At 33.9% G+C, this 72,089-nt stretch overlaps 4 protein-coding genes and 1 long non-coding RNA gene across 5 annotated transcripts; 4 read left to right on the top strand and 1 right to left on the bottom strand.

Moving 5' to 3' along the window:
- Window positions 1-12,645: 12,645 nt before the first annotated feature.
- Window positions 12,646-13,757, top strand: LOC131611549 (uncharacterized). Its single transcript, XM_058883524.1, has 3 exons — window positions 12,646-13,091; window positions 13,347-13,386; window positions 13,513-13,757. Exons 1-3 carry the CDS (start codon window positions 12,747-12,749, stop codon window positions 13,638-13,640), a joined length of 513 nt encoding a protein of 170 aa, XP_058739507.1. The 5' UTR covers window positions 12,646-12,746; the 3' UTR covers window positions 13,641-13,757.
- A 6,908-nt stretch (window positions 13,758-20,665) lies between these two features.
- Window positions 20,666-23,184, bottom strand: LOC131611550 (uncharacterized). The gene is made up of 4 exons (XM_058883525.1): window positions 22,805-23,184; window positions 22,638-22,680; window positions 22,373-22,484; window positions 20,666-21,623 (listed from the first exon to the last, which is right to left on the bottom strand). The coding sequence occupies exons 1-4, from the start codon at window positions 23,147-23,149 to the stop codon at window positions 21,536-21,538; spliced, it is 588 nt and encodes a 195-aa protein (XP_058739508.1). The 5' UTR covers window positions 23,150-23,184; the 3' UTR covers window positions 20,666-21,535.
- Window positions 23,185-33,805: 10,621 nt separating this feature from the next.
- On the top strand, window positions 33,806-34,518 carry LOC131613698 (transcription factor MYB118-like). Its single transcript, XM_058885346.1, has 2 exons — window positions 33,806-33,894; window positions 34,005-34,518. Exons 1-2 carry the CDS (start codon window positions 33,806-33,808, stop codon window positions 34,516-34,518), a joined length of 603 nt encoding a protein of 200 aa, XP_058741329.1.
- Window positions 34,519-62,891: 28,373 nt separating this feature from the next.
- Window positions 62,892-65,947, top strand: LOC131611551 (uncharacterized). Its single transcript, XR_009286984.1, has 3 exons — window positions 62,892-63,114; window positions 63,359-65,272; window positions 65,378-65,947. It is a non-coding gene; the product is annotated as an uncharacterized LOC131611551 (long non-coding RNA).
- A 214-nt stretch (window positions 65,948-66,161) lies between these two features.
- LOC131609167 (disease resistance protein RPM1-like) lies at window positions 66,162-69,404 on the top strand. Its single transcript, XM_058880825.1, has one exon. The coding sequence runs from the start codon at window positions 66,484-66,486 to the stop codon at window positions 69,205-69,207; it is 2,724 nt and encodes a 907-aa protein (XP_058736808.1). The 5' UTR covers window positions 66,162-66,483; the 3' UTR covers window positions 69,208-69,404.
- Window positions 69,405-72,089: the final 2,685 nt, after the last annotated feature.

A 72,089-nucleotide genomic window follows, 5' to 3' on the forward strand; every position in this document is an offset into this window, starting at 1 on the left:
AATAGGAAGAATGCAAACAGTTGCTCCGAGAACGGTTGAGACTCCGGGAACCAAGATTTCCCCATGAGGTCGCTTTGCGAACATCTCCCGATGACGGATCTTTACTTCAATTCATATTACTCACTTCGGACAGCGGACAACTGATAGCCAGATATCCCCAACAGAGTTCGAACTACAAGAAGAGGACATCTTCTGATCAACAAGAATTCAAGTCGCATCATAGGATTTTACATCCGCCACAATTTTATTCACATTCACTTTACATTTTATCATTGTCATAATATTCATGCATACATTACATCATAACTGCATAGTCTAGTCAGGCTTTGATCATGTGAATGCCCGAGTCATTGAGGCATGAACTCAAGTTTCCCCTGCAAGTTCCGGAGAAACTTTTTCCTTCGAGACAACAGTTCATACACAAGGATCTCCCCAAGCAAGTCAACAGATGGTAGTCTCCCTCAAAGAGATAGTTTGTTCACTTTTGGAATTCCTCAGCCGAGATTCTCTCGCAAAGCGACATTCGACAGTTTTCTTCAGATAAGATAGTCTGTTTCGCATTTTGGAATTCCCTACAGGGTCGATGAGCGGTTCTCTTCTCTAAGAAATATGGATTCCTCGACATAATTGACAAGTGGTAGTTTTTCCTCCTGGAAAACAGTTTGGTATTTCCCCAGCAAGGTCAAGAGATGCCACTTTTTCGTCAAAAAAAAAAAAAATTCAGAATCTCCCAGCAGATCGACAAATGATTCCCCAGCGGAGTCAGTGAATGGTAGTCTTCGTCCCGAAGATAGTTCAGATTCCCCAGCGGAGTCAGTGAATGGTAGTCTTCGTCCAGAAGATAGTTCAGATTCCCCAGCGGAGTCAGTGAATGGTAGTCTTCGTCCAGAAGATAGTTCAGATTCCCCAGCGAAGTCAGTGAATGGCAGTCTCTTTCAGCAAAAGACAGTTCACTTACTTTTTCGAGCAGAAGTAACGAATGACAGCCTTCTTCATGAAGACAGTTCGTTTCGCTCAAAGATTCCTCAACAAAGTCAGCAAATGGCAGTCTCTTTCAGCAGAAGACAGTTTGCTCACTTTCTTTCACGATAGGGTCAGCAAATGGCAGTCTCCTAGTAGAAGACAGTTTGTTCCCCTAGCAATTGTCAAATGGCAGCTTTTCCCCAAGGAGAGACAGTTTGTCTGTTTCTGGGATGTTTAGTTCCCCACAGAGTCGATAAATGGCAGTTTTCCTCTTAGGAGAACAGTTTGTTGATTCCCCGGCATCAGTCGACGAATGGCGGTTTTCACCCCGAAAACAGTTCGTCCGCCTTCAAACAAAGTCATTAGCCCCTCAAAAGATCATGAGGCCATATGACATTCTTTCAAAGACGTCAAGTCAAAAGGGAAGGTGGTGAAGTTTCTTTATTTACCATCAAATGGTATCTTACCTCCAAGTGCTGGTAAGAAGTTTAATGAGGAAACAAACCCTTGAAGTTTCTTTATTTACCATCAAATGGTATCTTACCTCCAAGTGCTGGTAAGAAGTTTGATGAGGAAACAAACCCTTGAAGTTTCTTTATTTACCATCAAATGGTATCTTACCTCCAAGTGCTGGTAAGAAGTTTGATGAGGAAACAAACCCTTGAAGTTTCTTTATTTACCGTCAAATGGTATCTTACCTCCAAGTGCTGGTAAGAAAATTGATGAGCAAACAAAACCCTTGAAGTTTCTTTATTTACCGTCAAATGGTATCTTACCTCCAAGTGCTGGTAAGAAGTTTGATGAGGAAACAAACCCTTGAAGTTTCTTTACTACCGTCAAATGGTATCTTACCTCCAAGTGCTGGTAAGAAGTTTGATGAGGAAACAAACCTTTCAAGTTTCTCTACTACCGTCAAATGGTATCTTACCTCCAAGTGCTGGTAAGAAGTTTGATGAGGAAACAAACTAATGAAGTTTCTTTATTACCATCAAATGGTATCTCATCTCCAAGTGCTGATGAGAAGTTTGATGAGGAAACAAACCTTTGGAAATTTTCTCTTTATTTGAGATATTGTCCAAACACAACTGAGGCCAGTTTCGAGATATGGACATCCGAAAAGAGGAGAGGTTGTTCGCCTTTTCTAAGTGTCAACACTTAGTTAAAGAAGATGGATTGCGCATCCTACACTGCCATCCATTCGCCAGAATCCACATCAATTATTTCTGCAGGAGTTTGTCTCCTCACCCCCCGCCGAGTGCGACAACGGGATCAAAGTCACACAAAGATTTTATCAATTACAACATCTCAGGAGCGCCCAAAATTCGGGCATTCCTTGATATTTAAGTCTCTTTTACGCAGGAGAGATCGAGATATCAATCTCTCTCCCTCCAGATAAAAGAAACTTAAATAGGGGCATCTGTCATACCCTAATTTTTGACCCCCCCCCTGAGATGACATATCTTTAGGATTTTCATCAAGTCAAAGCAAGTACCCGGAGCAGTCTGGCATTTAATCGAGGATGTTCAAAGACAAGAAAACTCAGGCAAAGGATCAATCAATGGAAGAATTAGTCTCTAATACAATCATAGGACTCAAGAGCTTCATTATTTCACCTATGATTGATTAGACACCCAGTCATCTGAGTACAGGTTTACTCAGGTCACCAGACTAGGGTTTTTTAGCCTATCAAGGACTAAAATCAGGGATCACTTTTGGGAAACCCTAAAAAGCCCCAGGGGACCATTCAAAGACATCAATCATCTTCAAATAACTCATATGACAAGATCCACTGGACATTACACCTCAATTCAAAGTCTACAGTCATTATTTTCATATGGTCGACAATTAGGGTTTTTGACCTAATTCACCAAGATAGTTGACTTTTAATCAGGACATGGATTCAAAACTCAAGACATGATTCAAGAACCTCTACTACCTCAATATAATCCATTTACATCATTCATTTGAGGAGAAGATCTTGATTCTACACAAAAAGTCCAAATTTTCACTTTATCAGGAAAAAGTCAACTGTATGAGTTCACCTTTGACTTTTGAGATTTTTGGTCAAACCATGACTTTCAAGGATCAATATCATCAATATATGGATATTAAAGTCATTTTACCAAAGAAATTCAAAAAGAATCTTCAAGGAGCAAAAAGTCGGGAATTAGGGTTTTTGAGGGCATTGTGGGAACTCAAAATTTCACCTACACAACTCAAAAAACTTCCAACATGAAAGTTGTAGATCATGCAAAATAAAATAACATCTTACAAAGGAACTTTTTTCAAAAGATCAATCATTTAAGAGTTTTGGAAATTTTGAAGTTTTAGGTCATAAACACTTAGAAAATTTTCTAAGTGTTTTAACCTAGTTTTCTTCCAACTTTGGCCTCATTTTTCACAAATTTGCCAAAGGATTCTGAAGAAACTCCAAACTAATGATTTGAAGTAGATGTTTAGGGCTTTCCAAATTGTGTTCAACCTTCTCCAAATTCATTTTGAGCTAAGAGTTATGCTTGTTCAAAGTTGGCCTCATGAAGTGAAACTATAGGTCATGTACAATTTGGAACTTTGCAATTTTGTGCATTTTGCTTCACTAAGTGATGCTACACGACCTCTAATACATCTGCAAGCATGCCATACATCAATTTCCATCATTGCATAAGGATTGGAGAATATTCTCAAAAACAAAAGCATGTGATTATGTAATGATTACATTTGAGAATTTATGGCAAATTGATGAATCACCAAAGGAATATCTTCCCAACCAATTGGAGCTCATTTCTGTCTCAAATTTGTCCCCTAAGATCAAGCAAAACCGATGGCTAGGGAGTGGTATCAAAGAGCTCATCATTGCACTTGGGATATTCTTTGAATTCCTTCATGCTTAAGAAACCAAACTTCTTTCATTAAGCAAGCTCGCCACAGCCAATTGATCTGCATTCATTTGCCTATAAATAGGAGGGCATACCTCAGTAGAAAAACACACCAAAGCAACTTAAGTTCTTGCTTTCTCTCTTCTCTCTCTATTGCTCATATTGTTCAATAGACCTCTTGGCAAGAAGAAATTCTCAAGCCAAGAGAATCTCTATTGGAGGTGAGTATTCTAGTTACAAAGTAAGGAAGAAGGAAAAGGTAGTTCTTCATACCTTTCTTGAAGATCTTCATCTTCAAGCTTCCAACAACTTGAAGTTCCATCTTCAAGGCGCTCCCATAAGTCCAAAGAGGTGTTGTGGCATCACCTTCATCAAAAGCCTACAACAATTTCAAAGAAAGAGAGGTTGTTAGTAACAACAATTCAAAGTTGTTCTACAACAATCAACAACAATTCGAGGGTGTTCTTCAACAACACCACCCGAATCTCCAAAAAAGGAAAGGAGGTTCAAAGCCATACCTCCAGTTGCAGCCCCGTGTTTACGAATTGTTCGCGCATCATCTTCATCAACCTGAAGCTGCAAGAATTCGGTTCAGCACCACAACAACATTTCCGAAGCAGTAGCAGCAGAAGTTCGGTTCAGAATGACAACAATTTCGCAGCAGCAGAAGGAATTAGGAACATACCTCAACAATAACCGATGAAAATCTCCTCACCGTAGGTAAGTCAATTCCACTCTTACTCTCAAATTATTATTGCTGCTGTAAACATAGTTCCCTGTTAGAATAAAATTTCCAGATTACAGAAAATTGCATAAGTTATTGTTGCTTTACTGTTAAATCAAAGTGAAAACAAAATTAAGAGGTGATACCTAGATTTCTCCTCTGGTTCTTCTCCTAAGGCCGAAAATCATTCACTGAGAGAGAGAGTCCTCCACCGTGAGAAACCGAGAGTGTGAGCTGTTGTTGTTGTTCACCGCGAGTAAAAATCAAAACAGAAAGAGAGCTATCACTAAACTATCATCAAAGAGGAAACAGAAACGAAATTTGAGGAATAAGATACCTGGGTTCTTCAAGCTTCTTCCATGGCCGCTGTGAGCTCCGCCGCGCCTTCATTACTTCCACCATCGTGTTTGTTTATTGAGAGGCCACGAGTTTGAGAGAGAATCGCGAGTGAGAGAAGGTCACCGCCGTTACTGTTGTTCATAGGAAGGAGAGAGCGATTGAGAGTCGCTGTATGTCATTGTTGTTCCTCTGTTTTTTCCAGAAAACTATCGTGAGAGAGAGAGAGAGAGCAAGTGAGAACGAGAAAGAAAGAGGTGTTCCGCCTCTTGTTTGTTTTTCCTAGGATTTTCTCTAACCAACAAGTTTGTAGTAACATGGGTGGATCCGGGTTCCTCATGAACCGACCCGGTCCGACCCAAGCACCACCCCCTCTCTTTTTTATTTTTCAGCCTTTAATCTAATTGGGCTACACCCTTCATTCGGGTTTCACACCCCCTCAAGCCCAATTGTTTTTTTTTGACTAATTTACTTTTAGTTTTCTTTTGAAAATTGTTTTCATAAAAAACTTAATATTTTAATTAGATATAGGATATAGTTTAATTTTTCTAATCCTTATTTAAAAAATGCCAAATATATATATTAGATACATACTTAAATTTATGTTTTCTAAATATTTTCACATAAAACTACAAAAATATATTTTCTTAGATTAATTTCATTTAAGTTTGATATTTTTATATTATTTCGTGTAGTTAATCATTTAAAAATTCTATTTGATTACTGTTGCACATTATTGGAATTTTCTCACTTCATCCAAGACTTAGAGATTATTTCTCTGTTGTCTTTTGGATTTGTCTGTTTGTTTGGTCTTCCATTTGCTGTAGAAGTCCTTAAACAATTACTGGAAGATCATAGAATGCTGTAAGCAGTGAGCTCATCTGACGTTTCTATTCTGCTGGTGTGGATGCTTAATAACTCTTGAGATCCCAATTTATTCCAAGCATATCACTTGAGGATCAAGGTAACACCTCAAACTCAGAAATCCAATTTCTCATTCTTCGAGGTAAGCCTAAAACTCGTAAAACTGTTTTCATAACAGTAATCATTTCAAATCATTAATCAACTATTTTCACAACAGTAATCATTTCAAATCATTTTCAACCGTTTTCATAAACAGCAAATCATTTTCATTGGGCCTCTAATAGAGTGTAAGTCCCAAACACCTTCTCTTCTTAGTTTGTTTTCAAAACTGTATTTTCAAAATCTTCTTTCTGTTTTCAAAAACATTCTTCTGGTATTTGAAGGGCATTATTCCCGGTGAAACTCTTCAGATACCTATGTGACCTTTGTCCATCTTCACTTCTTCTGTTTTCAAAAACCATTAACTGTTTATCATATATATATATTCAACTATTATCCACCAATTATTGTTGAGGCTCTGTATATACTTCTTCAAAGGCCTCCACTCCATTCAGGTTAGGCTTTACAAGCTTTCAATTTACAGTCTTTATTTAAATTACTGTCAAATATAAACTGTACATATATTTGTTTAGAACTACGTTTGAGTATAAACCCTAGGACAGTTAAACTATATATATATTATAGGAATATGACCTAGGATTGAGAATGTCTTCCCGGTGAAGGCTCTTTCCTAATTAGAGATCTGTAGTTCAAACCCCCAAGATGAATTATTCCCGGTGAAACATCTTGGCAAAAACCTTAGAAATCCAAAAAAATAGGACACATCCACCCAAAGAGGAATTATTCCCGGTGAAACCTCTTACCCATTTGCTTAGAGCCAAAATAAGTTCAAAACTACATAGCTTTCTCTTGTGCTATAGCAAGGACCCTCGATTAGCCTCCTCTTGGGCTTTGTACAAGGACCCACAGGCTTCTTAAAAGCATTTCCAGCTTCCTCTTGAGCTTGTATACAAGGACCCATCAGGTTTCTTATAAACATAGGAACATGTCTTTAGTCACCTTTTAGCCTACCCTGGTGAGTTTCTTCCAATTTAAACCAGACTTTAAACAAGCTAAGTTTGTCTCAATTTCACATTGAGTACATTTTTGGAATGAGAGACATGGACAGTCTCTGTCACCCTTATCTTCATCAATCTTCCTTAGCAGAGTCTAGGATCCTTATTTGTTTATCCTCAGTAAGTGTCAGCCTTCATCTTGGGCTTTAAACAAGAAGTCTCCATTAGATAATCCTTCTGCCATCTTTCAAAACCCCTGGAAAGGGTTAGCCTCCAAAGTCAATTAATAAAAATCTGTTTAAAATGTCAAAAATCCCTGGAAAGGGTTAGCCTCCAACACATTCCTTCATTTCAATAAAAACCCCTGGAAAGGGTTAGCCTCCAAAGTCAATTAATAAAAATCTGTTTAAAATGTCAAAAATCCCTGGAAAGGGTTAGCCTCCAAATCAATCTATCATATCAATAAAAATCCCTGGAAAGGGTTAGCCTCCAACACATTCCTTCATTTCAATAAAAACCCCTGGAAAGGGTTAGCCTCCAACATCAGTCTTTTCAGAAACCAAAAATTCATTCTCTTAGGAGATAATTTCCCCAAAAGAGTCAAAACCCCTGGAAAGGGTCAGCCTCCAAAAACATGATAAAATCAGTCTTTTAACAGACAAATTCACCAGCTGAGTCAAAATCCCTGGAAAGGGTTAGCTTCCAAAGAAAAACAGTCTTTTAATAAATAAAATCTCTTCAGTAGAGTCAAAACCAACAAAAACAGTTAGCCTCAACCTTGGGCTTCATACAAGGCACCAAACAATAAAACTCCCCTGTCAAGAGTCAGCCTCAACCTTGGGCATTGTACAAGGCAGATAATAGAGTCTCCCCAGTGAGTTCTTCATCATTCAGTAGCCACAACCTTGGGATTTGTACAAGGCAGATTAAACCATATTTTCATGTGTCAAAGATTCCTAACACCTAGGATCTTTTCCCCATAGAGTCATCCATACTCAATTTATTTAAAAAGAGTCTGCCACAACCTTGGGCTTTGTACAAGGCAGAAAATAATGTTTCCCTAGCTAGAGTCAGCCTCAATTCTGGGCTTTTGTTCAGAACACCAAATAAAACCCATCAAAAAATAGATTTTCCCTAAGTAGAGTCAGCCTCAATTCTGGGCTTTGTACAGAACACAAAAATACCCTGTAATAAATCCCCAGTGGAGTCATCTCCCAGAGTCAATAAATAATAATAATTAATCAATCAAAAAGCCTCAAGCTTGGGCCTCATGCAAGCCAGCTAAAGTCAAATCTTTTATACAGTAGATAGACATAGCTTATCTCTATAGAGAGATATTTTCACTACTCTACCACATTCAATCAAACAAACATTTCAATTTCAATTTCAATTTTAATCAAGTCTCCCATTTAGGATTTTGAAAGGCATGAGCTGGCAGTAAAACCCAGACATGTGGTAACATTCCCTAATTTGGATGAGCATCTTTCTTTCATTTAAGAGGCATTTGACTGGTATACTTGCACATACACAAGTAAGGTCCCCCTATTGAATGAAATGAATTCAGTTATTCTGTCCCTCCTTTAAATGTTTGTGGTAGAATAGTACAAATACCTCTCTGTAAAGATGATTTCATGTCTCTTTACTGTAAACAGAGATTTAATTCAAGCTTCAACCTTGAGCTTCAAGCAAGGCACTAAAAACATTTAATTTCCCTAGTTAGTTCCCCAAACTACATTAAGCTCTGACTTCCACTAGGGATATGTAGGCATGAGGTTCACAAGGAATCTCAGCGAGCTAATAAAATACCAAAAATAGTCAGTTTGTCTATCTGTCTGTCTTTCTTTATTCAATTCAATTCCTTCTCCTAACACAAAGGAGAAACTTTCCCAATCATTAGCAATAAACACAATCACAATGACACAGAGAAGGTTCCTGTAGAGTACTACAGATATGTAGGGTGCTTAAACACTTCCCTATGTATAACCGACCCCCCGGACTCCAGAATTTCTAGTCTAGGTGAAATCCCCACACTTAGCAAACTCCTAGGGTTTAGTTGAGATCTTTTTTCCCCTTTCCTACTCGTAGGACAAATAAGAAAGTTCGTGTGATATCGTAGGAAGAACTGAAACAAAATTCATCCCACCACGGGCGCATTCTCCTTCCAAATTTCGCGTGAAGGGTCTAGCGTGCCGTCCTCCCAAGTGAAACGGGGAGGTAAAAGAAAACGACACCACAATAACCTATTGATCTAAACAATATTCCTAATCAACATCATCTTTCACAACACGATAATAGAGATTAAATGGAGAGTCCCCCTTACCTTAGCCAAATTCTTGATCTTTTGGTTTCTCCCTCTACAGTTCTCCTTCAGTTCTTCGTGTTCCACAAAACCTCTGTTCTTTCACATTCTTTCTTTCTTTCCAAATCCAATTGTTTTATGAAAATAATAATAAAATTAGTAAAAAGGATTACTATATCACACCTCCTTCTTTCACTATTTCCTCACATGGCCCAATTGCCATAAACCATTATTTTCACAAAAATCCTTAATAATCCTAATTATTAATTCAATATTCCAATTAAATTAATATTAAAATTATAAGGGTGTTACAACTTCGACCGAGGGTATGAAGTCTTCTGGTCGGGTGACGGATAGGGCAACCTGCAATGGTCTGTCATCTGGTGAATTATCCCCGTCAAAATTCCCTTGCCCTTCTCGCCGAGAAATCTCTCCTTTCTTCGTATACTTGGAGAGACAACCTTCTTTGATCACAGTCTTGATGGCGTCTTTCAGGTGTATGCACTCGTCTGTTAGGTCCCCATGACTCTTGTTGTACTTCCAGTATTTGGACTTGTCAGTCCCCGGTCTGGTGGGATTTGGCTTCGGGGGCCGAACGTTGGAGTTTTTGAACTCTGTGTTTTTGCACTCTGTCAGAATGCGCCCGCGAGAAGTGATCAGCGGGGTGTAGTTTTTGAACCGACCAACTGGTCCTCTCTGCTCCTTAGTGTCACGGGGTTTGTCGTCTTTTCTCTTTTCGTTGCCTCGGCGAGAAAGAGAATAGTCTTGGCTTGAACTACGGGTAGCGTCGTTGCCTCTCGAGCCTTTCTTCACGGCTGATTCTCCTTCCTCATAGGCGATGTAGGCTTGAGCTTTGAGCAGAAGGACGTCCATGGTGCGTACTTTCTCGATTTTGATAACTTTCTTAAAGTCACTGTCGGGGAGGAGTCCCCGTTCTAGGAGGTATCTCTTCATGTGATCAGTTGTCTGCACCTGAACGTCCTCTTTATTGAACTTGTCGAGGTATTCTCGGAGAGGTTCGTTGCCCCTTGAATTACAGCCTCGAGGGACGCTTCAGACTTCGGCTGCCGACGAGAGGCTGTGAAGTGGTTCGAGAAGAATTTCTTGAGTTCTGACCAAGAGTGGATGGAGTTTGGAGGAAGGTTCCTGTGACAGGTCATCACTCCTTTCCTAAGCGTAATCGGAAAGATCCGACATTTGATAGATCCTCGGGCCACGTGGTAGTCCATGACGGCTTCAATGCTCCGGATGTGGCGTCGCTTCCTTTCCAGCCTATCAATTTGTTCACTCTGTTGCTGAATGAGGCGATTGGTCTTTTTGAGGGCCGCGAGCAGGACAACGGCCGTGCGGTCAGCATCCTCGGGGATGTCAATTTGCTCATGGTTGTCCTCGTACTGGGTCTCTTGCCTCTGGGAGGTATGAGTGAAGGAGGAAGCGTGACGTCCGTCCTTGGAGTCAGCTTCGTTGTTCTGGATTTGAGCTTGCTCGTTCCTGTTGTTTTGAACTTGAGCTTGCTCGTTCCTAGTGGGTTGAGAGACCTCGTGCCTTGGTCTCCCTGGCCCGTCAGCAGTGGACTGATGTTCTTTCCTTCGGTGTCGATTCTGCCCGTCAGGTGTGGTACAAGAATGAGGGGATCGAGGTGGAAGGGGTCAGGAGCTTGGTTGGTATTGTTGTTGTTGCCGACCATGATGATCGTAGGATGAATTTGCTTTGATCTTTGTTTGTTAAAGACGGGGAAGCTTGTTTCCCACAGACGGCGCCACTGATCGTACCCGATCAGACGGATCGTTAAGGCCTGCTCGGAACTGGATCTTTGAGAAATGAAGGGGGTGTACTTGCAAGGTACTCCGATGCCAAGTAAGAAAGCGAGCAAGGGAGTGCAAGTACGAGCTAAAGGTTAAAAGAGAATGAATACCTGACCCTCCAGTGAAAGAGGATATTTATAGTCCCCAGCGCTGGATTTCCAGGCCCAACTAGGAGACTGCCAGGTTTCCTAGGCGGAAATATCGGACATGCGTGAGTGCTCTCCGTCCTGGTCAACCACTCCAAAGTTTAAGGGAGACGCGGTCTTTTAGGGACCACGTGGACTCCGCGTTATTCGGGGGGTTGTATGTGAAGGAACCCTACGAAGATAAGGGTCCTCGGAAGAGAAAGTGCTCGTGGGGAGCGCGCTTTGACGTGCTCGGGTTTAAGTGAGGAGGCAGGTCCTCGACAAGTGGGGTGCTCGCGGGGAGCACTCATGCCGAGCACCAAGTAGCTTACTCTAGTGCCGTTGGGTCCTCGAGTAGCCTGACACTGTTTGCTCCTTATGGGCTCAGGGATGGTTTGGACCTTCAAGGTTAAGTAGGCCGAAAGTTTTGTGAACTGGCAGTTTAAATGCATTTTTTAATTTTTTTTAAAAAAAATTAAAACAACGTCGTTTTGATTATTTTAGTGAAAAATTAAAATAAAAAATAAAATAAAAAATTGTTGCAGATGCGGTGGATTTTTTATCGATGATTTTGATATTGAAGAAGGAGATCCCAACATTGAAATAATTTTTCTTTTTTTGAAATTAAATTTAGTAGACAATGAAATTATTTTGTAATAAATTATTCAATTAAACTTTTGTTTGCAATTATATTTTATAATTATGTACTATTTTATTGTGTGTGATACCTATGTGTAAAATTTGAATTTAAATTATGAACTTGTGAGTTTATTTATAATATGATATTTTCAAAAAATTTAAGTATTAGTTATATTTTATAGAGACTGAATCATCCGGTTAGACAGATTTTATACCTATATAATTTTGTTATAACGACCGGTTTATTCAACCGAGTTATCCGATTTAACCCGGTTTAGTTATGCGGTTCGACCAGAGACTCAGTAGTTTGACCAATAAACCAGTGACCCAATACCTTCACCTGTTTGATGTCCGATCCAGTTTTTAAAACACTACATATTTCTCTTCATCTTAATTATTATTTTCATCATAAATTTTAAAGTTAATTCATATTAAAAACTATAGAAGTTATGTTCAAAAAATTTATTGGCTTAATTGCAATTTTGATTCTCCTATTTTATCTTTTTTTCCGATTTTGGTGCCCCTATTTTTAAAACCACGATTTTGGTCCCGTTGTGAATTTTCTAACGAAAAAGGGACAAAAAATAGAGACTAATTTTGCAGAAAAAAAAAACAAAATAGGGAATGGAAATTGTACGAAAAACTTTAAAAGGAGACTAAAATAGTAAGTTTTAAAATAGAGAGATCAAAATAAAAAAAAAAAAGACAAAATAGAGGGATTAAAAATGCAATTAAGCCAAATTTATTTTAACAAATAAAACCGTGCAAACCATTGCAATTGCAACATTCTAGTTCTAGTTTTAATAGAATATGTGTGACGTGTGTCCTTTTTTACTCTAATTTGAATGGTTGTTGTTGTTGTTGTGTATTGTAGATGGATTAATACGTGTTTATTTCTTTCCTTTGATAAAATCAAACATGAAAATAGAAAATTTCTTCCTTCCATTTCTTCTCCAACTAAAAAATCGTTCTCCCTTTTATTTGCTTTCTCTGTAATTTCTCTATTCAAGGCACACGTAAAATTAAGATTCAAAAAAATCATAACATTGTATTGTTCAAAATGTCACATGAATGTTTAACATGCGACAAAAAATTCCAGATTTCATGTCAAGCGACATGTTATCACTGGATCTGTGGAACATGTATGATGTATATTTGGATGTGGCGAGATTTTGAGCGCTGCAAATGTCCAATTTGTGATAAACCCGTCGATTTTTTGATTCCAACGTTAAAGAACAAATCTCGTCAAAACCCTCAAGTTTTGGCTAAAATACATGCTTACAACCATATGTTTGGTCCTATATCTAACTTTCCATTTTTCTTTCTTTATCATGTGCTTTTTAGGGATCTTCTTACCAATAATGTATCCTCTACTATTCTTTTGAATGCTGGATTCTTCATTAGTGTAAGTTCTTCATAACCCTATTTTATTATTTTATCATCTTGTTATTTCTATTCAAATTAAAATTTTGATCTATAGGCGCCACAGTCTTTGAAAGCGAGCTACCATGCAGAATCAAAAATTTGTCACAGTTAAACTTAAATTGTGACTAAATAATATTTTATAAAATATTTATTACATTTAAATTATAGTTAAATAAAATTTCAATTTTTTATTATGATTAAATTGCTACTAATTTACATTGTCTGTTTTATGCAGTTTACAATGAATCTTGCGTACATGTTAAGCCCTTTAAGAGGTAATATATGTATATTGATTATTGATTTCAATTTCAAATCAATTACTTGTTAAATTTTTCTATTTTGTTGGATTTGAGAAATTATTTCTTTAAGTTTTATTTTTGAAGTTTCTGTTTTTTTGGCAGAGAAATTTGGAATAATAATAGTTTATCTATTATGGCTAATCTGGTTATCACGTACTGCTTCTGTCTATAAATCGGAACTTTGCATCCGTCACGGTGGTAATTTTAGAGGGTGGAAAATTATAACATGAGAGGGTGAAGTAGAGCCTATTAGATTTGAAGATTCAAATGAAATTTCATTCACAAATATTCAAATGATATACGGTATCTGTCTCTGCAGATAATATATTTATAATGTTTTTAACATAATAGTGTTTGGTGTTTGCAATGATTATATGTCAAAAAATTAATCTCTCTTATATAAAAATATCTATTTATGAAAAAAAATTAAATATGAAGAATTTTAAAATGAATTGGTTCTGTTGATTGATGGTGTCAGGTGTGATGTCTTACATCTAAAAATTGTTTTTTTTAATAAGGAAATTTAAATATAAAATATATTTATATTATTTTGAAAATTAGGGTGTCATAATTTTTGGATTATAAGTGTGGGTGTGCTCGTCAATTTTAAAAACATTTTAACATTATGAAAAGAATATTATGGTTTATGTCAACTTCAATATTTCTTTTGAATCCATATTACTATCATAACTACCTTCCATATTTGAACCATTATTATAGTCACTTAATAACACCAGCAATCCACAATATCAACAAATTATTTTTTGTATGTAAAACATTTCAACGACAATTTCTTAACATATGATTAACATATGATTAGCATGTAAGTATTGTGTTTATTAATTATTTTTATTTTTACATCATAATATAGACAAAGTTTTAAGAATTGATTGATTTAGTTGATTTCTTTTTTATATTGTATTACTGGAAGAAATATTTACTTCTTCTTAAGAAGAAGAAACAAGCGAAAGGAGTAAAAAGGATGATATCAATCAACTACCTACTTAATAATAGAACATGCTACCAAACACTCTAAAATACCTTTCTTGCAAATAAAATTTTCCTTTCAAAATAACATTTTTTGTAATTTGCTAATTTAAATTTTTATTCCAACCAATCAGTTTTCTCTATTAGTTCAAGTGACATTCTCTTTTTATAAAACTTGTTGTTGCATCTTAATATCCATTGGGTTTTCCCTCCACATTTTGAAAACCTATGAACAATTGCTAACATCGTCTATACCCTTTCATTCCACAATTTCTTATTCACTTTTCATTTCTTTCCTTTTCATCTCTTTGCAGACCTCGTCTTTAACACCCCATAATTTCAGTTTATTAATTTAATTTGGATTTAAATTAAATAATTGAAATTTTAGTATTTTATTTGAATTTAATTAGAACTGATGGAATAAGAGCTATTGGGCTTATGGTGTGATGTGAGTAAAAGAGGGGTGCTATTTGGTTAGGCCTTTTTACTAAGTGGTGTTCATTTTATTTTATTTTTCATAAAATAAGAAAAGGAACCATTTGGGGAGAAAAGAAGAACACGTGAAAAGGGTAAGAGAAGAGAAAGAGGCAAGAACGTGAAATCGGAAGGAGAGCATTCAAGAGATTCATCGAGGTAAGGGGGGACTCTTCCTTTTAGTATATATTATGTGGTCTTAGGTAATAGGTAGATTGATGTATGGTTTGGTTCAATTAGACACTGGGATTGTTAGGTTAAGGTGTTATAATTTGGATTGAATTAATGATGATTGTGTGAACTATTTGGTTAATAATGAGTTTAAATGATGTTTTGTGGTGTATGATTAAATGTATGATGATTATATGCCTGTATGTGATGTTTGGGGTCGATTTTGGACTGAAACTAGGTGGAATCGCAGGGTCTGTTGCAGACCTGAGAATTGCTAAAATCGCAGGTCCGCTGAGCGGAGAGGGTCCGCTGAGCGGAGGTCCCAACGTAATTCGCTTCTGTTTGACGTCGCTAGAGGTCCGCTAAGCGGAGGTCTGAAGGATTTCGCTTCTGCCTTGCGTCGCTGAGCGAACCTTGATGTGTGTGAATTTTTCCAAACTTTAAAATAACGTATCTTTTGATCCGTGAATCATTTCTTAGTGCCATTTTGGGCGTTGTGCAAGTAATTAAATGTTTTATATGATGAATGATGAATATGGGCAGTAGCCGACTTTATTTCTTTAAAACTCGATTTAATTACTTGATGAGAATTGAACATTGTGTGCATATGAGATAGGTGTGACAATGTATTTGGTGTGAAAATGAATTGATTGTGATTATTATTATGATTGTGATGAATGCATGACTATTTGAATGATGTTGAAAACATGTACATACTCATTCGGTGATGTGGTGTTGAGATGAATTGTTCATCGTGATTCGATGATGTTTTAAGTATGTTATGTGTGTTTCATTCATTCATATGCATTTGATATTGGATCCCGGTGATGTTTGGATCGTTGGTGGATATATTTCCCATTGTGCGGAAATTGTGTCGGTGGGCCGTATCTCGATGAGGCGTAGATCGGTTAGTTCCACGGTTTATTGGTACCACATGCATAGTGTCAGTTGTGTCATATGCATTTCGTCATAACATGATTGTATGGATTTCTATGTTATGTGTTGTAATCTATTATTGTGTGAATTAATGAATAATAGATGTGAATCTGAATATGTATAATTGAGGGAACGGTATATTATTATGCTTGTTATTTATGAATTTCATAATATTTACTAATTGAGAATGAGACTCACCCTTACATGTTGTCATTTTTCAGATTGAGGAGTAGTGGCATTAGTGCTCGGTGAGGATGACTCGTAGAGTTTATCCGTTTATGTTGGGTCGTGTCGGTCATGCTCTGGTCTTGTAACACTGGGGAATGATAGTTATAGAGTTTTCTGAGATTACTCTATTTTATTTGGTGTTGAATTATATTTTCTTTTGGTTTTATTAATGATGTTTCCTATTCCGCTGTGATAAACATGATTGTGTTTTGGTGAACCGTTTCCTAATGAAGCATGACTTTGACCATGGTTGAATTATCTGTTTTAAATAATTGTGGCACCCTTGTGTATATGTTTTTACTCTGATATATTTATTTAAATTTCCGCGAGGTTTAGAAGGGTGTTACAATAGTGGTATCAGAGCATAGTCGGTCGTTTGAGTCAGATTCTTAGTGTCAGTCAATCCCTCGTATGCGATTAGTGTAAGGTTGACACTATCGATACTTCTTGTTGGAATGAATATTGTTTTATATTTAGCAGAACAATTGCCGGAAGAGGAGGAAGAAACGACGACGCAATTGCTGAGGCTCTGGGCATGATTGCTGGTGTACTGGGAGGGAATGCCAATGGAGCTGGTATTGGTGCTGACGGGCAGCTAAACAGTTTTCAGAGGAACAATCCTCCGTTGTTCAAGGGCACGCATGATCCTGAAGGTGCTCAGAAGTGGCTTAAGGAGATCGAGAGGATTTTCAAGGTCATCGATTGTGCTGAGAATCTGAAAGTGAGGTATGGTACACATATGTTGTCCAAAGAGGCTGATGATTGGTGGATGGCTACCAGAACTGAACTGGAGGCTGATGGTGTAGCTATTTCTTGGGCTGTGTTCAAAAGAGAGTTTCTGAGGAGGTATTTTCCTGAGGACATTTGTAACACCCGTATAATTTTAATATTAATTTAATTTGGAATATTGAATTAATAATTAGAATTATTAAGGTTTTTGTGAAAATAATGGTTTATGGCATTTGGGCCATGTGAGAAATAGTAAAGGAGGGGGGTGTGATATAGGAAGTCCCTTTACTAATTTTATTATTATTTTTCATAAAATAATTAGAATTGGGAAGGAAAGAGGAGAACGTGAAAAGAGAGAAGTTGGAACACGAAGAACGTGAAAGAGGAACAAAGAGGAAGAGACCGAAGATCAAGAATTTGGCTAAGGTAAGGGGGGACTAGGGATGGCAATTTGGCCCATCCCCAGTGGATACCCACAAAAAACCCCATATCGGGTAGGGTAAATACCCATAAAAATGGGTATGGGCACGGGCACGGGTAATTATCCATTAAAATATACGGGTATGGGTGCGGGCACGGGTACCTTACTACCCAACCCGCCCCATACCCACATTATATATTTTATAATGTCATTTATATTATTATATAAAAATGCATGATTTTAAATTTTTTTAAAAATATATCGCTATTAAATCATTACACATTGTGTTTATTTGTTTCTTAACTCAACAATAACATACATAATTTTTTTAATATTGTTAAAAAGACTTAAATTATATGATATTTTGTAAATAAAAGATTTAATTTTACTATTAATGCGGGTAAACGGATATGGGTATGGGCATTGAAGTACCCACAGGGTTCGGGTACAGGCATGAATATTGATACCCACGCGGGTTTGGGCTCGGGTACGGGGATTTTTTTAAACTGCGGGTATGGGGACGGGTACTATAGTACCCTGCCCAAACCCTTCCCATTGCCATCCCTAGGGGGGACTCTTCCAATTATCATCTCTTATTGTGATTATAGATAAATAGTGTATGAGTAGTTGTGTTGTTGAGTCAATTCGATTTGTATGTCAGAGTTAGGTTTTGAGTTCTAAAAATTGATTAGATTAGGGCATTTTTGATGTATGAATTGATATAGGGTGATATATTAATCCATATGAACGAATCTTGTGTATGAAAACGTGTAAATGGACTGTTTTATACTCAAAATCGTGAACTGGTATGAGTAGAATCGAGTGAGAATTGGACTGTTACGAAACTGCAGAATTCTGGGCATTTTCTGGTTTTTCGCGTAAGGAACAGTGTCATACGCGTATGGGATGAGGTCATACGCGTATGAGGGACATTCTCCAAGGGCTATACGCGTATGATACGCAACTGCCCTGTCCCAAATACCATGTACTGGTGATTTGCGTATGAGGAGCGTATGAGGATGCTCATACGCGTATGGGAATTTTAAAAGAGGAAATTTATTCTGGTGATACGCGTATGGCAAGGCTGATACGCGTATGAGGTTGTTTTTTGGCCATTTTGACCCTGGTGAAACGCGTATGATACGCGTATGGAATAGGGCGATATGCGTATGGACTTGGTGATACGCGTATGGTCGCTGTGTGTGAAAATCCTATTTTGTGATTCGTCTGGAAAGTTCAAGGATGCGTAACTTTCGATCTGTAGGCCTGTTTTGTATGCTGTTTGAGACTGTGTAAACTTTGTAATGTGATTTTGTGGTTTACTGATGATTGATTATATTGAATGATGTTAATGTATATATGGACATGCTTAATAATGATGATGATGATGATGAAATGAGTATAGATGATGCTACTCATAGAATGGAGATGATGAAAGTATGTTATATATATGTTTGCATGCATTCATAAGCATTGATGAGGACTGAATCCTAGATGATGAGAGGATTCAGTGAACGGCAGAATTCCCATTGTGTGGAATTTGTGCTGGCAGGGCCGTATCTGGATGATGATAGATCGGTCGGTGGGTGATTCCCATTGATGATGTTGGTACCACATGCATAGAGTCAGTTGCATTCATTTGCATGGATTTGATAACATGACTATATGTATACTCTTGTACTGTTTTGATGGTATGTATGTATGTTGATGGGTGATCTGGATATAGATGAGTTGGGTGAATAATATGACTGTTGATGTACTGTTATTTGTAATACAATAATATTTGTTAATTGCGAATGAGACTCACCCTTACACTATATTTTTCAGATTGAGGATAGCGGCTTCGACTCGGTGAGGATTAGCTCATGAGTCAATGTGTCGGTTAGCGTCGGGTCATGCTCTGATAGGTGTAACACTGGGGAACGCTATTTTAGTTTATGACATTAACTCTGTTTTGTTTATTTTATTTGAGGATTACAACATTGACGATGTAATGCTAGTTTGATGACTTATTCCGCTGTGTAAACATGGGATCGTTTATTTATGAGTTATGTTAAGATTGTGTCTTCAGTGCGTGCATGACTTGTGACCGATGCGGTTTATTTTTATTTATTAATTGTGACGCCCTTGTGCATGTTACTCTGATTTAATTTGATTAATTGTCGTGGGGTTTAGAAGGGTGTTACAACGTTCGAGGCAGGAAAGAGATTGAATTTTCGGAGCTGACTCAGGGTAATATGACGGTACCAGAGTATGCTTCGAAATTTGTTGAGTTGGCGAAGTACTATGTTCACTACAACAATGACGAGGCTAGTGAATTCTCAAAGTGCATCAAGTTTGAGAATGGTCTTCGTGATGAGATCAAGCAAGGAATCAGGTACCAGAGAATTCAGCGATTTATCGATTTGGTGGGCTGTAGTAGGATCTTCGAAGAGGATAATCTTAAGCTGAAGTCATCTCACTCTTGCGAGTTGTTGATGTAATATGGTGAACTCTTTTAAGGAATGTGCAGATAGCAAGAGTCGCCACCTACTTTTATTTTATCCAATTGGAAAGGCTAAAAGAACAGGAAAGACCTTTGAAAGATTTTGAGTTCAGGGGGTAGGTTATACAAAGGGAAGGTGTAAGGCACCCTTTGTATCCATGGTTATCCATGGGCTCTTAATTGCTTAGCTCACCTTTTGTTTTTCAAAATGTTTGAATTATTTGAAAAGTAGGGTGTGAACAGGAATTTGAATAAGAACTTTAGCTTGTAAATAAGCGTAGTCTTTTTGAAAATATTCTTTGAAAAGAAGTGGGAAAAGATTTTGAATTTTTGAATTTGAATTGAGCAAGCAATTAAAAGTTACCTACCCTAAGTTTGAAAAATGTTCTTTTAGCTTTTCAGGCGAAAGGGTCTATCCATACCATAAGAGGGCGGGAAGTCTTTCAATTGGATGTTTAAGGGTCATCGAGAATAAACGTTCGCCATAAGACTGTCCCATGCCATAAAGAGAGCAGGTAGTCTAAGGGAAGGATATAATAGTCATTTTATCTTTTTAGGTATCATGCGAGGATACCTTAGCAATTGGGACCATCATTTTTATAAGGCAGCTTCGAGGGAGTTTCAATAACTTTAAGGAAACATTGCTTTAGGTATCCTCGGAATCGAGAGACTTGACTATTTAGTATACTTAGAGGCAACAAGGCAGCATGTGATAAGGCAACAGGCAACAAGAAGGGTTACCCTAAAGGTGCGTGGGTGCACAATCACGTTGTTAACTTCGATGATATTTATCTTGTAAATTAGTGATCTAGATTCAATTAATATCCTACGTTATTACAATAAACACCTGCGGGGATGGGGGAAATTAAAAGGCGGAAAAATAAACCTAATCTATTACAATAAAACCCTTATAGGGTAATATAAAAATAAAGGCAGAAAATAAGAATGCACAACAGTTAATTTACGCATCTTTGAATGCCTTGCCTTGATCCTCCTCGAACCCTTGATTGACTCTGAACATCTGAGAATTAAACGGACAATAATAGGGGTGAGTGTAGGAGTAATTCATCGACATTTGAAAGTAAACCCTAATTTATATTTTATAAGGCAAAATAAAATGTCATTAAACAAAGAAATTAGAAAACTTAGCTTTTTGGTCGGGTGAGGTGCGTGGCTGAAAGATCTTTGATTAACCCTGAAATTTGGACACAAAGAAGAAAAATGTTAGTGCATTAAAGTTCTCAACAATTATAACGTGGCAGATAAAAAAAAATAGTAATTGAGACAAACAAAAAAGGGTAAGGCAAAAACAAACCCTGAAGGGGACAAAAGTTAACTATGGTTTAATAGAAAAAATAAAAAAAGGCCTAGATTAAGGTTAATGAACAACACCTACCAATAACAGTGATTAGTGATCATGATAAAATCAGGGTTTGCTATCAATCCAGTGGAATCACAGAAAATTTTAAAGGCATTCTGAATCTTTTCAACAGAAGTGGGATCTCCTTTACAGAAAAGGAGCACAAAAATCAAATTAGTAAGCTTTAACTTTTTACACTTAGCATGATGTTTGAAATCAGGATCAAATTGCATCTTTTGCATAATTCTATGCATATATTCCATGATGATCACAAAAAGCAGGGGTGTCAAAGGATCACCCTGCCTGATCCCTCTCTTAGCTTGCATAAAGTCAGTCAAATTCCCATTGACATTAAACTTGTATGAAACTGTAGTGACACTAGCCATGACCCAATCAATGAACTTCCTAGGTACATCAATTTCCTGCAAGAATAAATATTTTAATATAAATGAAGAAAATTATTTTATAAACAATGTTAAAAAAATATTTTTATTTTATATTATTAAAATATTAAAATAAAATGCTTATAAACTTTAAACTATCATATCAATTAATATTTATTTTTATTTTTAAATTTTTATTTTTTATAATATTTTATCTACTTCTTTTCTTTAACACATAATTTTTAGTTTCGTAAAATATTTTTATTTTATATTATTAAATTATTAAAATGAAATGCTTATGAACTTTAGATTATCCTATTACTTCATCTTTAGTTCCATTTTTAAATTACTATTTTTATAAATTTTATCTACTTCAATTATTTAACATATTTTTTTTTTTTGAATTTTTTTTAATAATAATTATCAACATAATTTGTGAAGCTTTTAAATGTTAGGTATAAAAATCATTTTGACAAATATAAAATAAAAAATACTATAATAATTTTATATTTTTTGTAAAGAATTAATGTTTAAAAAATGAAGAGATATATTTTTTGGTTTAGGAGATTTTTTAAATAATATATATTTTGAAGTTTGTCATAAAAGATGTTTAAATTTAGGTTTTGAGCATATTTTTGTGATAATAATGACATTACGAAATAGTTGGAGACCAGTAGTAAAACAACAGTGCATGAGCAAGATAAGACATCTTTGTTAAGGACCATTACATTTGAATATTCACATCTAATAAGCTCTACTTTCACCATCTTTTGTTATAATTTTCTTACTCTCTAAAATTACTCCTATAACGGTTGCAAAGTTTCGATTTATAGACGGAAACTGTATGTGGCATCCAGAATAGCCCGACTAGAGGAGAAAGTATTCTTGTTCCAAATATCTCTGCAAAAAGAACAAGAAAAAAAAGGAAAACTCAATCATAAAATTAAAAGAAACAATTTCACAAATCCAACAAAATAGCAAAATATAACGAGTAATAATTGAATTTAAATTAAAATAAATTAACCATATTAATATAATAAAATACACTATTACCTCTCCAAGGGAAGTACATGTAGTATGCATATAACATTATTATCTGCAACAACAACAAAAAAAGAAGACAATGATTCTGGTAAGGATTTCCATATTACAAATTCCTCAAATTTGAATAGGAAAAACAAGATGATAAAAATAATGAAATTGAGTTATTAAGAACTCACACTAATGAAGAAACGAGCATTGAAAAAAGTCGTAGGAGATACTTTATTGGTAAGAACATCCCTAATAAGGAAAAGATAAAGAAAACAAAAGGGAATATTAGATGTAAGACCAAACATATGGTTATACGCATTTATTTTCGACAGAACTTCCGGGTTATGGCGAGAATTTATATCTAATGTTGGAATCAAAAGATTTATCGGTTCATCGCATATCGGACAATGACATCGGTGAAAGCCTCGCCAAAGCCAGTCGTACATTCGGCACGTCCCACAAAATTGATGGAAGCATGGAGCTTGGCATGAAATCTGGAAATTTTCGTTATGTAATGCGCATTCATGTGACATTTTGAACTCTCTAATGTTAGGATTCTGATGCAATTGGTGTAATAATAAGATTTCTCTAAATCTCTATTTTACTTATATGTGTGTTGAATAGAGAATTGAATAAGGGAAATAAAAAGGGAGAACCATTGTTTAGTACCGTGAGAAATGGAAGGAAGAAAAAAAATAGAAAGTTATTAATCTATCTAATTTACAGAACAACAACAACCATTAAAATTTAGGTGAATTATTTCCTACCATGAATTTAACTTGGATAGCGATAATTTAGTTCAAATTATTTTAAAATTTTAATTTATTTTTTAAAAAAATAATAAAATGATGTAAAATATTACCTTAAATAAAGCCATTCCTAAAAAAATGCAGTGAAAACGACAATAAACATTGTACCCACAATAAATATTTTTTATACCAGACCAAGATTAGACAAACTGGAATCTAATAATAGACAACTGGACCTACCTCAGATTCAACGTCGAGGGACCACAAGCATGCACCTTTCAACCCTTGTTTGGGACCACAACCCTATCATGAGAAGCAAAATGAAGAATCTGCAACCATAGCAAACTAAATCAAGTCGTGACAAGTACAACAAAGATTGTTAAAGGTGACGAAAATGAATGGAATCGTGGAGAGCAACTTCACCTTCTTTTGGGAACAAAAACTTATCCCTAGCAGAGGAATGAAAAGAAATTGATTTTAGGGTTTTTTCTATGTAAACACAATGTGAAAACGTCTTAGTAAGGTTTTTCCTAAGTTAAACTTTGTATAATTGACAACTTAGCATAGCTTCATAAAAATATTTATAAAAAAAATGCCAAGTCATTGTCCACGTATGCGTCCGTTAAGTAGAATTGACGGCAGGGATGCATAATAGGAACAGAAAATTTTATAGAGACGATTATTTGAACAAAAATATTAGAGTGACTAAAACCAGATTTTGAGATATTTACGGGGACCTATAACATATTTAACCCATAAAATTTTAACTTGAATAATAAAATGAAGTAAAAAAAGAAAAATATAAATGAAATTGAAATCAATAAAAAGAAAGACAAGTCATTAATAGTTTAGGATTATCTCTTAAAAGTATTGATTGTTGTTCTTGCGAAAACATTAAAAAGGTTAGTTTTTTTTATGGTCAGGGAGAGCCTCAGATGTATGGATATTCTATGTCTGTTTTGTGCTTGTTCCGCATGTTTCCATATATCCTTTCTATTCATGCATGTCCTTTATATAAACCTCTGTCAGCCTCTCATTACCTCATTAAATGTGAGCCTTTCGGCGTCCCTATTCCATTCATGAAACCGTAAGTTCTATCGTCACCATAAACTCATGTAATCAAAGTCATGTAACTGCCGTCGTCTCCCCAGGTTCAATTTCATGTAGACTACCTTAGTAGGTCGTTCCCATACCCGATTTCCTACTTATATGGACTGCCCCCTGGGCTACATCCCGATTGAGTTGATACCGGCTACCCCCATCCGACTTCATACCTGGTCAAGACCTAGCTAGATAGTCGAATCTGGTCCCTGGGCTAGATCCCTGTTGGGCTGCTACCGGCCATCCCTATTCGACTTCATACCCACCAAGACACGGATGAATAGTCAAATCCAGTCCTTAGAAACAGTCTTGTATACTGATCTATATTCCATTCTATGTCCGAGTTCACACTCCGACCCTGATAAAAATATTTCAGGATGTACAATTGTGGTAATTTAGTGAGAAAAGTTGAGTAGATATGACTAGGATCGTTGTATTTTAATTTATCAATCTTAGAGTTTAAGGAATGAAGTTTTACTTGAGAGAAATCGTGGAAGCATTTAGTTAAGTGACATCATAGACATTATTATTAAAATTAGGGAAGTAAATGGATATCTATAGGAATGAATACTATGATATTCGTGTCCGCCCCGCTAGATGAATATGATATTTGTATCTGCCCCATATTCGTGCAGGTAACTGCTAAGCGGATAATCCACGAATTTTAAGATACTCGTAGATGTTTACAGATATCCATGGATAATATTTTTTTCTAAAATTATTTTAAAAATATATTTTCAGTTTCATTTAAAGAACTCTAAAAGTTATTATCACATAACATCCATACAATTCACTCTCAACTTAATAATACATCTTCTTCTCATTAATTTTCTTCCTTTTCACCAAAACATTAAATCCATACATTTCATTTTCAACCAAAACAAATAAAATATATTGTGATCGTGAGTTATGGAGGAAGAGATAAAATATGAGAGGACTGATTTTTTAAAAAGATGAAAAGACAAGGTCTAATAAACTAATGATATATAAATAATTTTTATAATTTATTAGGTTAAGGATATCCGTTGGCACGAGTATCATTAAACCCGCGTCCGTATTCATTAACAAATGAGTATTTAAATATCCATTTATTTTATCCGTGGATATCCATTAAGTAACCAGCACCATATCTGTGACAGATTATATCCGCATATATCCACGGGTACGAATATTTTTGTTATCCCGAATCAAAACAAGTAAACTAGATCTAACACATACTTAAGCTTAAACATTAAATTGCTATGAACAATAAAAACCAAATGATATGCAAACTAGAAAACAAATAAAAATCTAAAAACATGCAAATTCATACTAAAATTAAAAAGTGATGGATCAAGAAAATCTACACCTAACTTTATATTGGATTGGTGTGTCGTCCTCGCTTGCACCTAGTCAAGTGTCTAATGACAAGCCATCAAAATTTATTGATTCTTCCACTAACAGAAAAATTTACGAAGTGTCTTTTAGTATAGAAAACTTTGATCAAACAACTACATATGTTATTCTTTATTTTTCTTCAACTGCACACAACTCACTAGGCTACAAAACCTCCAAGATCTACAATTTTGAATCAATCCACCTTCTCATAACCAAAACACTCCAAGTTTTCGCTCGTAATAATCTTCACTTAATTTTACTAGAATTCTCTTGTCCGAGTCTTTGAGCTTTGAAATTTTGGTATAGCAGAACTCAGATGTCTCATAGGATGTCGAGACATCTGGTCTGTTGTCAACAACATATGCAAGACAAAGACAATTAGAGTAGTTGCTGAAAAGTAAAGTGCACACAAGAATTGTTAACCCAGTTCGGTGACAAACACACATACTCTGGGGCATACCAAGCTAGGAATGAAGTCCACTATCCGAAGTATTAATTCAGAGCTAAACTCCCCGTTTACAACCCTTCACTTAATCCCTACCCAATGACCCTTCTACCTAAGATCCTCTCCTAGATATGAGAAACCCATCTCACTTTCAACCATCGCAATTGTGTTGTACAATTTCCAGTCCCAGGAGCTGTACCAACGACCTAATTTCCACAATCCTGTATCTAGAGAATAGAAGACACACTTCCATGATGAGGAGACACACTCCTATGCCGGGCAGGAAGTCATACTTCCCTCCATACTAAGCCTTGACTCTAGACTAAGAACACATACTTGGAGTTGCTTAAAAGCTTCCTCCAAGAACAATACTCAACACATTACCTAAAGGCTTCTGAGTGAGAACACGATGACAATCCCACAAACCGGGTGGTTCATATACCAACACAACCCTTATAATTTTTACATATTGGTTTAATTCTAAACCTAGGTTACAAAGCTTCTATTTATAACCTATTCCCAACTGGACTTGGGCTTCTAATTACAACAAATATGTTGTAACAAATCTCCAAAAGATTCTCCTACAAAATAGATCTTCAAACAAATCTTCCTAATAGATATCCAAATTAGAAAGTCTCCAATCAAACATATTCTGATTTGATTCTTCCAGGTTCTTCTTTGCGCCACATATGATTGCATAATATTGGTTAGTAATATTCTGCATTGCTGTTAATTGCTGAGCCAGATTCAATCAACAATAGTTCTGATTCAGGCGCGATGTCGAATGGAACATGTTTCGACATCTTCTTTGACATGTTACTTCCAGATGTTGAAACACTTCAACACAACATGTTCTTCTGTCAAGTAGATCTTCAACCTGTTTTCTCTTACAAGTATAATTCCTACTCAACTAATTACTGCTATATTAGTTTTATCAAACATAATGCCAATTCAAATAATAGAGAAACAACAAGCTTGTTGAAGAAGCTAAAAATTCCAAGACCTTTTGGAGAAGAATTTCTTAATTTTCTTCACTAAATGTCAATCTCCACGTATCCACAACCTGATTCTTCTACCCAAAAAAAATATGCACAAGAATATTAGAGTACCTAATGAATCCATTGACAAAAAGAACTCACATTATCTCCTAGAGTTAAGCAACACTCGATAATGGTGTGTTTAGTATGAGAAAGAAGATGAACTTTTTAGAAAAAATATCACACAAATACTTTACGAACTCAAGAAATCAACACTCAGAAATACACTTCATGGTTAATCTGACTGAGAGTTTTGTTTGCATGAGTTTCTCGATTCAAGCGACAAGCTTTTTGATTCAAATTAGCTTGTGTTGACTTTGGTAAAACGTTAATTTTAAAACATGAAAAGTAATTTCAACCTATGAGAAAATGAGGGACAATTGTGAGGGACTCAAAATACGATAAAATAAAATGCAGAAAAACATTAAAACGAATTAAATTGATATTAATACCAATAGAGTAATTTCATTCTCCCTTTATTTTGTTTGGAAAATTTTGGGATATTTTAGTTCCTTACATAGTGGCTTAGGCTCCCCCTACATTCAATAGTTACGTGCGTGAAACTTAAAGTTATCTCATAAACTTCTACCCTTTGACAAATAAAATAGAGAGCAACAATAATACCTAAAATCGCAAGCAATGACAAAATCAATAGATATACATAGACACTAATAATGTGTCCATATTATAAATGAGCAAACATTTAATGCAATTACGCAAACATGAACACATTTTCAATGGACAAAGAGATCAAAAAAATAATCTGCACTAAAACATAAAATGAAACATCAGAATTAATCAAAACATCAAATATAGATATACCATAATCATTCAAACCAAAATCACCACATAACACGTGGTGGAAGACACAAAAGACTAACAAAGTTAATAGCAAGAAAATTATATTAAACATGAATTAATGAAATGATATGCTAAGATGGAGGTGGGTGGGAGCATTGGTGAATTTATGCATCTGAGAACCTCGAACTGATGGATAGGTTGACGAAGTCTCTGATGGAAGTTAGTAAAGTCGTAATTCAATCCTCTCTCGCCTTTGCATCAGCTTCATGGCGCACTTTTCTTTCTTGTGCATCAACAATCCCCTGAGCAACCGCCTAAGCAACACACACTACTAGAAAATTTGCTTTTAGTGACCAATTTAGTGATTGAAATTTTTTTGGTCACTTTAGTGACCGAATTAGCCACCAAAATTGATATTCATGAGCCAATTTTAAGAGGTCACTAAATCGGTCACTAAAACAAATCAACCATCAATTTAGAGACCAAAATTTTGTGATCGACATTTCGGTCACTGTAGTGACCGAATTAACCACCAAAATTTGATATTCATGAGCCAATTTTAAGAGGTCACTAAATCGGTCACGAAATTTTTTTTCATATACAATTTAATTTATATAAGAAAATTAGAGACCAAAATTTTGGTCACTAATATTTTTGTTTTCTTTTTCTAATTTTAATCTTCTTTATAATGTTATTATTTCCTTTTTATTTTTTTTAAAGATTTTAATTCTCTTTTAATTTTTAATTTTTAATTTTTAATTTTTAATAAAACTTTTATAGTTTTTAACATATAATATATTTATATAAAACTATATGTATATATGTTTAAATATAAAAAAATTAATATATTAAACTAAAATTAATATATACTAAATTAAAATAAATTGAAACTAGCCGTCTACCCGTGCGATGCACGGACATATATTATTGAATTATCATTATATATGTATTAAATTACTTATTAATTATTATTAATAAATTGTCTAAAAACATATCAATTGATTTATAGAGTTAGAGATCGTTGTTAGTTGAAAAAAGATGAATTAAATAATAACTTATTTTGGGCCACTTGATTCTACTATTTACATGTGAAGTAAAAGAAAAAATATATAGCAATATAATTAATTAGAAAATTTAGAGACATAAACGAAAAATGTGTTAATTTAATGTGCAATTTTCCATCCATAACATGCTTATAGTTACACATACAAAAAAAAATCATGGCATGCTAATATATGGACAGACAAAAAATATAAAGAAATTAAAAGTATGAAAAATGGAAACAAATAATATAAACAAAAAAAAATTAATAATAATACATGCAAAAAATTCATGGCATGCTAATTTATGGATAGACAAAAAGTAAAAAAAATATATAACAGTAGAAAAATAGAAACAATCAATAAAAGAAAAAAAATACAATAAATAAATATTTTTTATTTATTTTATGAGGCACATTTGTTAATGAATTTCTCACCTGATAAAGAAATGGACATATAAATACAAATATGCTTTTGAGTGATTCTAAGTAGAAGATGTCAATCTTAAATACAATATCTCTGTCTAACTGTGGACTCCATTACATAAATTCATATAACAGACTATAAAATAATTTGCATGTCTTAGGGGATAATCTTGCAAACCTTGATCACAAAAAGCACCTTGCAACTACCATGATCACAAAAAGCACCTTGCAACTACCATCACATACATTCCATCTTTCAATTGATGTTGAAAGAACTTGCCAGTGGGAGTTTGATGATACCAGTTCCATTTTCAAGAAGAAAATGAAATGTTGTTTTAAAAATGTGTAAATAGTTGAGAATGTATAACATTGAGTTAGTGGGGAATTTATAAAAGTGAGTTACTGGAGAATTTATAATCAAATAGAAAGAAAGTGGAGAGAGAAGTTAGAGATGTGATCGAGTGGGAATAGAAGTTGGAGATAGAAATTTGAGGTTTCTTAATTTTTTTTAATTTATTAAACTTAATTTATTTTAATTAATTAAGTAAATTAATTTATAATTAAATAGAAAACGGAGAGATACTATAATATTATATGATATTATTTAGTTAATAATAAATTAATTAACATAATGAGAGAAAACTTACTTAATTAATTTGTAAAAAAAATTGAAAAAAAAATGCAATGAAGTTTTCTTTGGGTGTCCTATTTATGTCGGATTTATGTGGTTAGTGGATGAAGTTATGGTTATTAAATGATGTAGTATGCTTATGTGTTCGTGTTGTAAATAGATATTTTGTTGGTTATGCAATGAAGTAATGAGTTTAGTGGAGGTTATTGAAAGTTTGACTATTTTTTGAATTAACAAAAAATTAAATAAGAAAATCACGGTAAGACATGAGAGAAAGGAAGTTAAAAGAATTACTAATATAATAGAAATAAATAGGAGGGAAGTTAAAGAGAAAATTAGTAAGTGAATGAATGAGTTTTTTAATTTTATTATTATTTATTAAATGTTAATTAGTGATATTTACTTTTTATTTGCATTTTTAAATGTGATAACTTGTAATGTGATTGAGATGAACAAGAAAAGAAAATTTTGATATCAAAAGCACACCTAAATTACCACGAACAATTCATATTAACATGGATTTTAGCAACTCTTTCCCATTAAACATTCATATTTATATATTATTATAACAAAAATTGCATAATCAATAACAAATCTCTTATAGGTTATACGAAACTCCAATACACTAAAAAATCAATTGACAAAAAAAAATCAAAAACCATATCCAATCGAAATCATCTTAAAAAGAATATTGAAACAATTCTAAAATAAAAAGTATAATAATTACTAAAAATGTACCATACTTATGAAATGCTCTAATTATGAAATGAAATTTTACCAATATATAATAGATTAATAAATGTTATTAATTTAAAAAATGGGTTGAAAGTCATTTATTTATATGATTAATAATTTTATTTTAATTAATTGGTAAAATGATGGAGAGGTTTCGTGGGATTACTTGAAATGGTGGGTTTATATGAACTTATTATTAATTAATTAAAAATTATTTAATTAAGGATTATTTGAAGTGATGGGTTTATATAAACTTATTATTAATTAATTAAAAATTATTTAATTAATTGAAAAAAAATAGGGGTTTAATAGTAATTAAATAATTACTAATAATTTTATTTAATTAATTAGTAAAAATATTTGACGGGAAGAAATGTTAGGATTATAATTTAGTATGATGATTAAATTCATATAAAATAAACTGAAATATATTACAACATTTACGGAAATAAATTAAACTTTATAAACATTTACTAAAATAAAGTGAAAATAATATAAATTAAAATAAATAAATTAAAATAAATTGAAATATATTAAACTAAACTTAAATATACTAAACTGAAATTAATAAAATTAAAATTAAATTAAATTTAAATATAAATATAATAATATTAATTTAGTTTTTTAACATTAAAATGGGTTAATTAAGTTAGTTTATAAATTTAATTAAGTAAGTTTTAATTTAAATTAATTCAGTGTTATTTTAATTTAATTAAGTTAGTTTAGTTCTCAATTTAATTAAGTTAGTTTTAATTTATTTAGTTTAATTTAAATTAATTCAGTTTTAATTGAATTAGTTTAGTTTAAATTTCATTAAAATTAGTTTTATTTTATTTAGTTTACTTTTAATAAATTTAGTTTTAATTTAATTAATTTAGTTTAGTTTTAATTAATTTTAATTTAATTAGTTTAGTTTAGTTTAGTTTTAATTAGTTTAGTTTAAAAATTGAAATTAATTCATATAAACAATAAAACAATGTGTGTGTTTAGTTAGTAAAAATTTGATTTTGAAGCATTTAGGGAGGAAATGGGTTTATGTAAAACTGGTGTTCGCAAGGGGGTTTCGGAAGTGCATTTTCGAAAACACCTCCCTGACCAGTTTCGGAAGTGCACTTCCGAAACTGGTCAAGTAGGTGTTTTCGGAAATGCATTTCCGAACTATTTTCCGAAATGTTTTTCTTTTCTTGATTCTTATGGATTTCAATGTTTTCAGGAAAATATCAGGCATCCCTGCACGAATCCGACAGGGCAGAGAGACTCAGACAGCGTCGACCAGATGCGAGCGGGCGTCTCAGCTGGCGGCTACACAGGGACGGGGTCGAGTACCAGTACCCGTCCAGATGGATGAGGCTGGTTTCTCATCTGGATCGAGGAGTAGGCTGGCTCAGATGTCTTCTTCCCGGGAGGAGGAGGTGAGATACCAGGATGATCAGGAGATACCTGATGCTGACCCTTCGCGCGGGGAGGAGGAGAAGGAGCAGGGCTACCCGGAAGGGTCTAGGGAAACTTCCGTGTTGATTTCCTACCACGAGCACGTCGCTCGGCGTATCTGGGAGGGAGAGGTAATTTTTTTAATTTAACCGTTTTTTATTTAGCTTTTTATTTCACATTTTCTTCACGCTCTAATTAACAAACTTTTTTGTTTTTGTTTTTGTCGTAACAGGAAAGGGCAACGCTAAAAATGGTGAACCACGCGCGCAAGATTTTTGATCTCTTTAAACCACAGGCGCAGTGGTTTAATGATGTGGTGACTGCTTCCGTGCTAGGTGGGTTGTGCATGACCGGGTATACCACCATCAGCCACGGCATGCAGGGGGCTTTTGTGGAGCGGTGGCATAAGGAGACGTCTTCTTTCAACTTACTGGTTGAGGAGTTGACGATCACCTTGCACGTTGTGCGTTGTCTTCTCCACTTGCCGATTAGGGGGATGCTGCTGAATCATTCCCGGATCCAGAGGGTCAATGCGATCGAGTGGATGAGGATCTATTTGGGTATGGACCCATATATGGCTGATTTTGAGTGCCAGACGGCAAATGGGGCTCATATCTGGTTCTCCATCTTGAGAAAGTTGTATGAGCACCACTTGGTGGCGGCGGCTGATTTCGAGGAGGCGGGTAATGACCTATTTACGGAGTATCACCGTGCATGCGCTCTCCGATGTTGGTTCATGTTCTTGGTAGGCACTGCACTCTTTGTGGACAAGAGTGCAACCTACGTCGACGTGACTTATCTCCGCTATTTCATGGACCTGACTACCATTCACCAGTGAAATTGGGGGTCAGCTATTCTGATATAGCAGTCCCCTCTTTATTGTGCATGTTCTGGGTTCGAATTTTAGTATTATTTCTATGAGAACAACGGATAAAAGGACAATTTTTTTTAAAATTAAGAAAAATCAAACAAAACTTTACCAGTAATCATTAACAAGAGATGCATGATCTCTTTTCAATTATTCTAAAGTCATTTTAAGTTTTAAGACTGTTTTCTCTAGTTTTAAAATATTTTTCTTTTGGGAGGTGATTTTCTTAAAATAATTTAAAACTTCAGCATGCATATACTACATATAAGCCTTGCATATAATACATGATTATGTGAATGAATGGAAAAAACAGAATAACAAACTGTTAACCAACTGTTAGTTGTTAATTAGTTATAAACTAACATAACTAATTGTTAACTAATTCTAACAACCAACCAGATAGTAAACTTGTCTAGTATAAGTTAACAAACCGATTCTTAATAAATCTTTTTTTATCCATCAACGAAGTGATAATAATCACTATAAACTCACGCACACAATTTTATTCTATTGACATCCAACATAACAATATCTTATTTGATTCTAACAATGGAGACGGCACCTAAACTCAAAGAAGATCAAAGACTCGATCTTGGAGACAACAAGCACAAAGGAAAATGGACTGAAGATGAGGATTGGTATATTATAATAAATCATTCAAAATTTATACACTCTCTCATTATGCTTTCATGATTTTAGTTTTTTTTCTTCTTTTTAATACTCCATGGTTTCTTTTTACATTTTGTAGGCTTCTTGGAGAATTTGTGGATTTGTTTGGACTTCAAAATTGGTTCTACATTGCAACGTTGATTGAAGGAAAGACAAACAAACAATGCTGGAATCGATGGCATAACCATGTTCGGCCAGATATAGAGAAGGGGCCATGGAGCAAAGAGGAAGACATGACACTGATTAAAGCTCATAAAGAAGTTGGAAACAAGTGGACAGAAATTGCAAAGAGATTGCCGCGTCGTACCGAGAACACGGTCAGGAATCATTGGAATAATACTAAGAAGCGTCTATATTCCAAGAAGGCTCAAAATGAAAGAAAGGAAGATTTAAATGAAGATTTGCTTCTGAATTATATCAAGGGAATCATTCTTGTTCAAGAAAGTGAAAATGAAAGCAATGTGGAAAACGACATTGGTGTTGATTGTGTTATGAACAAAAGCTCAGAGAGTGACTTCAACTTTAAAGGTTGGGATAGTCAAGAAGAGGATGAAGTTGGCAGCTATGTCTTATGGGATAGTCAAGAATTATGAAGATCATGAATAAAATATATATTTTTCTAAATGGATGGATAGAGTGATCATAACAATATGTTATTGTGTGATCGAGATAGTTAGATCACAACATGTAATGGTCCAAGTTATTATATGATATTACCAAGTCAAGTTACTTTTTTATGGCTGGCGATGGGTTTGTTCATTCTAAAGATGAGGGTGGCTTCTTTTGTGTGAAATAGGATGGGTGATTGTTCTTCCGGATAGGTATTTTTTAAAGATTTTTATCTCTTTGTATGATAGATTGAGGATTAGAGTTGAGTTTGCTATGATCTGCCACTATATTGTGCTTGGTATATTTGGACTTTTAACAATGATATAAGCTTTTTGGAGTAATAATCAAATGTGAAGGAGGCTATAACATATTGAGACCTTATAAGGAGTTTTAAGGTCAACCATAAAAATTGTAGGCTATTTGTTTAAATTATATGTTCTTATTTTGAAAGGAGATTTAAGGTTATCAAAGAATGTCTAATCTTTATAATTGAAAGTAGGGGTGGCAAAGCGGGCAGCCCGCCCCGCCCCGTTATATGCCCGTAAAAAAAAGAGCAGGATAGACAAACCCGTAAATTGAAATGGGCATAAAAACCTAACCCGCCCCGCTAAGGTGGCGGGCGGCGGGCTTGTCCGCCTATTCTTTTATTTATTATTTTTTTTCATTTTCTTAATAAATTTTTTTACATTTTAATTAGATTTTTCACATAGTTTTTAGAACAATTTTTTTATAAAGCATTTGTTAACAAATTTTACTTTAAAATATTGCATATATTCACAAATAAATGTATAAAATAAAACCATCAAGAATTAGAATTAGTAGAATTAACTTAAAAAATAGTGGATTTTGACGGAGCAGCGGGTTTTGAAAGGCATACTAAGTCCATTCCAAATTCCCTACCAAAAATATCGACCGGACAATTCAAGCAAGCAGACGAAGTAGTTACTGAACCCGACGTAGGAGTGTCAATAACCATACTTTCATTTATATCAGATATTTCTAAGTTCAACCTTTTACCACAATCCAAGGAAATAAAAGAGTGAGTTGCTCCAGTATCAATAATTGAAACTAAGGGTGTGCCATGAATGAAACGCATACCTTTAATTAATCGATCTTCAGGAGTGGTTTCCGACCCAGACAAAGCAAAAACCTTTCCCCCAGATTGGTTCTTCTTTGGCTTAGGATATTGTGGGCTAATGTGACCTTCTTCACCATAGTTGTAGCAAGTCACAACCTTCTTCTTACTATCAGCAGCAACATGGCCCACTTTATCACACTTGAAACACTTCTTCTGATCAAGCTTGCAGTCATTCTTACGATGCCCAATTTCGCCACAGTTGTAGCACCTGGCAAAAGCACTGGAGTCTCCCCCAATAGGCTTCTTCCCATCAACAGCTTTACCTCTACCATATGGCTTACCTCTGTCCATATGTTTCTTGCCCTTTCTGTCAACCAACTCGTGAGAGTGAGATGACTTCATCTTGATGTTATCTTCTTCAAATATCCTGCTACAATCAACCAAATCAGCAAACCATCGAATCCTCTGATATATGATACCCTGCTTAATCTCATCACGGAGACCATTCTCGAATTTGATGCATTTCAAGAACTCACCATCCTCGTCATTATTGTAAGGAGTGTAATACTTTTCCAACTCTACAAACTTGGAAGCATACTCTGGAACTGTCATATTGTCTTGCTTCAGCTCCAAAAACTCGACCTCCTTCCTTCCCCGAACATCCTCAAGAAAGTATTTCCTCAGAAAATCCCTTTTGAACACAACCCAAGTGATTGCTATTCCATCAGTATCCAGCTCTATCTTGGTAGCAATCCACCAGTCGTCAGCTTCCTTAGATAGCATGTGAGTACCATACCTCACCTTCAAGTTCTCAGCACAGTCAATCACTCTGAAAATCCTCTCGATTTCTTTCAACCACTTCTGAGCGCCTTCAGGATCATGCGTGCCCTTGAACAACGGAGGATTGTTCCTCTGAAAGCTCCCCAATTGTTTGTCAGCACCAATCCCAGCTCCATTGGCATTCCCTCCCAACGCACCAGCAATCATGCCCAGAGCCTCAGCGATAGCATCGTCGTTTCTTCCACCTCTTCCAGCCATTGTTCTACTAATCCACAAAACAATTCCATTAGCACCAAAAGTATCGACAGTGATAACTTGCACTAGTCGCATATAAGGGAAAAACGAACACAAGACTCTAGTCACAACGATCGACTATGTTCTGGTACCACTATTGTAACACCCTTCTAATATATCAGAGTAACATGGAACAAGGGTGCCACAATTCAAATTTAAAAACAAACATTATATGTCATTGTCATGCATTCAATGAAGAAATTCATCATAATTCATAATACTCATATTAACACAGCGGAAAAATCAGTCATACGGATAAGTTCAACCTCTTTGAAAACTATATCCCATAAACTCAAAATAAAATAAATAGAGTCATAAACATAAACTCAAAACACCGCGTTCCCCAGTGTTACAATATCATAGCATGACACCTGACGCTAAACGAAACGCAGTGACTCATGAGCTAATCCTCACCAAGTCGAAAAACCGCTATCTTCAATATGAAAATAACAACATGTAAGGGTGAGTCTCATCGCAATTAACAAATATTATTGCATCATAAATAATAACATCTCATAGTTATATTATTCACCCAATTGTATTATGTTCAGACAATTCAACAACATACAACCAAACATCATTAATTCATAACACTGAAACACATTCAATCATGTTATGAAAATCATGCATATGAATGAACTAACACTATGCATGTGGTGCCAAACATCATCAATGGGAATAACCCACCGACCGATCCAACATCATCAAGATAGGCCCTGCCAGCACAAATTCCATACAATGGGAGTTATGCCCTTCACTGAATCCACAACATCATCTAGATTCAGCCCTCAACATATGATTATGAATGAATACAAATATATACAACATACTTATAGCATCGTAGATCCGATGAACACCATCGTCTCATCTCTTACCATTCATCATCATCATCATCAAGCATGCTTACATATATATTAGCATCATTCAAATACTATTCAATCATCATCATCATACAACCAATGAATCATCACATGATTGTTGCTTCAAACATAACATGTATATTATCACATCTCATCACATATATGCTCAATACATTATTCACCAAGGTCTAATAAACTAATGATATATAAATAATTTTTATAATTTATTAGGGTATGGATATCCGTTGGCACGAGTATCATTAAACCCGCGTCCGTATTCATTAACAAATGAGTATTTAAATATCCATTTATTTTATCCGTGGATATCCATTAAGTAACCAGCACCATATCTGTGACAGATTTTATCCGCATATATCCACGGGTACGAATATTTTTGTTATCCCGAATCAAAACAAGTAAACTAGATCTAACACATACTTAAGCTTAAACATTAAATTGCTATGAACAATAAAAACCAAATGATATGCAAACTAGAAAACAAATAAAAATCTAAAAACATGCCAATTCATACTAAAATTAAAAAGTGATGGATCAAGAAAATCTACACCTAACTTTATATTGGATTGGTGTGTCGTCCTCGCTTGCACCTAGTCAAGTGTCTAATGACAAGCCATCAAAAATTATTGATTCTTCCACTAACAGAAAAATTTACGAAGTGTCTTTTAGTATAGAAAACTTTGATCAAACAACTACATATGTTATTCTTTATTTTTCTTCAACTGCACACAACTCACTAGGCTACAAAACCTCCAAGATCTACAATTTTGAATCAATCCACCTTCTCATAACCAAAACACTCCAAGTTTTCGCTCGTAATAATCTTCACTCAATTTTACTAGAATTCTCTTGTCCGAGTCTTTGAGCTTTGAAATTCTGGTATAGAAGAACTCAGATGTCTCATAGGATGTCGAGACATCTGGTCTGTTGTCAACAACATATGCAAGATAAAGACAGTTAGAGTAGTTGCTGAAAAGTAAAGTGCACACAAGAATTGTTAACCCAGTTCGGTGACAAACACACATACTCTGGGGCATACCAAGCTAGGAATGAAGTCCACTATCCGCAGTATTAATTCGGAGCTAAACTCCCCGTTTACAACCCTTCACTTAATCCCTACCCAATGACCCTTCTACCTAAGATCCTCTCCTAGATATGAGAAACCCATCTCACTTCCAACCAACGCAATAGTGTTGTACAATTTCCAGTCCCATGAGATGTACCAACGACCTAATTTCCACAATCCTGTATCCAGAGAATAGAAGACACACTTCCATGATGAGGAGACACACTCCTATGCCGGGCAGAAGTCGTACTTCCCTCCATACTAAGCCTTGACTCTAGACTAAGAACACATACTTGGAGTTGCTTAAAAGCTTCCTCCAAGAACAATACTCAACACATTACCTAAAGGCTTCTGAGTGAGAACACGATGACAATCCCACAAACCGGGTGGTTCATATACCAACACAACCCTTATAATTTTTACATATTGGTTTACTTCTAAACCTAGGTTACAAAGCTTCTATTTATAACCTATTCCCAACTAGACTTGGGCTTCTAATTACAGCAAATATGCTGTAACAAATCTCCAAAAGATTCTCCTACAAAATAGATCTTCAAACAAATCTTCCTAATAGATATCCAAATTAGAAAGTCTCCAATCAAACATATTCTGATTTGATTCTTCCAGGTTCTTCTTTGCGCCACATATGATTGCATAATATTGGTTAGTAATATTCTGCATTGCTGTTAATTGCTGAGCCAGATTCAATCAACAACAGTTCTGATTCAGGCGCGATGTCGAATGGAACATGTTTCGACATCTTCTTTGACATGTTACATCCAGATGTTGAAACACTTCAACACAACATGTTCTTCTGTCAAGTAGATCTTCAACCTGTTTTCTCTTACAAGTATAATTCCTACTCAACTAATTACTGCTATATTAGTTTTATCAAACATAATGCCAATTCAAATAATAGAGAAACAGCAAGCTTGTTGAAGAAGCTAAAAATTCCAAGACCTTTTGGAGAAGAATTTCTTATTTTTCTTCACTAAATGTCAATCTCCACGTATCCACAACCTGATTCTTCTACCCGAAAAAAATATGCACAAGAATATTAGAGTACCTAATGAATCCATTGACAAAAAGAACCCACATTATCTCCTAGAGTTAAGCAACACTCAATAATGGTGTGTTTAGTATGAGAAAGAAGATGAACTTTTTATAAAAAATATCACACAAATACTTTACGAACTCAAGAAATCAACACTCAAAAATACACTTCGTGGTTAATCTGACTGAGAGTTTTGTTTGCATGAGTTTCTCAATTCAAGCCACAAGCTTTTTGATTCAAATTAGCTTGTGTTGACTTTGGTAAAACGTTAATTTTAAAACATGAAAAGTAATTTCAACCTATGAGAAAATGAGGGACAATTGTGAGGGACTCAAAATACGATAAAATAAAATGCAGAAAAACATTAAAACGGATTAAATTGATATTAATACCAATAGAGCAATTTCATTCTCCCTTTATTTTGTTTGGAAAATTTTGGGATATTTTAGTTCCTTACATAGTGGCTTAGGCTCCCCCTACATTCAATAGTTACGTGCGTGAAACTTAAAGTTATCTCATAAACTTCTACCCTTTGACAAATAAAATAAAGAGCAACAATAATACCTAAAATCGCAAGCAATGACAAAATCAATAGATATACATAGACACTAATAATGTGTCCATATTATAAATGAACAAACATTTAATGCAATTACACAAACATGAACACAATTTCAATGGACAAAGAGATCAAAAAAATAATCTGCACTAAAACATAAAATGAAACATCAGAATTAATCAAAACATCAAATATAGACATACCATAATCATTCAAACCAAAATCACCACATAACACGTGGTGGAAGACACAAAAGACTAACAAAGTTAATAGCAAGAAAATTATGTTAAACATGAATTAATGAAATGATATGCTAAGTTGGAGGTGGGTGGGAGCATTGGTGAATGTATGCATCTGGGAACCTCGAACTGATGGATAGGTTGACGAAGTCTCTGATGGAAGTTAGTAAAGTCGTAATTCAATCCTCTCTCGCCTTTGCATTAGCTTCATGGCGCACTTTTCTTTCTTATGCATCAACAATCCCCTGAGCAACCGCCTAAGCAGCACACACTACTAGAAAATTTGCTTTTAGTGACCAATTTAGTGATTGGAAATTTTTTGGTCACTTTAGTGACCGAATTAGCCACCAAAAGTTGATATTCATGAACCAATTTTAAGAGGTCACTAAATCGGTCACTAAAACAAATCAACCATCAATTTAGAGACCAAAATTTTGTGATCGAAATTTCGGTCACTGTAGTGACCGAATTAACCACCAAAATTTGATATTCATGAGCCAATTTTAAGAGGTCATTAAATCGGTCACGAAATTTTTTTTCATATACAATTTAATTTATATAAAAAAATTAGAGACCAAAATTTCGGTCACTAATATTTTTGTTTTCTTTTTCTAATTTTAATCTTCTTTATAATGTTATTATTTCCTTTCTATTTTTTTAAAGATTTTAATTCTCTTTTAATTTTTAATATTTAATAAAACTTTTATAGTTTTAACATATAATATATTTATATAAAACTATATGTATATATGTTTAAATATAAAAAATTAATATATTAAACTGAAATTAATATATACTAAATTAAAATAAATTGACACTAGCCGTCTACCCGTGCGATGCACGGACATATATTATTGAATTATCATTATATATGTATTAAATTACTTATTAATTATTATTAATAAATTGTCTAAAAACATATCAATTGATTTATAGAGTTAGAGATGGTTGTTAGTTGAAAAAAGATGAATTAAATAATAACTTATTTTGGGCCACTTGATTCTACTATTTACATGTGAAGTAAAAGAAAAAATATATAGCAATATGATTAATTAGAAAATTTAGAGACATAAACGAAAAATGTGTTAATTTAATGTGCAATTTTCCATCCATGACATGCTTATAGGTACACATACAAAAAAAAAATCATGGCATGCTAATATATGGACAGACAAAAAATATAAAGAAATTAAAAGTATGAAAAATGGAAACAAATAATATAAACAAAAAAAATTAATAATAATACATGCAAAAAAATTCATGGCATGCTAATTTATGGACAGACAAAAAGTAAAAAAATATATAACAGTAGAAAAATAGAAACAATCGATAAAAGAAAAAAAATACAATAAATAAATATTTTTTATTTATTTTATGAGGCACATTTGTTAATGAATTTCTCACCTGATAATGGACATATAAATACAAATATGCTTTTGAGTGATTCTAAGTAGGAGATGTCAATCTTAAATACAATATCTTTGTCTAACTGTGGACTCCATTACATAAATTCATATAACAGATTGATAAAATAATTTGCATGTCTTAGGGGATAATCTTGCAAACCTTGATCACAAAAAGCACCTTGCAACTACCATGATCACAAAAAGGCTCTTCGACTGCATGTAAAAAGCACCTTGCAACTACCATCACATACATTCCAACTTTCAATTGATGTTGAAAGAACTTGCCAGTGGGAGTTTGATGATACCAGTTCCATTTTCAAGAAGAAAATGAAATGTTGTTTTAAAAATGTGTAAATAGTTGAGAATGTATAACATTGAGTTAGTGGAGAATTTATAAAAGTGAGTTACTGGAGAATTTATAATCAAATAGAAAGAAAGTGGAGAGAGAAGTTAGAGATGTGATCGAGTGGGAATAGAAGTTGGAGATAGAAATTTGAGGTTTCTTACTTTTTTTAAATTTATTAAACTTAATTTATTTTAATTAATTAAGTAAATTAATTTATAATTAAATAGAAAACGGAGAGAAACTATAATATTATATGATATTATTTAGTTAATAATAAATTAATTAACATAATGAGAGAAAACTTAGTTAATTAATTTGTAAAAAAAATTGAAAAAAAAATGCAATGAAGTTTTCTTTGGGTGTCCTATTTATGTCGGATTTATGTGGTTAGTGGATGAAGTTATGGTTATTAAATGATGTAGTATGGTTATGTGTTCGTGTTGTAAATAGATATTTTGTTGGTTATGCAATGAAGTAATGAGTTTAGTGGAGGTTATAGAAAGTTTGACTATTTTTTGAATTAACAAAAAATTAAATAAGAAAATCACGGTAAGACATGAGAGAAAGGAAGTTAAAAGAATTACTAATATAATAGAAATAAATAGGAGGGAAGTTAAAGAGAAAATTAGTAAGTGAATGAATGAGTTTTTTAATTTTATTATTATTTATTAAATGTTAATTAGTGATATTTACTTTTTATTTACATTTTTAAATGTGATAACTTGTAATGTGATTGAGATGAACAAGAAAAGAAAATTTTGATATCAAAAGCAGACCTAAATTACCACGAACAATTCATCTTAACATGGATTTTAGCAACTCTTTCCCATTAAACATTCATATTTATATATTATTATAACAAAAATTGCATAATCAATAACAAATCTCTTATAGGTTATACGAAACTCCAATACACTAAAAAATCAATGTTATTGACAAAAAAAAATCAAAAACCATATCCAATCGAAATCATCTTAAAAAGAACATTGAAACAATTCTAAAATAAAAAAGTATAATAATTACTAAAAATGTACCATACTTATGAAATGCTCTAATTATGAAATGAAATTTTACCAATATATAATAGATTAATAAATGTTATTAATTTAAAAAATGGGTTGAAAGTCATTTATTTGTATGATTAATAATTTTATTTTAAATAATTGGTAAAATGATGGAGAGGTTTCGTGGGATTACTTCAAATGGTGGGTTTATATGAACTTATTATTAATTAATTAAAAATTATTTAATTAAGGATTATTTGAAGTGATGGGTTTATATAAACTTATTATTAATTAATTAAAAATTATTTAATTAATTGAAAAAAAATAGGGGTTTAATAGTAATTAAATAATTACTAATAATTTTATTTAATTAATTAGTAAAAATATTTGACAGGAAGAAATTTTAGGATTATAATTTAGTATGATGATTAAATTCATATAAAATAAACTGAAATATATTACAACATTTACGGAAATAAATTAAACTTTATAAACATTTACTAAAATAAAGTGAAAATAATATAAACTAAAACTGAATTAAAATAAATAAATTAAAATAAATTGAAATATATTAAACTAAACTTAAATATACTAAACTGAAATTAATAAAATTAAAATTAAATTAAATTTAAATATAAATATAATAATATTAATTTAGTTTTTTAACATTAAAATGGGTTAATTAAGTTAGTTTATAAATTTAATTAAGTTAGTTTTAATTTAAATTAATTCAGTTTTATTTTAATTTAATTAAGTTAGTTTAGTTCTCAATTTAATTAAGTTAGTTTTAATTTATTTAGTTTACTTTAAATTAATTCAGTTTTAATTGAATTAGTTTAGTTTAAATTTCATTAAAATTAGTTTTATTTTATTTAGTTTACTTTTAATAAATTTAGTTTTAATTTAATTAATTTAGTTTAGTTTTAATTAATTTTAATTTAATTAGTTTAGTTTAGTTTAGTTTTAATTAGTTTAGTTTAAAATTTGAAATTAATTCATATAAACAATAAAACAATGTGTGTGTTTAGTTAGTAAAAATTTGATTTTGAAGCATTTAGGGAGGAAATGGGTTTATGTAAAATTGGTGTTCGCAAGGGGGTTTTGGAAGTACATTTTCGAAAACACCTCCCTGACCAGTTTCGGAAGTGCACTTCCGAAACTGGTCAAGGAGGTGTTTTCGGAAATGCACTTCTGAAATATTTCCCGAAATGTTTTTTTTTTATTTTCTTGATTCTTATGGATTTCAATGTTTTCAGGAAAATATCAGGCAACCCCGCACGAATCCGACAGGACAGAGAGACTCAGACAGCATCGACTAGATGCGAGCGGGCGTCTCAGCTGGCGGCTACACAGGGACGGGGTCGAGTACCAGTACCCGTCCAGATGGATGAGGCTGGTTCCTCATCTGAATCGAGGAGTAGGCTGGCTCAGATGTCTTCTTCCCGGGAGGAGGAGGTGAGATACCAGGATGATCAGGAGATACCTGATGCTGACCCTTCGCGCGGGGAAGAATTGAAGGAGCAGGGCTACCCGGAAGGGTCTAGGGAAACTTCCGTGTTGATTTCCTACCACGAGCACGTCGCTCGGCGTATCTAAGAGGGAGAGGTAATTTTTTTAATTTAACTGTTTTTTATTTAGCTTTTTATTTCACATTCTCTTCACGCTCTAATTAACAAACTTTTTTGTTTTTGTTTTTGTCGTAACAGGGAAGGGCAACGCTAAAAATGGTGAACCACGCGCGCAAGATTTTTGATCTCTTTAAACCACAGGCGCAGTGGTTTAATGATGTGGTGACTGCTTCCGGGCTAGGTGGGTTGTTCATGACCGGGTATACCACCATCAGCCACGGCATGCAGGGGGCTTTTGTGGAGCGGTGGCATAGGGAGACGTCTTCTTTCAACTTACCGGTTGAGGAGTTGACGATCACCTTGCACGATGTGCATTGTCTTCTCCACTTGCCGATTAGGGGGATGCTGCTGAACCATTCCCGGATCCAGAGGGTCAATGCGATCGAGTGGATGAGGATCTATTTGGGTATGGACCCATATAGGGCTGATTTTGAGTGCCAGACGGCAAATGGGGCTCATATCTGGTTCTCCATCTTGAGAGAGCTGTATGAGCACCACTTGGTGGCGGCGGCCGATTTCGAGGAGACGGGTAATGACCTATTTACAGAGTATCTCCGTGCATGCGCTCTCCGGTGCTGGTTCGTGTTCTTGGTAGGCATTGCACTCTTTGTGGACAAGAGTGCAACCTACGTCGACGTGACTTATCTCCGCTATTTCATGGACCTGACTACCATTCACCAGTGAAACTGGGGGTCAGCTATTCTGATATAGCAGTCCCCTCTTTATTGTGCATGTGCTGGGTTTGAATTTTAGTATTATTTCTATGAGAGCAACGGATAAAAGGACAATTTTTTTTAAAATTAAGAAAAATCAAACAAAACTTTACCACTAATCATTAACAAGAGATGCATGATCTCTTTTCAATTATTCTAAAGTCATTTTAAGTTTTAAGACTTTTTCCTCAAGTTTTAAAATATTTTTCTTTTGGGAGGTGATTTTCTTAAAATAATTTAAAACTTCAGCATGCATATACTACATACAAGCCTTGCATATAATACATGATTATGTGAATGAATGAAAAAAAAACTGAATAACAAACTGTTAACCAACTGTTAGTTGTCAGTTAGAATCTAACATAACTAATTGTTAACTAATTCTAACAACCAACCAAGTAGTTAACTTGTCTAGAAGGTTAACAAACCGATTCTTAATAAATCTTCTTTTATCCGTCGACAAAGTGATAATAATCACTATAAACTCACACACACAATTCTATTCTATTGGCGTCCAACCTGGTAATATCTTATTTGATTCTAACAATGGAGACGGCACCTAAACTCGAAGAAAATCTTTATTCCATCGCTGAAAATGGAAGCAATCCCCAAGATGTTGATTAAAGACTCGATCTTGGTGACAACAAGCACAAAGGAAAATGGACCGAAGATGAGGACTGGTTTACTATAATAAATCATTCAAAATTTACTCTCTCACATAATGCTTTCATGATTGTAGGTTTTTTTTCTTCTTTTAATACTCCATATGTTTGTTTTTACATTTTGTAGGCTTCTTGGAGAATTTGTGGATTTGTTTGGACTTCAAAATTGGTCCTACAATGCAACGTTGATTGAAGGAAAGACAAACAAACAATGCTGGAATCGATGGCATAACCATGTTCGACCAGATATAGAGAAGGGGCCATGGAGCAAAGAGGAAGACATGATACTGATTAAAGCTCATAAAGAAGTTGGAAAAAAGTGGACATAAATTGCAAAGAGATTGCCGCGTCGTACCGAGAACACGGTCAGGAATCATTGGAATAATACTAAGAAGCGTCTATATTCCAAGAAGGCTCAAAATGAAAGAAAGCAAGATTCAAATGAAGATTTGCTTCTGAATTATATCAAGGGAATCATTCTTGTTCAAGAAAGTGAAAATGAAAGCAATGTGGAAAACGACATTGGTGTTGATTGTGTTATGAACAAAAGCTCAGAGAGTGACTTCAACTTTAAAGGTTGGGATAGTCAAGAAGAGGATGAAGTTGGCAGCTATGTCTCATGGGATAGTCAAGAATTATGAAGATCATGAATAAAATATATATTTTTCTAAATGGATGGATAGAGTGATCATAACAATATGTTATTGTGTGATCGAGATAGTTAGATCACAACATGTAATGGTCCAAGTTATTATATGATATTACCAAGTCAAGTTACTTTTTTATGGCTGGTGATGGGTTTGTTCATTCTAAAGATGAGGGTGGCTTCTTTTGTGTGAAATAGGATGGGTGGTTGTTCTTCCGGATAGGTATTTTTTAAAGATTTTTATCTCTTTGTATGATAGATTGAGGATTAGAGTTGAGTTTGCTATGATCTGCCACTATATTGTGCTTGGTATATTTGGACTTTTAAGAATGATATAATCTTTTTGGAGTAATAATCAAATGTGAAGGAGGCTATAACATATTGAGACCTTATAAAATACATATGTCTAATTACATTTTCTATAGGCCAACCATAAAAATTGTAGGCTATTTGTTTAAATTATATTTTCTAATTTTGAAAGGAGATTGAATGTCTAATCTTTATAATTGATAGTACAGGTGGCAAAGCGGGCGGCCCGCTCCGCCATATGTCCGTAAAAAAAAAGGGGCAGGCAAGACCGCAAATTGAAATGGGCATAAAAACCTAACCCGCCCCAGCAAAGTGGCGGGTTGGCGGGCGGCGGACTTGCCTGCCTATTTTTTTATTTATTATCTTTTTCATTTTTTTAATAGATTTTTTTACATTTTAATTAGATTTTTCACATAGTTTTTAAAACAATTTTTTATAAAGCATTTTTTAACAAATTTTACTTAAAAATATTGCATATATTCACAAATAAATTGCATATATTGGCGGGCGACTGACTTTGGCGGGGCGGGCTACGGCGGACAGCAGATTTTGGCGGGACGGGCTATAGCGAACGGCGAGCTTAAAATGTCAATCTAACCCTCCATTTTTTGGCGGGTGCGCGGGCCGACCTGACGGACACGGCCGGTTTTGCCACCCCTAATTGAAGGTGTTGGAACCTTTTAATATTTTAATATGGTGGTGAATTTAAAAAAATTCTTTTAAGTCTCGTATCCTTGGAAAAATAAATGCGTTTGTGTTAATAGGAAAAAAAAATTTAATCCACATTGTTTAGAAAAGATATCTGGGTCATCTTACTCCATTATATAAGAAAACACAATAAAATACACCAACAATTTCTTTTAAATTTTTCCTTTCTCATTCTTAATACTCCGAACGCCAACTTTTTTCTTTTCTTTTAACTCGTTGAATTTTTTAAATATTTTTTAAAATTTTCTTTAAAATATTATTTGAAATTTTTCCTTTCTATCAAAAGAAACGTAAATAGTATGTAAAAGACTTTGTATTTGATAAAATAATTTTAAAAAGACAATAATGGTATTTCTTATACGTACATTCTCTGCAATTCTTTTCTCTAACACCGGTACTTCGAGTATATAGAGTAATTTGTACAAAATGAACACACACTTTGAATCCTAACACTAAGACTGTAACGCCCCGAATTTAATTAAAATTGGTTAATTAAATTATCGAAGGATTTAAAGATTTGGATATGATCGAATTTAGATTGTCGGTATTATTTTAAGAGGCGTATTTGAATTTATTAAGTTAAAGTCGGATTTTAGACGGATAGTCGGAAGAATAATATTAAGGATAATATAATTTATTTATTGAGATGTTTATTGAAATTTCCACATTTTGGGACGATTTAGTCAGTATTAGTTCGGGATAGCGGATCGATATTTAATCAAAGATTTTAATATTTTTAGTATTAAAAATATTAATGAGTTAATGTTTAGCGTTTTGGGAATTTTCCGAGTAATTAAGATTAGACCGGAAATATGAGACATTGAGTAATAAGTCGGTATATTAAAATAATCGGATTTTATTTTAATGGAATTTAAGTGGAAGTATTATTTTTACATTATGTGTAGAAATTAATTTGGGCTTATATTATAGTATCTTTAAGTATTAAGGAGTGTATTTTATTAGGTCCATTATGAAATAGTGACCAAGTGGTGGTACCTCTTTTTGTAATTTTTTTTAGTAGTAACCGAGGAAGGAGAATAGAAGAAATAGAGAAAGGGGATAAGGGTTGTGAAGAGGAGAAGAAGAAGACTCAAAGTGTTGCTCTAAAGTGTCATTTTTTTTCAATTCTCCATTGAATCTTCTTAAAGTTGCACTCAATCTAAGGTAAGGGGGATTCTTACTACCTAAATGAGAATATGATGGATTGTATGTGGGTTAGGGTATAGATTGGTCATTGTGTTGTGTTAAAATGTTTCCTGTTGCTTTTAAAATTGCAATTAATTTTTATAAAGTTGTTGTTCATTGAAATTCGGCGTAGCTGGAAAGTAAGCTTGCCATTGACGGACGACACCCATTTGTTATTTTTCTCGTATGCTATATTGTTCAATTTCTGTGCATCATACGCCTGTTTGTTTCCTTATTCTCAATGCTATCACTTAATGAAAACACATACATAATATATATATATATATATATATATATATATATATATATATATATATATATATATATATATATATATATAATAACTACATCTCGAAATAATATTTTTTAATCTATAATGATTTACTATATCATCAAGATATCCAAAGATTAACGTCAAAATGAGCTTTCATATAACGTTAATTTTGATGTTATTCAATGACATAGTAAATCATTATAGATTAAGCTCAAACTTTATAGGAATGATCTATATGATATTATGTTTCAATCCAACGGTTGAATTTAAAAAATATTATTTCGAGATGTAGTTATTGAACGAGTGTAACTCGTGGTGTAACTCTTCGGGTGTAATTTGATCCCTCCTCATATATATATATATATATATATATATATATATATATATATATATATATATATATATATATATGAATGAGAAATAAGCACCACATGTGACTTATCTTTTTGTTCCAGCTATTTAACTCATATGTTGTTCGTTTGGTAGCTTGTTGTTCTAACATTTGTCTATTCTATTTTCATGTTTTAACTAGTGTTTATAAAGAAACCTATAGTGTTATAAAGAAACATATAGTGAATAGTAGCTTAATAGAAATGAAACATAATGGTTAATTATAGATTGGCATGTTATAATGGAAAGTGAAACATAGTTAAAAAATGAAATTTAATTGAAATGGTAGATTAATAAATTGTGAACAGTAGCCGTAGTAGAATAAAATGCCTTGAATAGTAGTATGTTAGAATTGGAAATAAAATAGTGACTTGAAATTAATATAGTGTGATATTAATTGGTTGATTAAATTAATAGTTGAATTAATTTCAATAAGTCTATTTGATTGGAAAATACTTGAACTTAGATAAATTATTCGATTTGTCGGTAAATAACGGTATCTTGAGAATTTGACCGTACTCATGCTTTGGAATTTAGTAAATAACATAGAAATTATGGTATGACAGTAAGTAGTGAATTTAACCGAATGAATCGGATAATCGGTGGATTAATTGAATTGTGTCCGAATTAACCGGTTGAGTTGTGTTTTTAGTGACTTGGGAGTATAACCTGAAAATCCGTAAAGTCGTGATTATTAAGGATTTGACCGGAAATTAGATAACCGGTAGTGACGCAGGATGTATCCGATTAATTAGAGATTATTAGGTGAATAATTTTGGTTAGGTGATAGTGGATTAGTTAGTTAGTTAAAGGACTAATTTATAGAGAATGATGAGACTATTGTGAATTGACTTAATGTGTTGATTTGTTGTGATATACCGAAGCATGACGATGTCGTGATGATTTTGTTTCTATGTGAAGATGAAAGATTATTTGTGACGTTGAATTACCTCTAATAATTGGTAATTATCAGTGATATAGGCGTATGCCTCGTGACGATGTGTGATTATGATGAGTATGTTAAGTATGTCTTGTTTGTCGAGTCACATTTCATATGCATACTCTGTGACGGCCTGGATTGGCAAATTAGTGACGAAGGCTTATGCCTTGTGCCTCTGAATTAGGCAATTGGTGACGGGGGCTGAAGCTCCGATTTGTACCACATGCATATGCACAGTGGAGTCGCATTTGAGTCGTTGTCCGTTGTTGTTGATTGGAGTTGTGGATTATGCATTGCGATGCTTATATGATAATATAGATGCTTATACGTTGACTTGTTGAAAATGCTTATATATTGATAATGACGCTTAAATGTTGACTTGTTATAGATACTTATATGTTGACTTGTTGAAGATGCCTATATGATGATATTGATGATTATATTTTGAATTATTGAAGATGCTTATATGTTGAGTTGTCTGAAGATGCACATACGATGACTAGTTGAATATGTTTATATACTGATATTATGACTATTCATTAATGATATTATTGGTGTTGATTACGTTGATGTTGTGCATAGAGGTGATTCATTTATATTCTTTACCTGATATATGATTTATCATGATCGTATTTATATAGTTTGATATCTCACCCTTGCTGCTGATGTTTCCCCTACCATGGATAATGAGCAGGTACTCAAGTATAGTTGTGGAAGTTTGTTGCTTCATCGAGCCCTGTTGGTGTGTCGCTCTTATAGGTAGCACTCGGGGGGTCGTTTATATCGTTATTTCTATGTTGTCGATGTTTTTAGTTGTTGTTATTATAACCGTTGAATTCAAGTTGAATAATATAAGGTACTTGTTATACTTCCAAGTTGTTTGAGTCGAATAAAGTTGATAGTTGACTATTAATTCGAATGTTATGTATCATTGTTGAATGAAATACACGTTGAAGTTGTAAGTTGATATGTGATACCCCAATGTGTTGTTTGAAATTTTAAAATACTCTGATATTTTCCGCATTATAATTTCGGGTAGAATTTGGGGTGTTACATTAGTGGTATCAGAGCAGGTCGGTCTTGTCCGGCCAAGTTGTCGAGTCTGTTGAGTTTGTACGACAGTTAAATGCTGTCAGTGTTTTATCCTGTAGTACGCGACATGTGTGTGAAACATTGTTGGTACTTATTTGTTTTGTTGCAAGAATTAGTTTGACGATAAGTTGGGGAGAAGCCTTGCTTCTCGAAGAGGTTTCTGTTGTAAGAGATAGTCTGGTATGTTGTCGATAAGCGACGATGCAAGTGTTGTTGAGATTTTTGGATGTTACCCGGATTCGAAGGCGACATGAAGTTAAGAATTATTTTGGGGAACAGAAGTTAGAGAGTTGCGATGTTCATCACGGTTGAGGACTGTGAAGTTGTCGATACGAGTAACCTTTGCGTGAGATGCCGATGTTTGATGAGTAATAAAGTAATGAAGTTGCAGTGGACTTTATGTTAGACTCGCATAAGTGATTGTCAGACGTAGTTAATGCGTGAAGTGTTATGAATCACGAGTCCGAGTTGGAAACTCCAAGATACGTGTAGCTTGTGAAAGGAATTGTTGTCTCGGTGATATTAAGACTGGAATTTCGATGAAAAGATGCATCTCTCGAGTTATAAGGAGTTTAAAGATGATGAATTATGCTAGGGGATGTTTGGAACATGCTTAAGTCGAAGAAAAGTGAGTTTCGGATTGGGATCTCCGTAAGCAAGTCGCAGAAAATTCAGAATCATTGTGAAACTTTAAGAATTCATAACTTGAGTTCCGAATATTCGATTTGAACTCCGTTTGAAGCGTCGGAAAGATAACGAGATGAATTGTATTATAAGAAAGATTGTAGAGAATTTTTATCACCAATTTGATATGAGGAGGACTTTGGTTGAGATGAGATGAATTGTGAAGTACGAGTATAGAAGTAATTTTGGAGATAGATAGACGATTGACGCTTGTGTGATGCTAAGTGACTATGAAGCAGATTTTGTAATATGTTTAGACGTTGGTGTCTCATCAACGAGATATAAGGAGTAAGAGGTTGTGGGAGTTGAAAATTGTTGGATTATGACGTGTTAATGGATTTGAGTGAAAATTCGGAAATGACACTATTATGAAGTAACAACGGTTTATACTCCACTATGGTTGTCGAATACTAATTGACAAATTAGGGAACTAATCACCCTCACTCCATTGTTAATGGTAGATGACAATCGTGTTGAATGTTATAGATCTGTCTTGCTATCTTAATAGTAGAGAAAGAGTGTTGATGTTTTATCGCGAAGGTAGTCGCTCACCAGTATGTGTAACTTGATGAGAGGAGTGGTTGAGTAAGAGTTGGACAAAATGAACAATTAGGAGCAGTGAGTTTTGTGCAAGCGAATGTCGCAGGGTGAAAGATTGGGAAGTAACAAGTGAAACAACGATGTGAGGATGAGTATTAAGGAAATTTTGCGTTGTATTGAAAATTTGTGAACCATACAGTTGACGGAATTTTAACAAGGACAGTGACTTAAAGAAGAATTATCAGAGTTGCGCAGCGGAAGTTTAATGTGGCACTGTTGTTATACGACTTGTAAGAAGTGAAGGACTATATGTCAGAAGTCTATGAAGTGGAATTATCTTGATGTTTGGATTAATAGACTGTTGGAATAAGTGCGATGAGCCAGGATGCTGCATTGGATCGTAGATTATTGCGATCCTTGTAGGAACAGTAATGTGAATGTGTCGTTATGGAACCGTTATTGAATATTTTTTGGGGCTGAGTGATTATCGGAATTGTTTCGTTGTTGTGCGAAGTACTGGGAAAATTGTGGTGTTGTGTTACCTCGAATTGTTGGTAGTAGTGGTGAGTAAAGTTGTTAGTACATTTTTTTGCTGAAATGGTGGGCAAGTTAGTAACGATTATGTTGCAAGAATAATTGAGAGTTTGACGTATAAGTTTTAGATTCAAGTCGTGTTGTGATTCGAATATATCGGAAAATTAATAGGCGGAGTGTTGTCAAGTGCAAACTTGAGAATTAGAAAGTGGGATGAGGACGCGATGTTAAGGATGGTTGTGTTGGGCGAATTTTCGAGGACGGAAATATTCTACGTGGGGGAGAGTTGTAACGCCCCGAATTTAATTAAAATTGGTTAATTGAATTATCGAAGGATTTAAAGATTGGATATGATCGAATTTGGATTGTCGGTATTATTTTAAGAGGCGTATTTGAATTTAATAAGTTAAAGTCGGATTTAAGACAGATAGTCGGAAGAATAATATTAAGAATAATATTATTTATTTATTGAGATGTTTATTGAAATTTTCGCATTTTGGAACGATTTAGTCGGTATTAATTCGGGATAGCGGATCGATATTTAATCGAAGATTTTAATATTTTTAGTATTAAAAATATTAATGAGTTAATGTTTAGCGTTTTGGGAATTTTCCGAGTAATTAAGATTAGACCGGAAATATGAGACATTGAGTAATAAGTCGGTATATTAAAATAATCGGATTTTATTTTAATGAAATTTAAGTGGAAGTATTATTTTTACATTAAGTGTAGAAATTAATTTGTGCTTATATTATAGTATCTTTAAGTATTAAGGATTGTATTTTATTAGGTCCATTATGAAATAGTGATCAAGTGGTGGTACCTCTTTTTGTAATTTTTTTTTAGAAGTAGTAACCGAGGAAGGAGAAAAGAAGAAATAGAGAAAGGGGATTAGGGTTGTGAAGAGGAGAAGAAAAAGACCCAAAGTGTTGCTCTAAAGTGACATTTTTTTCCAATTCTCCATTGAATCTTTTTAAAGTTGCACTCAATTCAAAGTAAGGGGGATTCTTACTACCTAAATGAGAATATGATGGATTGTATGTGGGTTAGGGTATAGATTGGTCATTGTGTTGTGTTAAAATGTTTCCTGTTGCTTTTGAAATTGCAATTAATTTTCGTAAAGTTGTTGTTCATTGAAATTCGGCGTAGCTGGAAAGTAAGCTTGCCATTGACGGACGGCACGCATTTGTTATTTTTCTTGTATACTATATTGTTCCATTTCTGTGCATCACGTGTCTGTTTGTTTTCTTATTCTCAATGCTATCACTTAATGAAAAAACACACACACACATATATATATATATATATATATATATATATATATATATATATATATATATATATATATATATATATATATATATATATATATATATATATATATATATATATATATATGAGAAATAAGCACCACATGAGACTTATCTTTTTGTTCCAACTATTTAACTCATATGCTGTTCGTTTGGTAGCTTGTTGTTCTAACATTTGTCTATTCTATTTTCATGTTTTAACTAGTGTTTATAAAGAAACCTATAGTGTTATAAAGAAACATATAGTGAATAGTAGCTTAATAGAAATGAAACATAATGGTTAATTATTGAATGGCATGTTATAATGGAAAGTGAAACATAGTTAAAAAATGAAATTTAATTGAAATGGTAGATTAATAAATTGTGAACAGTAGCCGTAGTAGAATAAAATGCCTTGTATAGTAGTATGTTAGAATTGGAAATAAAATAGTGACTTGAAATTAATATAGTGTGATATTAATTGGTTGATTAAATTAATAGTTGAATTAATTTCAATAAGTCTATTTGATTGGAAAATACTTGAACTTAGATAAATTATTCGATTTGTCGGTAAATAACGGTATCTTGAGAATTTGACCGTAATCATGCTTTGGAATTTAGTAAATAACAGGAATTATGGTATGACAGTAAGTAGTGAATTTTACCGAATGAATCGGATAATCGGTTGATTAATTGAATTATATCCGAATTAACCGGTTGAGTTGTGTTTTTAGTGACTTGGGAGTATAACCCGAAAATCCGTAAGGATTTGACCGGAAGTTAGATAACTGGTAGTGACGCAGGATGTATCCGATTAATTAGAGATTATTAGGTGAATAATTTTGGTTAGTTGATAGTGGATTAGTGAGTTAGTTGAAGGACTAATTTATAGAGAATGATGAGACTATTGTGAATTGACTTAATGTGTTGATTTGTTGTGATATACTGAAGCATGACGATGTCGTGATGATTTTGTTTCTATGTGAAGATGGAAGATTATTTGTGACGTTGAATTACCTCTAATAATTGGTAATTATCAGTGATATGGGCGTATGCCTCGTGACGATGTGTGATTGTGATGAGTATGTTGAGTATGTCTTGTTTGTCGAGTCACATTTCATATGCATACTCTGTGACGGCCTGGATAGGCAAATTAGTGACGAAGGCTTATGCCTTGTACCTCTGAATTGGGAAATTGGTGACGGGGGCTGAAGCTCTGATTGGTACCACATGCATATGCATAGTGGAGTTGCATTTGAGTCGTTGTCAGTTGTTGTTGGTTGGAGTTTTTCATTATGCATTGCGATGCTTATATGACGATATAGATGCTTATACGTTGACTTGTTGAAAATGCTTATATATTGATAATGACGCTTAAATGTTGACTTGTTGAAGATACTTATATGTTGACTTGTTGAAGATGCCTATATGATGATATTGATGATTATATGTTGACTTATTGAAGATGCTTATATGTTGAGTTGTCTGAAGATGCGCATATGATGACTGGTTGAATATGTTTATATACTGATATTATGACTATTCATTGATGATGTTATTGGTGTTGATTACGTTGATGTTGTGCATAGAGGTGATTCATTTATATTCTTTACCTGATATATTATTTATCATGATCGTATTTATATAGTTTGATATCTCACCCTTGCTGCTGATGTTTCCCCTACCATGGGAAATGGACAGGTACTCAAGTATAGTTGTGGAAGTTTGATACTGCATCGAGTCCTGTTGGTGTGTCGCTCTGATACGTAGCACTCGGGGGGTCGTTTATATCGTTATTTCTATGTTGTCGATGTTTTTAGTTGTTGTTATTATAACTGTTGAATTCAAGTTGAATAATATGAAGTACTTGTTATACTTCCAAGTTGTTTGAGTCGAATAAAGTTGATAGTTGACTGTTAATTCGAATGTTATGTATCATTGTTGAATGAAATACAAGTTGAAGTTGTAAGTTGATATGTGATACCCCAATGTGTTGTTTGAAATTTTAAAATACTCTGATATTTTCCGCATTATAATTTCGGGTAGAATTTGGGGTGTTACAAAGACTCCTATTTATACTAATTCGACCCGAACGAACTTTCTCTAGGAATATGTCACGTTCAATGTTTGCATGATTCTTTCTAATAATAGATCTCCACGTGTCTCTACAGATAAAATACTTCAATTCTAATTCAAATTATTCCTTATTTGCAGGCATCAAGTCGTCGACGTATTGAACCCAAATGATTTAAAATTCAAATCCAATAACGATTAAAATTTGATTTCGACCCTTTTGTCCTTAAGATAATTTAGGCTTCTTGTTTAAATTCTTTCTATTGAGGCCCAAATCCCTAAAATATTCTTATTCTCTTTCGACCCAGCTATGTTAAAATTACCAGTCAACGATTCTACGAGTAGTATATGTATCATATTCGACTAGTCTTTGTACCATAAGAAGGTGTATTTCTAGACCGGTTATCTACCGTATAAATAGAAATCATACATTATAGATCTGAGTTGTTTTATCCTGGAGATCTCATGGTTGATTGACAACTTTTGTACAATATAGGACAATGTCACGAAATGTCTTAAAGGGAACGACCTAGTTCGTCACTCGACCCGATAATTTTTCAGTGGAAATTTTTTCAAAGCCGTGAAACAACAATTTTAAGACGTTTTTGAGCTGCCATAACTATTGAAGAAATTATTGCTATTTTTTCACTGTCTCTACTAAACAGGTCAAGTATGAGGAAAGTCACTTCAAACAATGACATCAAAAATTGCGATTTTCCTTAACCTAAAAAAGTTGATTAACATTCAGACCGATGAATTATTTATTGATCTTTCTGGATCAACCAAACAAAGTAACGACGTGAAATTTGTGGATTCATATGGAACTGATAATTCTACTAAAGTTGAATCTGTTGCACAAATTAAAGAGGATGATTTACAGCTCAAGAAAGAAATCACCCAATGGAAGGAGAATGATTATCCCGGCAAAATATACATTCTAAATAGACTCGCAGATGATCTATATTACTATACAGAAGATGTTGATAGTACAAAATAGGTTTGAACAACTCTGAAAAAAGAAGTATGATACGAAAGAGGCTAGATCAAATAAGTATATTATTAGTCGCTACTTGAAGTATCAAATGGTAGACAAAAGGTTCGTGGAGGCTCAATGTCAAGAACTTCAAAATATTTCTCATGAGATCATTTCTATGGGTATGTTTTTAAATGAACAATTTCAAATTGATTTTATTTATGACTAACTTATAGTTTGAAAGATTCTAAAAATTTGCTTCGCCGTAAAAAATGGAATTTTTATTTGAGATTTTGATCATTCTCCTACGAATTGAAGAAGAATCTCAAAGACAAGATCAAAAAGAAAAGTCTTGGTTGTTTAAAATGACAAACAGAAATTCGGTGCGGTTTTGAAGTCATCCGACAAATCAATAAATTATTGGAACCACAATATTGTTAACTTAATTAAGTATAAAAACTCTTCGATGTCCCCAGTTAATCTAATTTATAGGTAATAATACCACAACTAAGAAATAACACTGGTGTTTTCTCTTTTTTCAATTGTAGAAAATCAGGTCATATATAAGAAATGTAAGAGCCTAAACTTGGTGTTGCCCCTAATGCATAATTTAATCTCACTAATGAAAAATTTATTGATATGATCATTGAAAACAACATGGTTGTTGGATCTAATGGTTGATGGATAGACACCTACCTCTTATCATATCTGTTGTGACCGTGGAATGTTCAAAATATTCATGAATGCTGAAAATAAGATAGTGTTTTTGGGAGTTACCCACATCACTAATGTTGAAAGTATTAAAGAATTGGTGCTGAAGTCCACCTCCTAAAAGACTTTAATCTTGAAAGAATTGGTGTTTTCGGGTAGATTTGTATACTATCACTAAGAATGATATTTTTGTGAATGAAATTGATACACTTAAGATTTTTAAGAATGAAATTGAAAATCAATTTAGTAAGAAGGTTAAGAGACTTCGTAGAGATAGGGGAACTGAATATGTTTCCAATTTATTTAATGAATTTTATAAATAATATGAAATTGTACAAGAAACAATTGCACCATATTCTTCTAAAATGAATGGTAAAGAAGAAAAAAAGAATATAACTCTTATTTAACTAGTCATTTCTATAATGTTAAATTTAGGTGCTGCAACTCACTGATGTGGGGAAATTTTATTGATTGTTTGAAATGTCATGTATAGAGTCCCTAAGCCTAAAGATAATATATCTCCTTATGAGATATTGAATAAAAGAGAATCAAACTTGTCTTAGTTTAGAACTCGGGAATGTCTGGTTTATGTTAGAATTCTTGATCTGAAGCGAGTCAAATTCACTAGTAGAACCTATGAATGTGTATTCTTTGCTATGCAACAAACAATATGCATATAGGTATTATGCCCTTAATGCTAAAGTGATCATACAATAACATGATGTTCAATTCTATGAAGATGAATTTCCTTTAAAATCAAGAAATTATGTGGGGCAATAAATCAAAGCACATACATGTGATAAGAAACACTGAAAGCAACGAAGAAGTAGAAACAGAACTTCGACAGAGTAAAAGAGTAAGAGTTGCTAAATTATGGACCCGATTGTGTAACCTATATAGTATAAGAAGATCCAATAAATCTTCAAGAAGCTTTGTCATTTATGGATGTAGATTCGTGGTAAGAAGCTATTAATGATGAGATAGATTCTCTAAGTCTAACAAGAACTGACACTTAGTAGACTTGCCCTTCTGGTTGAAAACCAATCCGTTGTAAATGGATTTTAAAAAAGAAAATAAAACCAGATGGAACTACTGATAATTATAAAGCTCGCCTTGTAGCCAGAGGTTTTAGGCAAATATAAAAAATATATTTCTTCGATACTTTTTCTCCAGTCACTAGAGTTACATCTATTAAGATATTCATTTCAATTTCTTCTATTTATAACTAAATAGTACATCCAATGGATGTTAAAATATCTTTTTTAAGCGGTGACTTAGAAGAAGAAATTTATATGGACGAACTAGAATGATTTGTGATTCATGGTACAAAAAAGGTTTGTAAGTTAAATAAGTCTCTAAATGGTATAAAACAAATTCTGAAGCAATGTCATAAAATTTTTGATAACTTAATGATATTGAATGAGTACAAAGAGAATGTAAGTGACATATACATTAATTACAGATCTAAAAATGAATTTGCAATATCTTATGTCTTAATGGAGACAACTTACTCATATTTGGATCAATTCTTCATGTTGTTAATGATGTGAAATCACTGCTATGTAACAACTTTGATTTGAAAAACCTCGAAGTAGCCAATGTTATTCTTGGAACCAAAATCACTAGATATGAGAAGGAAATATGTTTGGATTAACCTCACTATATGGAGAAGATCTTAATATATTTATTTTGACAATAAATATGCTTGCAAACTATACGATTCTATTTTTAAAATATTTAAGAACATTATTGACAATGTTAGACAAACTGAGTATGAGAGCATCATTGGCATTCATATGTATGCCACTGATTATGATAAACTTGACATTGTCATAGGATTGTTGTGCAAGTTTACTTGTAGACTGAGTAATGAGCATTGGTAAACCGTTGAGTGAGTCATGCAATACCTTAAAAAGCCATAAATCTCGGTCTATATTATTAGATATTTCCTGATGTACATGAAAGATACAATGATACAAATTGGAACACCTTGTCAGGTGATTCGAAAGTAACTACTAGCTATATATTAAATATAGTTGCAAGAGTTGTATCTTGGGAATTAAAGAAAAACTATTGTGGCACAGCCCCTGAAGGAGTTTGTCTTAAATAGGTAATTCTTTGTGTCAGGCATAATTGCAAGTTCAACATAGCTGAAGTTATGTGCATTCGATAGAGTCGAACAAAGTCTGTATTAATTGTATTTTGACAGAAAGTCGAATAGAACTTGTCGAAGTTTTTGTTAGTTAGTTACTTTGAGAATTACTTGGAAAGGGAGGTACCCTACTATTAAAAAATGTTTTGAATAAGAGAAATTCAGTGAGAATAAACGCAGAGAGAAACTTTGCAGAATTTGATCCATATTCTTCCTCTTCTCCCTAAATCCTAATTTCCCTTTTTGTCCTCAATTCACTTTCATAGATTTCTTTTCTTCTCAAATCATTGTGCATGAGAATCATCTTGAAACCAAAGAGTGGTTGAGTCACTCGAGTTAAGGGTGATGCACGAGAAACGTGAATCAATCAAGAAAGTGATCTCGTTTTGTCAAGAAGAGTGATTTCTAAAAATCTGGTATCTAGAGCACTGCCAGCGGTTCTTGGGAAGCACGGATCAATGACTTCTCATCTGAACGAGCATTTTTTCAGCAAATCTTCCAATTTGAATGGTAAGAATTATGATAATTGGTGTAAGCATGTGAAAGTTGTCTTATGTTATCAAGACATGTGAGTTCTTGTAAAGAATGAAGTAACACCAATTGACGAAGATTCAACGGATAAACAAAAGGATGGACATAAAGATTTGAAGAAGAAAGATTATAAAACTATATAATTTATCAATGCGTTGATACAAACAACTTTGAGAAAGTTGGTGATGCAGAATCGTCGAAGGAAGCATGAGATGTCTTGGAGAAATCGTTTGGAGGTGTTGAGAGGGTGAAAGATGTGAGGTTAAAGACTCACAAAAGAACGTATAAGTTGCTTTAGATAGGAGAAATTGAAAATGTAGCTGAGTTTTTCACTAGGATTATGAAACTGGTGAATCAAATCAAGATGTATGGAGAAGTGTTGACTTTAAGAACAATAATTGCAAAGATCTTGGGGTCATTGCCTCCAAAATTCGATCATGTAGTAGTAAACATAGAAGAATCGAAAGATTTGTCAAGCGTGGCAAAAGAAGAGCTAAGGGATGCTTATTAGAATTCATTCCACAATGAGTGACCAATTTAGAATAAAATAATATCTCAAAATGAATGACCTGTTTCAATTTCCAATACACTTTTTTCAATTATACCATATAATTAATAAAAACATCATTCCCAATACATGATAAGAGATATTATAGTAAAAAACATTATTCTCTCCTAATTTTATACTTTTTCTTAGGGTGCGTTTGGATAGGCGGTGGACATAATTGAGTATAGCATAATTGAGTTTGGTAGAATTGATTTTAATATGATTAAGTAGAATTGATTTATGTTTGGATACATTTATGTAAATGTGAGTTATATAATAAATTTCAGTGTTAAAATCACCCAGAGTCAATTCTGGAGGTAGAAGCTACAAATTCTAATTTCAAGTAGAATCAATTATCGAGGTAAAATCAATTCTACTTTTGATAAAACAAACACCTCAAAATCACCCAGAATCAACTCTACACCTATGGAATTGATTCTTAATCTTCCGAAAGTCAATCTAAACATACTATTAATATGTATAAAATCGTTAACTGAATTACTCATTATGGAATGGAGAGATTATATAAAATGTTGTGTACAAGTGGACAAAAATAGAGATTGTTACGGCGTTAAGAAAACTTGATCATGAACCATTGGAATAATACTAAGGCGTCTAAAATCCAAGATGGCTAAAAAAAAAAGTCTTATCACACCCCTTAGGAGTTCTTAGGCACCATGTACGCTTTCAAAAATACCTCCGACTTCCGATGATACACATAAAAACATACTTGTTTTGACAAAATTTAATTTTTTTCTGAAAGTGCATCTACATAATATTAAATTATGAGAAAAGAAGTCATGCACTGACAGTATAAAATAGTTTTACACTGTCAACCAATCACAACCATGCATCCAATTACACTCCATTTTTATTTTAAAAAACTTTTAATGACATTTTATTAATTTTTTATTAGTTGAATGCGTAAAATAAATTTACACTGACAGTGTATAAATATTATTCTCTTAAATTATTTTGAAATTTTCTCAATTTAAAATAATTTTATAGATCCACCTCCGAAAAAAACATAATTTTGACCACATGATAAATGTCATTTTATAAATCTTGCACAGAGGATTTTTAAGAAAAATGACGGATAGATGAGAAGTCGTTTATGTGGAATAAACCAATCAGAAAAAGTTTCCATTTTCAAATTTATTCTTGCAAAAAAGTGCTTATATCAATAAAAGTGCTTATTTATATCAACAGAAGCGAAAACAGGTTTTTGCAGTTCAGCGGGTACACCTTTAATCAGATTTCAAATCTTCCTATATATTGTAGCAGAAAAACTCGAGGTATCTCCCGATTGATAAACCCTAATTGTAATTCAAATTAAAGTTAAGTTATTGTTGGCGTTCCTTTTCACTGCCCCATCATTCATTTTCAAACACACCCCACATGTTTGATAAAATGCCTGCTACATGTATTCAAACACACTCCACATGTTTGATAAAATGCATCTTCTATTTGTTTATGACAACGAGCATTGTGGGTGAAACTTAACTTATGAATGTTGTCTTTTACTATTTTATGTGACAGGTAATTGTCGTAATGGTGGGCTGTTTCCCTTCAACGCCCAAGAATCTGGCAATCACCATTGCATGTTCCCTCTCTGGAGCTGTCCTTTTTGCTGTTGGGATTCACTTTTCTTATGTCAATGTTGAACCCCAACGAGCCCGAACTATGGCTCGCGATAAATTTGTCTTAGATACCTTGAGAAAGAAGTATGGTTACATTCCTCCATCCGAGGTCCGAAGTATGGCTCGCACTGATTCTCAAAAAGAAAATAGCTGAATCAGACTTTGGGATTAAAAGTTACTTATGGGGGTGCTGTTGAATGCTAAAAGCTTTGGTTTTTCATTCTTGCTCCTTTGTATGCTTTATCACTAATGTACACAACCATAATTTAAATGTTCTTAGTGTTACCTTCATCATGTGAGCTTTTACAATGGGCATAGTTGCTCTTTTATCAAATATGTGTTAGGGTTACAGTCTGTTTTAAAGATTTTTTAGTTGATAATGAAATAGTTGCAATGGTATTGGAGGCATCAAATCGATAGTGTTTGATTGAACTTTTCTAATGAAATATCTCACTAATTGACTAATGCTGCTATTTCATTTCTGTTGAACTTATTAAGGCCTTTCTGTGCTAGTTTTTGTATTAGAATGGAGGAAGAATAAAAAGATGATATAGTTCTGTCAGTTGAGATATAATTGATTATTTTTTTATTCTTCTTATTTTCTTTCTAATAAAGCTTAGGATGTGGCAATTTGTAAAGTATTACAGGTGGTGGCTGAAAGTCTTTCTCTAACACAACATAAAATTGATAGTGTTTGATTGAAGTTTTCTAATGAAATATCTAATCCCACTAATTGACTAATGCCTCTATTTCATTTCTGTGTTAGTTTTGTATTTGAATGGAGAAAACATGCGTTCTTCTCAATGTAACTAGAGACATGCCTTCAGGTTGAGTAAATTGGAATGTGTGTCAAATGTAAACCCGTTACACATACATAATATAACTGGGTGGTAAGTATTGCTTCTATCATCATGGTTCATGCAGCAGGATAAAGTGGAAATGAGAATGTCCCCTTTAGCCTGCACAGTAAAGAATACAATAAACAAATTTGATGGGAGGAAGAAAAAAAAGAAAGATGCTTTAGTTCTGTCAGTTGAGATATAATTGGTCATTCTCTGATTCTCATGTTCTTTCATGTAAAGCTTAGGATGTGACAATTTGCAAAGTAGTATTACAGGTGGTGGCTGAAATTCTTTCTCTAACGAAACTTTCTGACCAAAGGATTCACTTAACTCATCCACAGCATCACTTCTATCAGATGTAAAGAAATGCAGTGGTATCTTCTTTGGAATACTGCATATGAGAGACCCGGTTGGCCATTCTCTAATACTCTTCTGCTCAACTTGCCGCTTTACCTGCTTCCAGATTTCATGGCAACTAAAATGCTTTGCTGAATTAGCAGGTTATCTCGTGTTCTTAAACTACTACTGACAACCTTAATGTTAGAAAGCCGAGTGGAAAATTTTATGATTTGGTGTTACAGCATGTTGTATTGGCTGGTGACATTAACCACTATTGCATAATTCATTTTACTGACTTACTCACAAAATCAGAAGGTACTTGTCTTGCACAGAAATTGCTGTTTTTTAATTTTGTTTTATCTGATAACAATCAATAGAATATTGGCTAACTAATGCAAAAACCCAAAATGATTAATGGTATATTCTTTAAGCTTTTCCAACATAGAGAATTCCACTAACGCAAACGTTCATTCTTCTAGTTTATTATGTGATCATTTGAAGTTAAAGCTTTCAGCCCCTGCAGTTTTATATGTCTACATATTTCAGCTGGTTTGTTTTCTCTCTAACATCGAGTTGAGTTGCTGAATCAATTTGAAGTTGACCGCATATTATGTTAAATTATTAATGTTCAGGTCTGTATAGCATCTCGCTACCTTCAAAACCAAATTGTTTCAAATTATGTATTTGACATTGTTAATTCTTGTGCATGCATCCAACTTAAACCTTATATTTCACAGGTACCCTGCATGTATTTCATTATGAGTTATATATTCTCACACATACGATATGCCATTGCTATCCTTTTTGTGTGGATAATTATATCTCATATTAGTTGGATTTCAAGAAACTCTAATTATAGAGAAAGTCTCAAGACTGAAAGAGCATATACAAATGTACATACTTATACTTATGTAATTTGGAATTCAATATATTTTTTCCATGAAAGAGGGAAAGTAACACTCTTCAAATTTCGGACAAGTACAATAGTCGGTTCGACAAGTCTATCATTCGCGATTGAATGTGTCTTTTTTTTATATTTGTAAAAGTCTAACCAACTCTACTTATGGTAAAGGTACTGAAAAGCTTGTTTCTTTACAATTATGTTGTTTTCCTTTCAAGTTTTAGTATTTGTCCCTCCATGTTTCAGTTTTGTTTTCTTTGATATATTTTTGATTTACAAATAAAAGATTCAAACAATGAACTGAAAATAATATTTATTCACTTCATAAAATAGCAAACAATGGTACGAAATCTTTATTTTATTCTGATAACATTAGTAGCCCTTTTACACTATTTTGTAATCATGAATTAAATGACCCATAATCTGATATCATACGAGAAATTCAAATCAAATAAACACCGACAAAATTAAGCATGAGTCCTTTTGAAAGTTTACTCCTAATATTTTTGAATTCATATTTAATATTCTCTTTGGCCATTATTATAAAAAAAGTTATTCTTAAATTTATAGAATAATCATTGTATCTCATGTATATAATAGTTCAAAAACATTGATTATTTAATGTATGTAAAAAGTAAAAATTTTCATATAATAAAGACCAGTGTGAAAAAAAATTTAATTGGTTTCCATTACTGCCCTCTGTTTGTAGTCAAAGTAGTACCATAGGACATAAATTGTAACCACACGTTTTAATGTTCACATTCTTTGAACTAGTTGTCTTGTAGGTAGCTTGATATTTATTTGCTAGATTCCCATTTAGTGGATAGCAGGCAACTTCCTTTATTCATCATAGATGCTGCGCTTAACAAAGCTCTTGGAATACAAACATTGGAGCAGTACATCTTCATCCCACAAAACAACAATAATCAGAGCTCAACTCATATGGCGGAAGTGGCAGTGTCATTAGTTATTGATCAACTACTTCCACTGTTAAAGAAAGAAGCCAAGCTGTTGAGAGGTATTCACAAAGAGTTTGAAGATATTAAAGATGAGCTTGAAAGTATTCAAGCATTCCTTAAGGATGCTGATAAAAGAGCTTCAACAGCTGAAGGAGTCAAAACATGGGTGAAACAAGTTAGGGAAACAGCTTTTCGCATTGAAGATATCATTGATGATTATTTGATTCATGTCGGACAGCAGCCTCCTCATCCTGGATGTGTATTTTTACTCCATAAACTCAAAGCTATCATCCCTCGCCGCCAGATAGCGTCTGAGATTCAAGACATTAAGTTATCTGTTTGCGGGATCAAGGAAAGAAGTGAAAGATATGGCTTCCAACATTCCTTAGAACAAGGATCAAGCAATTCTCGGGAAAGCCAGAATTCCAAATGGCATGATCCACGAATGGCTGCTCTTTACATTGAGGAAGCCGATGTTGTGGGCTATGAACCACAAAGAGATGGGTTGATTGATTGGTTGGAAAAAGGAAGAGATGAGCGCACCGTGGTGTCTGTAGTTGGAATGGGAGGGCAAGGTAAAACCACTCTTGCCAAGAAAGTTTTTGAAAGCAAGAATGTCATTCGACACTTTGATTTCCGTGTATGGATCACCGTGTCTCAATCATATAGTGTTGAAGGGTTGTTAAGGGACATGTTGCTAAACTTTTACAAACAAAAACGAGAAGATCCTCCCGAGGATATTTTTCAAATGGATCGAGGATCATTGACGGGTGAAGTGAGAAACTGCTTGCAGAAAATAAGGTACGCTGTCGTGTTTGATGATGTTTGGAGTGAACATTTTTGGGATGATATTGAATTTGCGGTAAGTGATAATAAAAATGGAAGTAGGATATTTATCACAACAAGAAAACTAGATGTTGCAATGTCTTGTAAAAAATCTTCTTTTGTTGAAGTGCTTGAGTTGCAACCTTTAACTCAAGAACAATCTTTCGAGCTGTTCAATAAGAAGGCATTCAAATTTGACTATGGTGGGTATTGTCCAAAGGAGCTGAATGATATAGCTTATGAAATTGTTAGAAAATGCAAGGGATTACCACTAGCAATTGTTGCCATTGGTGGTGTTTTGTCTGCAAAAGAGAAAAACGTTTTTGAGTGGCAGAAATTTAACGAAAATCTAAGCTTAGAGCTACTGAAAAGTACTCATTTAATTGGGATACAAGAAATTTTAGGTTTAAGTTATGATGATTTGCCTTACCATCTCAAGTCGTGCTTGTTGTATTTTGGAATATATCCACAAGATTATGAAGTTAAAACAAAGACAGTGATTCAACAATGGATAGCTGAAGGGTTTGTGAAGGAGGAAAGGGGGATGACTTTGGAAGAAGTTGCAGAAGGATATTTAACAGAGTTGATCCATAGAAGCTTAGTGCAATTATCTTCGGTTAGAATTGATGGTAAAGTTAAGGGTTGTCGTGTTCATGATCTAATACGCGATATGGTCCTAAAAAAATTCGAGGATTTAAACTTTTGCAAGCATATTATTGAAGACGAACAATCATCCTTAAGTGGAACAGTTCGGCGCCTATCAATAACAACCTCATCTGATGATTTCATTGAGTGTACTGAAACATCACATATTCGGTCAATACTTGTTTTTACAAATGAAGAACCAAATATATACTTTTTGAGGAGATTTCCTACAAAATACACACGCTTAAAGGTTCTTGATTATAAATTTTCGCGATTGTTGTATGTTCCTAAAGAGTTGGGAAGTATGGTTCATTTGAAGTATTTAAGCTTGGGGTATATAACAGCAGGTAAAATCCCAAACTCCATAGGCATGCTCCGGAACCTAGAGACCTTGGATCTAAGGGCTGCTAATGTTAATGAGTTGCCAAAAGAGATTAGCAAGCTTAGAAAGCTAAGACACCTTATCGGCTCCGGACTATCTTTGATTCGATTAAAGAATGGTGTTGGAGAGATGACATCCTTACAGACACTATGTTATGTTAATTTAGGTATGGATGGAGCTGTAGAGGTGATTAAAGAGTTAGGAAAGCTGAAGCAGATGAGAGAAATAGGGCTGCTTAATGTTCGTAGAGAAGATTACAACGTTCTATCTTCTTCGATCGCTGAAATGAAACACTTGGAGAAATTACATGTTAAACTAAGTTCTACAGCTAGCAATGAATTCAGTGATTTGAATTTGATTTCACCGCCGAGTAAGCTTAGAAAACTTACACTACGCGGGAGGCTAGAGAAGTTGCCAGAGTGGATTTTAGAGCTTGAAAATCTTGTTGTGTTGAGGTTGAAGCTCTCGTGTTTAACTAAAGATCCAATGGAATCCCTTAACAGTTTGCAACACTTGTTGATTCTCTCTATAGGTGTCGGTGCGTATGGAGGTTCAAATTTGCATTTTCAAGATGGATGGTTTCAGAAACTAAAGGAAATGGATGTTGGATCTTCGAACGAATTGAATGAGATTGTTATCGATAAAGGAGCACTGCCTTCTCTGAAAAAGCTCCAGTTATACGGACTCCCCGGACTGAAGAATATACCGTCTGGCATCCAACACTTGGAGAAGCTCGAAGTTCTCCATTTTCGGAGTATGCAAGTTGATTGTTTGCAACAAAGTTCTTCTGAGGATTGGAATTGGATTATGGAACATGTGCCCCTTGTAGAAATTTCTCCAGTTGATTTCATATAAATTATAGGATTATTTGCTGTTGTTTAATAATAAAATGGTGTATTCAAATGTATATATCAATAAGTATAGGTCTCAAAAATATGTACATAATATTGTAACATAAATTTAAGAATATGAAATCAAGAAAGATGCATTCAAAACTTAATGATAATGCATTCAGAACTCAATGTATGGTGATAATAAACCTGTTTCTTTTGGGCTGCTTAATAAAACTATTTTTCATTTGTTCTTTTTCGAATCGTCCATGCACAGATATCACCATGTATGTTCTTCAGCACATGCCTAAATTATTATTACACTTTCAAAATGTACTTTCTTTAGGCATAATTCTTTGCAATACTCTTTTAACTTTTTGAAACTTAACATTTCTCATAATATTTCAGATGTTCCTATTGGACATGAATATTAAAATTCAATGTGGAATGCACTTCAAACTCCTGTTATGTATTGTTATCCTGGAAGCATAAAAATAATTCCTACCAATGACAATCAAGGAATTAACTTACGACATTAACTATAAAAAATATGTCTAGTCTTCGTCAGGGAGATATAAATTCAAATATTTTTACTAATCTTTGGTATCTACTTTAGTGGTGTGCAAAAATATGGTTAATTGAACCACATACCTAAACTGAATTGCATTGAACCGTAAAAAATTTAGAATTTTCTTTACCCACCTCCTTACTTTCTTGGTCACCCCTGGTGAAATCTCCAAAATACCCCCTGTTTCGGAAATGCATTTCCGAAACCACCTTTTTTTTTTTTTTAAAAAAGGTGGATTCGGAAATGTATTTCCGAAAAAGTGTTTTTTGATGAAAAAAACTGATTTCGGAAATGTATTTCCGAAATAATGTTTTTTTCCAGAAAATAGGTGAATTCGGAAGTGCATCTCCGAATTCACCCCCCTTGGAAGATTTCGGAAATGTACTTCTAAAATAAGGTCTGGACAGAAGAAAAATAACAAACAACAGCGATTCAATTTATTTAACGGATGAAGATTACATCGATCACGTTACATAAGATTAAAGTTACATATTGTTAAACACGGGTAGGTGAGGATGAGTCAACATTTTGATAACGTCGGCCCCTGATCTTTGAAGTTTCACATCCAACTCGATCGGACCCTTCGAAGAAAATCGGTCAAAAGTTGTCCACAAAACCGCTAAATCTACGTCGTTCTTGATCTCAAAAGGTGTGAACTTAACGTCTCCGTCGTCGTTAAGCGATGGCGAGCAGTACTCGAGCTTGACAATCTTTCGATTTTCCGGATATTGCAATAGCGTGTTGAGCGACGTTATCAAGTCCGCAAACGGCGTGTCGCGCGAGAAGCGGAATTGGAACGACATCGGGTAGCCACTGGTGAAGTAGACGAATGCAAGGTGGGGGTAGGTTTGTGTCATTTGTGTTTTGTAGTGTGAAGAGGATGAAGAAGAGTGTGTTGTATTTATAGACTTATTGGAGTAATAATGACCCAACAAACCTTATCCTGCATTCAGTGAAAGTTTCGGAAATGAACTTCCGAAAATGGTTTGAAAACATGTATATTTCGGAAGTTTATTTCCGAATTATGCAGAAACAGAGGTGAATTTTGCATTTTGTGTGAATTTTGCATAAAATAGGCATAAAATAGGCAATGACAACATAAAACATACTTATATTATATATATATATATATATATATATATATATATATATATATATATATATATATATATTGAATCGGTCCAATTTTACATGGTAAACGACAATACATACAAAAAAGACACGCACCGGTCATTACAAACAAAAAACGGCCCGGTAAAAACTAAAATTCGCCGAACCAATCGGTGGCGCCTAAATCTAAAATAGGTATGTTCTTCGACCGCTCTCTATTTTGCTCACGCTCTTGGCTCATCATTTCTTCAAACTCCGCCATTCTTGAAACGAAAGGATCCGACCAAGTCTCCGCCTCATTTGAATGATGTGTCGTCCATTGACAAGAAGTAGCCGGTATAGGACACCCCGGTTTCAAAAAAACTTGCACGAAGTGCCGCGATCTTAGATACCCGATGCATATGATGCGGCTCAACGCGTCCAATGGAGGTCGACTATGAAGTGGAAAGAATGTCTCACATAGTCCAAATCTCGTCAAATCGACACACACCCGATCATATGCACTTGCTATTAGATGGTCCATATCGGGGAATGACATCCACTTCGAAACCGGTAAGTGATGGAACAAGTGAATCATGAAGTTTATCAAAGTTTTCTTGATTTTCATATAGTCGGGCGTAGATGTCCCGATGCGAAGTCAACTCCGAAAGAAGTTCCCGTCGAATTAAAGTGTGATTTTCTTCCCCTTTACCGAGCAAACCCGCAACGGCCTGATATCCACAATTGTCGTCGCCTCCAACATCAACTATGTTATCGATATATTTGTGCATAAAAAGTGGCATCTCATCAATGTAGATAATGGGTGATTTTTTGATCGGCGGTGTGCGAGGTGGCTTCGAAATACGGGCTCCTTTGTTACCACTACACTTGGACTTTGGTGTCGGTAATTCCGGAAACAATGCATCAACATGTTCAAAGTAGGAAGGAGATCGTTTTGTTGATGTGTCTTCTTGTGTATTTTTGGACTTTTTCGGTGTACCTTTATTTTAACCGGTTGAGATGGCGGTTTCAAATCGGTGGTCTCCGGAAATGTAATTTTTCGTAATTGTTCTTTTATGTGCATTTTCATTGTGTCATCCGCTTTAGCAAACTTATCCATTATCACTTCCAACTCGTCGGAGATGGTGATTTTGGAATCATTTTCTTTCGGCAGGTCAAAATCATCAAAACGAAGCTTCTTCCAATGGTCGATTACCTCATCCATGCGTATCGGTGAATTCAACTTCTCT

Source organism: Vicia villosa, linkage group LG6, assembly GCF_029867415.1.
Source record: "Vicia villosa cultivar HV-30 ecotype Madison, WI linkage group LG6, Vvil1.0, whole genome shotgun sequence".
Lineage (NCBI taxonomy): Eukaryota > Viridiplantae > Streptophyta > Magnoliopsida > Fabales > Fabaceae > Vicia > Vicia villosa.

Coding starts and splice junctions, on each gene's coding strand:
- LOC131611549 (XM_058883524.1), top strand. CDS start 12,747: ATGTCACATGAATGTTTAACATGCGACAAAAAATTCCAGATTTCATGT. Junction 13,092..13,346: donor ATGCTGGATTCTTCATTAGT/GTAAGTTCTTCA, acceptor TGTTTTATGCAG/TTTACAATGAATCTTGCGTA. Junction 13,387..13,512: donor CATGTTAAGCCCTTTAAGAG/GTAATATATGTA, acceptor TTTTTTTGGCAG/AGAAATTTGGAATAATAATA.
- LOC131611550 (XM_058883525.1), bottom strand. CDS start 23,149: ATGTCACATGAATGCGCATTACATAACGAAAATTTCCAGATTTCATGC. Junction 22,681..22,804: donor ATGCTCGTTTCTTCATTAGT/GTGAGTTCTTAA, acceptor TTGTTGTTGCAG/ATAATAATGTTATATGCATA. Junction 22,485..22,637: donor CATGTACTTCCCTTGGAGAG/GTAATAGTGTAT, acceptor TTCTTTTTGCAG/AGATATTTGGAACAAGAATA.
- LOC131613698 (XM_058885346.1), top strand. CDS start 33,806: ATGGAGACGGCACCTAAACTCAAAGAAGATCAAAGACTCGATCTTGGA. Junction 33,895..34,004: donor TGGACTGAAGATGAGGATTG/GTATATTATAAT, acceptor TACATTTTGTAG/GCTTCTTGGAGAATTTGTGG.
- LOC131609167 (XM_058880825.1), top strand. CDS start 66,484: ATGGCGGAAGTGGCAGTGTCATTAGTTATTGATCAACTACTTCCACTG.